The sequence below is a fragment of the Drosophila mojavensis genome, unplaced genomic scaffold (assembly GCF_018153725.1).
Source record: "Drosophila mojavensis isolate 15081-1352.22 unplaced genomic scaffold, ASM1815372v1 contig_136, whole genome shotgun sequence".
NCBI classification, from domain to species: domain Eukaryota; kingdom Metazoa; phylum Arthropoda; class Insecta; order Diptera; family Drosophilidae; genus Drosophila; species Drosophila mojavensis.
Window position 1 is genome coordinate 1,779,724 of NW_025318667.1, and position 53,559 is coordinate 1,833,282.

The window sequence follows — 53,559 nt, forward strand, 5'->3', positions numbered from 1 at the left end:
CACCGCTCGAAACGCGATTTCATTGCATTGTAAAATGCTGTATCTAAAATTATGCCAAAGAAAATTAACTTCTCATGCGTTAATATACGCACAAAGAAGTCAAAGGCGAATCGGAAAGGCAATAGAAATTCAAGCATCAAATCATATTTCGAATTGCCTAGATACAGGAGAGAAGAGTATCTGAAAGAGTATACGACGAGCTGATGCCTTATAAAGTATTTCACATACTCCATATGGGATTTACTAGTGCAATTATTCCCTACTCGATGAGCTCGAGATACTCTACTTTCTCTTTCTCTACATTTTGCTCAATCACTCACATGATCAACTTTGCCTCAATTGAGAAAACCAACACCGTTTCGTCAGGTGGCAACGCTGTCAGCACCAGCTGCTAAAGTTGCTGTCAAAAATGCTGACAGGCAGACGTTAAAGTGCCTGTCAATTTGTTGCAAAGCAAGAAATTGATTTTTTCTACTTACGGCAAACTTGTTTTTTTTTCGGTCGATCGGAGGGCGTTCTTCAAACTGCAAAGAGAGAAAAAACATAAACTAAAATTAATGAAAATAATTTAATACAATTTGCAGTTCATGTTGGGTGCTTTAAACTGAAAGCTAAGCAACTGTTGTTCGGGCTTAACAAGCTGCTTGAGTGGGAGGAAACGTAAAACTGAGATTTACCTAATTAGATTCAGCTACGTCAGAGTCAGGGCACATGTACAGCAGTGTGTGTCTGTGTGTGTGTGATGGTGTGTGTGTGTGTGTTGAAGCCAGAGAGAGTTCCCTGAACTTTTCACTCTGCGCAATTGTTGCCCAAGTTGTTGCTGCTGTTGGCCTTAATTTGGTGAATCCAAGCGATGTTTGAATGTACACACACACACATACACACATACACACATACATCCTTACAGATACAGACACACAGGCATATATATATGCTTTTTATGATTATATATACATATATACATGATGTGAGTGCGAGGCAACATAAAAGGCGCGCGAGGCACAAAAAAAAGCAAGCATGTGTTGTTCAGTCGGGCGTCATGGACTGCACAATACTCATTCATGGCTCGAAAATAAGTAAAATGGAGAAAATGGAAAATTCGGAATAAGAAATCTCTAGCAAAATAAATGTTCAGCTTGGGGGTTATAGTTCAAAAATTTCTTGTTTGATGATCTATATACAATTTCTCCTGACTTGTCATGCTTCAAATGAGCATATTTGACAAATCTATAAATTAGTTTAATAGTAACATAGTCTACACGAGTATATGTAATCCAAATTTTAGTTATATATTAATTAAATTCTACTAGATATATTACATACATATTTCGATCAAAGTGTAAATTTTTCAAATTGCAAGTCTCTAAGCTTCAATAGCTGCCAATTATTTTGTTTTCATACGGCTGGGTAGACTATGCTTAGCAAGCCAATAGGCTCGCTTGCTCAGTTGGCGAATGAGTATAAAAATTAAAGAAGTCGCATTCATATCTTTGACTGTCTGTATGTGAAGGTCGCTAGTGTTGCTAGCGTTGCTGCACTCTAACTGTATCCAGCACACACACACACACACACACACACACACACACACATTATATATATATATATATATATATATAAAGGAATTGCCCCATAGCTGTGCCTAATGAACTAAATTTCCATTTCTTTGCTCACACTGGCTCTGGCAGTGCCAGTGCCTTTGCCTTGAACGTTTTCTGGTTGAGCTGCTTCTGTGCCGCTGTTGCCAGCGTTGCCAGCGTTGCCAGATCGTTGGCATGAGCAGCTCCCACTTTGCTGTTTAGCTCCCGCTCGCTGCTGGGGCCACATTAACCTCTTTGTTAATCATTTATAAACAAATGCTAATCAAATAAAAAACACAGCTGGCAAACCAGGTGAGCCCAGCTGAGTTGAGTTGCAGCCAAGTCGTAGCCGTAGCCATAGCCGTAGCCATAGCCGTGGCTAAGCCCTGAGTCAAGGCACACGCGGCTATGCAAATAAACAGCCAGCAAATGAGCAGCGAAAATGGCGGAAACGAAATGGCAAAAGCAAACACAACCGACAGAAAAACCAGAATGACATGAAATACACACAAAAGGATGATGAAGGAGAAGAACAAGGAAAAGTAGGAGAAAATACACAAGTTGCCAAAAGCACACAGCGTGTGGATGTCTGTGGAACAAGGAAATGCAGCAGCAAACAAAAACACAACAAAAATATATAAAAACTTAAGCGAACTTTTTTTAATACTTCACGAATGGCCACGAAGGTCTTAAGGAAACGCCCCCGTTTACCATCCCCACCACCCCCCTCTCCCGTTGGCACGCCCACACCAAATTCGACAAGAATGAAAGCTGCTTAAAAGGAACATCAAAGTTCATAAGTTATCAATAAATTGCAAACTATAAAGTTTGTCTCTCACGCTCTAGGCATGCTCATCGAATCCATCGAAGTTCAGCTCTGTCTTGTCGCAGACAAGTAAGGGGTATCTGAGTAACGAAATATTCGTAGGCTGTATATATTTGAGTAGAAGCTGCATATACAATTTTATATATATAACTCTTTAAGATTTCGAGAAATGCTGGAAGAATCCATTTAAGTATCTAATACATATGTTTCGAATCCATCTATCGAGTCTCTATAGGTGCAGTAAAAGGACGAATAGAAATTTTGATTTTCTTTAAACGTGTTGTCTGAAACCCCTTTAAAGTCTTTAACCGGTATATTGTTATAATAAAACCTGGCCGGAAAGTATAACTCGTAGCTTCTGGGTGCGAAATCGAGTCGAAAATGGAATTGTTAATTTGATTTGAATCAATTTCTCGCTTCTGTTTTTTGAGAAGTCAACACGAGGGCAAAGCTCGAGCTGGGTTTTCATGAATATTTTCGACTCGCTTATAAATTTAAATAATCCCCATCAACTTTACACGGCAGAAGCACTGCAAATTGCATTTTGAGCTGTCACGCGTTGCCTTCTGTCGGCAGGACGAGACGTGGACCAGAGCCTGGACCTGGACCTGGACCTGGACCTAGACATGGACATGGGCATGGGCTTGGCTTCTATTGACTTGCTAAAACTTTTAATCAATGCTAAAAAGTGAAAAGGGGGGAACGAAGAAGCCGAGGCGGATGAGATGCTATGGCCTTTGAATGGAATACGAGCATGCCATGTAAAAGGGGTTAGGCGTGCAGAGGGAGCGGGGCGGGGCTGGGTGTCCTGGCTAAGGTCGTGGCAATTTCACAACTGCTTTCATATGCAAAAGATTCCAGTGGCGCTGGAGCGCATAATTAGTTTGGCCAGCTGTGTCTGTATGCGACTTGGCTTAGTTTCAGCTTTGCGCTTCCATTTCATCTACTCCTTCACTCTAGCCTCTATTATCTGTCCTCTATCCGGGCATCCTTATCTGGGCATCCTGTTGCTTCTGGAACTATTTAGCCCAGTTTTATGGTTTGGTTGCCAGGACGCTATCGCTCGCATTTCCTTTTGGCCCCCGCCTCTAATGATATTTTAATTAATTATGTGCGCCAATCTTGGCAACAAGACACTTGGCTCACTTTATCCGCTTATCAATCTAACGGTTTATCAGTCTATCAATTTGCTGCCTTGTTTCCCAGCAATTGGCTGAAACGTTAAGCCAGCGCTTGAGCGTTTCAAAAATTTGTAGCCAACAATCGAAACGAGCAGCCTTGAACTTTATGGAATATTCCCATTAAGCCGCGGATCAAAGGTCATGACTGACTATTACAAAGTTCCGGCTTGGGTCCGAAGCATATTAACTAGGCTTACCATTAGGCTTGCTCTGTTTGCTAATAAATATCGACGGATATCACATTTATGTTAACTTATTCGTAAATTTAATTTACTTTCTGTACTTCAAGTTTAATCTAACTTATCGATAACTTTCACTCAATGTAACATATATAGTTTTCTTCACATCTAAAGCTGGGGTATCTCTGAGTCGAGTATGCGCAACTGCAACTTTCACACAATGCTCTTTCGATACTTTCATTTATAGTTATTGGAGGTAATTGCCTGCCAGGCGCCAACGCAACTCTCACTCATATTTCCCCATATACGCCCCCGTTTCCTGCCCGGCATGTTCACGCTTTATCAGCAACTATGTTTGATGCCTGTCAACGCCACGCCCCCCTCCTGGCAAGCGGCAAGCGGCCTCGTGCCGCCTGCCCTTTGCTCTCTATTACAAAATTGGCCGTTGGTTTGTTTGCAAAGCGCTCAAACTGTCAAAATGGCGTGTGGCGACAGGCAACAACAGCAGGCAACGAACAACGGACAACAACAACAGCAACCGTGTCAATAAGTCAATAGTGTAATTTCTCATTTCATATTTTCCCCAGCTACAAACATATACAAGCCTACATAGTGATAAATATGCACATATATAAGTATAGACTATAATAGTTGGGTACGAGAACTTCTCGACCCTTTACTGCTTTTGCCTTTCGAAACTTTCGAAAAACAATTCGTAACGTTTTCTTTTTTTTTCTATTTCAGCTTTAAATAGCAGCAAAATCTTTGACATTTGTTTACTTGCCTTGTACCTCCCTCTTTAAGCTTCTTAAAACAGAGAAAGTTTCAAAAGCGCGTAGCAAACTGCTTTAATTTTACTCTAAAATGTAATAATGAAAGAGAAACTCTTCAATAATAAATATAAGTACATATTATCAATATTGAATTGCTATATAGATTTTAGGACGTCTACTTCATAATAGTAATTATATAGTTCTCAGGAGACAAGGCTCTAAGGTTGAGCTCCTAAGAAATTGATACATATTCATTTGGGAAACCGGTGCCAAACAATATGTATGTATGTCTTGAACATACCCAACTACTATAAGGTTCTTAGAAAAGAATCTAGAAATAAATAAGTATTTTGAAGAAGAGAGAGAAAAAAGGAGAAAGAAGCAGAGTTGCAGAGTGTGAGAATATTTGTAAACCGATTTTCCTTTTTACATTAGCCAAACTACAAAGAGAGAAGCATTAAATTTAAGTGAGAGCTTTGTAGAGAGACAATGAGAGAGAGAGAGACAGAGAGAGACTCTGTAAAGTTTATTTTGCTCCTACAATCAAAAGGTATTCGTTTTTCGTATACTTCTTCGAAGCCAGACATTTTAATGTCTCTCTAGAATTTTAAGTTAGCTGAATTCCATAGTTATATCTACGTAGATAGTCTATTTCACAGACTTCTGCTCAAATTCAATCTTCGTATACAATCCTACCAACAACCAATTGCTCGAATCTTTCAACCGAGTAGAAGTTAATGTTCTGTGTTTACGTATCTCAAACTAAAAGTTTCACAAAAGAATAAAACGAAAACAAATGAGCTTTGCTCTTCGCTTCGAATTTCAAAAGTTTAGTTTGAAAGGATATTGAAAAAACTTTTCTCACTTTTCTTTCAAATTACCAAATAATAATAAAAGACGAAAAAAAAAGGTAAAACAAATTTTCCGTCAGATCAAATGTGCTTTGGATTTCAATTCAGGGATAAACGTACGTAAGCGTATATAAGTTTGTGAGTTGGAATTGTATGTCTGAGTGTGAGCATTTATAGAGACTTTTCGGAGCTGAAAAATAGGAATTTTTTTTCCCATTTGGAATGAACACAACTAAACACATAACATATACATACATAAACATAAATACAAACATATATATTTAAATATATATATGCAAGATCAAAAGCAATATCTGCAGTTTCTAGTTCACGTAGTATAGATAGCGCGCGAAAGACGGTAAGTAAAAGTCTCGAAAGCTAACGAACTTCCTCTCACTACTAGCCTTCATCCCTGCCTGCCTGTTAGGCAAGGTCATGTCATCAAAGGACACACTGCAGAATAATAACAGCAATTTGTGCGGCATGGAGCAGAATCTCAATCAAGACATCGATGAGCTGAACTCAACATTTGAGAAACTGATGCGTCCACATAAATCAAAGTACGCCTATCTACGGCCCTCAACATCGCCAATACTTACTGACCCCATCACCCCGAGGCAGCAGCCAAATGCCATCCAAACAGTGGCAACAGCAACCACACCTCAGCCGATGGATATACCGAGTCGTATGAGAGCTATTAAAGTTTTCAACGTAATGCTCGCCCGTCTCTGGCGTCGTCGTTGCGCCGAGGTCTGTGATTTGCATGAGCTGGTTCGCAAATATCAAATCAAGGTGAGCATTGCAAAGCAGGTTCAAATTCCATTAGACCATAGTTTGACTTCCTAATGAAGGAAGGTACGTGATAGACACGCTTTAACTTCAACTCAGATCTGTAAACTGCACTCGGATGAATCTCTTTATCTCTATGGCTCAGCAGTGAACTATTTTGTAGACATAATCCGATTTAGTTACCAAATCGAAACACCATCTTGTGTTCTTCAATTTATCTCTCTCCAAAATTGTGAAAATATTTTTCTCATGACAAAGTTTTCCAAGGCAAACCATCAAAGCTGGTTCATCATCAAAAAATGAGGTTGATCTCTTGATTTCAAGCGCTAACCATAGTTAAAGCTCCTTGAGAAGCGGAATTGCATTATAAGACAATAATACAATAATCTATCTACTATAGAGTTTTTAACAAAGAAAGTTACAAAACTAAGCTCTTAGGAATTATCTTTTATTTAAACAATATATTTGGATGAATCTTAACCTAAATTCTACATAGTTTTTAACAAAGTATCCTTCCATGCTTATCTAATTAGCCTTGCATAAACGCAATAAATAGATCTATAGCTATAAATTGAGAATTTATAGATAAATATGCGTCTCTTTTATATCGAATATGCATAGATATTAAGAGATACCTTTTGGGAGGATTTCACAGGTAGTCTTATGCATGCTAATTTTATATTATATACTTCCAGGCTAGTACAATGAGAGATGACTTATTCATGCGCAACAGGATGATCTGCAAGGAGCAGAGACGCTGCGATCGTCTCGAAATGGAGCTACGTGAGGTAAAATATGCTGCAGAGCTGCGCTCCCAGGGATGTATTAGCGTTGAGAATGCTTTGAATGCTTTGCGTCGCAAGGAGGCAAAGCTGCGCCGTGAGCTGCGCGTCAAGACACAGGAATGCAATAGTTTTGCAGAATTGCTTAACGCCACAAAGACCGAAATGTTCCAGGAGTTGACCAAGTTTCGCGAATGCGCCCACGAATTGGCCGAACAACAGCGCCAGAATCGCGTTCTCGAGATGCGTAATGCCGAACTGGAGGATGAGGTAATGCTCTCCCTCTCTCTCTCTCTCTCTCTCTCTCTCTTTCTCTCTATCGCTTCTCATTAAAATATATCGATTACTTAGCTATTGACTCTGAAAGATCGCTTCCAAGCACAACACGATGATATCGTTATTGCTGTACATTCAAAGCAGGAAAAAATCGATAAGGCCTACGAGGCACTGAAGGGCTACGAACAGGAATTGGCCGAACTAGAGCTGTAAGTATAAATGTTTTAACTCTATCACTTGGTCTGTCATCTCTCTCTCGTTCATCTCTTACTGATTCTTATTCATTTTCTCTCCAACAGTAAACACGCAGAGCTGCTGAGAGAGACCCGAAACGATCGAATTGCACAGGAGATCAAGAAAATCGAACGCAAAATCGGAATGGTTCGATATGTGATCTATTTCATCAATCCGTATCGCTGGCGCGTGCTGCGCTCGATTTGGCCAAGCTTGAGGCTGATTGCGCATGAAATTGTTGCCAGATTTTTTAACGTCCCAATCCGTAAGCCCATATCGATGCCAAAAATGTCAGTCGCATCGGTGGGCATCTGTGTCACAATCATCTTGTTTATCGGCGCCGTGTTTTGACCACATATATACACAGATATGTATGTATATAGATATATAGTTAAATATCAAGTCGGCTGTATGAGAGACTAGTTAGGCCACATCGTGAAACAAATTTCTATATAGATCTATATATATATATTAGATCAGTGAATGTTGTAATTTCAGTTGTTACTTATCGCTTTCGTTTTCATCTCTTCTATATTTTTTCCTTTGCAAGTGAATCACTAGATCCAAGTCTAAAAATTTTTGTCAGATAAAGTAATCGAAATTTATATTTGAATGAATCCCTTATCCCTTATCTACATGTAAATGCTTACAGTACTGAAGTAAGCATGTCTAACGAGTATAATCTGTATATTATATACATATGTATACATGCATATATATATTTATATGTATCTATATATATGTATATGTGTGTTCAAATATAGAAGAATCAAATTGTATGATAATATTAGCACAAATAATAGTCTAGAGCGACAATAAAATGTATTTCAAATGTGAGAAATATCAATATGTTGATGATTGTTTTGGTTATACCCTATAATGCAGCGCAAGAGGGTATGCTGGAGGATGAAAAACATTCCAGAAAGTTAAGTTATGTTCTAGAGAGCATGTATATCAGAAGAGCACGTCTAATAAATCAAATTATACCAAAACGTATGGATATACATTAATCGATTTACATACATATATGTATGAATGTATGTGTATCTAATTCAAAACCAAGGTACTGTGTAAAGTCTAGCTAACATAAAGATTTGCTTATGTGATTAATTGATAACCTACTCGATTTATCGATATACGTCGGAATTTGTACAAAGGTATATATTAACTTTATCTTATCTATAATTAAAAGCTTATACAAGCAAAGCAATCCACAGAGTATTTGCTAGTCCATCACTATTCAGACACACTGTCACTTATTATTAACCCAATTAGTGCATAATACTATAATTGTCACCACAGGTAGGCAGATAGGGGGTGTTGGGATGGGGTGGTGCCCTGAGCCCATCCGACCACAAAGACAAACAGCTTCTGACATTTGCACAGCTCGTTCGATGAATTGAACTGTGCAATGTGCCAATGGAAATGGAAATAGAAAAGGGTAATGGAAAATGGTGGAAAATATTCTCATCAACTAATGTCAGACAACAACAGCAGCCATGAAATGTGAAAGGTGCAAACCGTAGCGCGACTTTAATTAAACAAAATAGTTTGTAATGTAATTCAATATGCCGCATGTTCATCTATATATACATACATGTATACAGAGGTATGTGTGTGCGCGTGTGTGTGTGAAAAGCATATAAAACTATCAGCAAACACCTGTCGACTGTTTGCATATCGTCGACTCTAGAACTTTAGCGCGCTTGTAAAGCGAATGCTGTCTGTTTGTTAATTGCTGTTAAAGAATTAATATGTCAATTAAATACTTGATTATTAGCTTTAATAGAGAGAACATTAACAGTATAAAGTCAACGAGTCTATGCCTATATCTAATTAGTCTGGACATTCAATCAGATCTAACTATACTACGGACTTATAAATTTAATCTTCTTTCCCATTCGGATCTGTGCTTCCGCACATTTCAGTACTAATTATTATAATTAAAACTGTATTATCATCTTAATTTTAATTTGTTTTGCCATTATATCACATAATATCTGCATAATATGTATATTATCAACATGTTTGTGCATTTATTCTAATCAAAGTATTTTTTGCTTATTCTTTATGTGCGAATTCGCCAAAGTATAACACCTTTTTTACCTGTTATAGAAAAAAGTGGTTAAAGTGCTTGTGGCTTGTTCTCTTACAGTTTGAGCAGCACTTTACGCAATCCAAAATCACTCACCGTCGCAATGGCGCGCTTTTGCTCTCTGTCACTCTCTCTCTCTCTCTATTGCTCCCCTTCTCTCTTCACACTCTGATATCTTACGTTCGTTTTTGTGGCTGGCTGCTCTTTAAGCAATTGCCACATGCTCGTTGCAAATTTGTTGCATTTTTAGCTAAAGCACGCGCACACTTACACAAATAAAAAAAAAAAACAAGCAAAAAAAAAAACACACACACACGCAAACAAACAATATTTGGAGATCAGACCAATAACAATAACAACAACATTTTGGATAGCGTCGCGCACTTTTGCCTGCCTGCTACCTTGTGTATAAGAAGTAACTGTATTTAAAGCTTCTGTATTTTGCCCTGCCAAACAATCGAAACCGAAACACGTTGCCGTCGTCGCCGTCGCCGTGACGCGGCTTCTATGTGCTCATGCTTGTCTATGCGTGTGTGTATATTTGTTCTTTGGATTTTCGTTTGTTTTGTGTTTATCGGGCAATGTGCGCGAGTGCGAGTGCGAGTGGGCTAACGGGAAAAGCTCAGCCAAACAACTGACCGGCTGAGAGCGCCACAGCAATGGATACGCGCTCGCCATGCAGTCGCTACCGCTGCCGCCGCCGCCGCCAGCGCCATCATTCGTTTATCAAAGCCCAACGAAAGTGTAAAAAGGAGAGTGTGGTGAGAACACAAATGTGAGCGTATGCGTGGCTAACGATCTGCCGATCGCGAGAGCGCGAGAGTGCATATTTGCTAAATTCGCTCACAGCATTTTATATGCATATCTCTATCTTTATACGAGCCTGCGCGTGTGTGTGTGCAATGAGTGTGCGGCAATTGTTTGTTATTGTAGCTTTATTGCACAATCTTTACATCAAGCAGCCAGGCAAACAAGCACAAAAAAAAAGTATAACAATCACGAAAAACCGATGGCGAAATACCCTGTAATCCATGTATTTTTGTATATCATTGAAATGTCTTTCAATAGAATATATGTCACGTTGCTTTTTATATCAAGAAATTTATCATAATGACGCAGAAGATTATATTTGTTTGTGCGTTATATAGTTCCTACATTAGATTTGGATAGGGTATAGCAGATTTACCCGTCAAGCGGCCACTTTCGCTGCGATGCAAATTGCAATTGCCCTACAACTGTGAACATATGAAAAAAGGAACAAGTGGCTGCAATGCTTGCCAGTGCTACTCAAACTTTAGCATGCAGCAGTGAGCAGTGTGCAAAGAGAGCGTGCGAGACCGAGAGAGGGAGTGTGTGTAAATTTTGTTTTTGCTTTATTTATAATGGGCTTTTGCACAATTTACTTTTGTATATGCTTTGTATGCCAGTCAGCCGCCTTCTCACACCTCTCTCACACTGTCGCTCTCGCTCTCGCTCTGCCTTTCGCTCCATTCAATTGTGTTTGCGTCGGCGTGCATAAGTAAATTTCTTCTAATTTAATATTTTGTTTACATTATTTATTTATTCATTTACTTATGCATGTATCTGGTGTGCTCGACCGAATGACTCCCTCACTCGCTCTCGCTCTCGCTGTCTCTCCCTCTCCCTCTCTCTTTCTTAACGCATTTCACCTGCCAGTCGACGTCGCTGCTTTTATGCTAATTGAAGCTGGGAGTCAGGCTGATGATGCTGATCTTACCGAACGGTGACAAATTTACAACAAGAAAAAGAAGAAGGCATAGTATGTACTGATATTACCGTTACACGCAAATATGTATGTGAAGCAGTCTCGATTGAAGTTTGAAAGTAACTGTAAAATAGTTTTGCTCATTTATGGGACCAATCAGACATGTAAATTTCTGGAAGGGAAAGGGAAATAAATGGGAGGGACATTTAGAAAATAAGGGAAATAATTTAAATTTGGGAATGAAATCGTTGGGAAATATTTGTATGTACATATATAACAGAGTTATTTACTTAAAATAGATTTTTTTTTTTTTTTTTTAAATTTTAAATTTCATATTATATAAGTATTTGTATAAATACTCATATATATAGAAAACGGAGGGAACTATAGAAAATATATGTGTATTTTGTTATTGTAGAAAGTATTTTATACTTGTGGTTTGGGTTTGATATTCATATATTCATTGGCGAAGTGAAAACACGTTTATTGGCTTTGTGTAAAATTTGTCATTATGTCAAAATTCGTCATACACTCAAGTCAATAACATCCGTATAGAAATATTTAGTATATACAGATGAGTATACGCTTGAAGGTGAAAAAAAGAAATCAGAATAAGGAATGATATCTTCTAAAGCTTCAGAGCTAGATACTTAAAATAATAAATGATTCCGATAGTATAAACCTCCTTTAAGAAGTTGGCAAGCTTTATGCCACTTTGGAGACGGAGATATTAAAAAAGACCAGTATATATGTATATTCATTTAAAATTTATATTTTTCAACATATATATATATATATAGTTCTTCATTCTAGATTTTCGTGTCAAGTAGAAAACTGAACTTGAAACGACATTGCAACTTTTATTGAATAGGTGTATATGTGTTTGGTTTACGATACAAGTATGATGCATCTCTCGTTTCACATAAAATGTGTTCGCTAGAGAAATAAAAAACCTTTGCTTTGTTCGGTGAGACATTATACTAACAAATATAGGATTACTAATGGTTATAGTAGAGACCTCTTCAATTTCAATTTTAGTTATAATTTTGTATTTATTTACCGCTACTCGATTTTCCCCTTTGAAAGCTTGCAAGGAGAACCCCTAAGCGAACCGGAAATCGCCTCTTGCCTTTCACAATTACCCTTGGGTAATTTATTCCTGGAACTAGAAAGTTGAAGTCAACTATTTCTGCTTTGAGGAATTTTTTCCGTATTCTGAGAAGCGAGAAACATAAGAGAAAATTCTTTGAGCTCCCGAAAAGTATTCGATATTACTTTTACTATTTTTTTTTTTAGATTTAATTAAATTGAGGTCATTATGGATGGAAATTCTGAATTAGATAAGTTAATTTTCGCATACCCTCGAACATAGTATGCTATGCTATGATGACTGTCTAGGACTGTAGCAGTTGCTAACGATAGTTATAAAAGGATCATCAGTAGAATATATATTATAAATATATGTTGAGAATTTACTGCAGTCGGACACACCCCTGGTATCAATTTCAGTTTACAGAGTATCATTTGTAGAGTTCTCAGATAAATGAATCTATGCGATAATGGAAAATTGCAATTTCTAGGTAACGGCAAAAACAACGTGCAAAAGGAATGCGAAAAAAAATGGGAACTGAACGGCAAACGACGCCGACTGCGACTGCGGCTGTGATGTCCGTAACTGTAAATGCAATTGCGTGTGGGCGCATGGCCAAGGACGCAGTCGAGAGGATGCGAAATTCAATGGGCATGAATAGAGGCATAGCGAAAGAGCAAGACATAGGCCAGGGGCCAGAGGCGTGGGGCAAGCGGCAAGGGCAAGGGGGCAGTCCAGGGTTAGGTATGCTGCGTGCGACTGACAGTTGCGGACATTTTAATTAGTTATTTTTGTGCTGCTTTTTCGCATTTTTTTCTCTTTTTTTTGCTTGTTGGCTGCATTCGAGTTGCGCCTAAAAGCGCGCTGCAAAAACAAAAAACAACAACAACATGAATTGCCGCACTCACACACACGCACGCACACATAAACATATAACGGACAAACTTAACAGGAACTCACACACACACACCCACACTCACGCACACACAGGGACGCAGCGAGATAAAGGAGGAGAGAGCGAGAGCGAGGTAACGCGCGCATAAGCTAAAATTCTATGCAATGCAAATGTTTTTTGTTTTTTTGGTTTGTTTTTGTCTTCTAGCTTTTAACTAATATTTTGAATGCTTACCGCTGTCGGCGCTGACGCTGGCTTCTGCTGCGCTACCGCTGCTGCTGTAAATACTGTCTGTGATTTCTTGTTTATATTATCTTGTTTGGCATTTTGTTGTTGTTTTTATTATTTATATTTTTTTGGTAATTGCTGCAACACATGAAAAAATTGCAAAAAAAAATAGCAACACTCGGGAATGGCAAGAAAAAGTTGCTTTACGCTATTTATTTACACGCAACACGCGAAAAAAAAAAAAACAAAAAATCTGTTATTGTTTTTTTTTTTTTTTTTTTTTTTGGTTCTTTGTTGTAACAACAAGAAGAGCAAGCAAGGCCTAGGAAGCTGCTCGTGGTGTTTGTTATTGTATTTGTTATTTTATTTGTTGTTCTTGCTGTTGTTTGTTGGACTCGGACTCGATTTCAGAATTGTAAATGAGGCAACTTTTTCTTACTACTCCTGTCAATGTTTTGTTTATGGCACTGGGCAGAGAGAGTTGCGCGCGCTTTCGCATCCGCCTCGCACGAGTGTCGTTGATGGACTGAACTTGCGTTTATTTACACGATGACGTTGTCGCCAGCCGCATGAGCTTTTTGGCTTCAGCTTCAGCCCTATACGCTTTGAAAAGCTCTACAAGTGCGACTACACAGCAGCAGCTGCTGTGAGTGTGTGAGAGTGTTTTGTGCTTACGAACAGTCGCGTCCAGCGCAATAGTGCGTGTTTAGAAAGGCTACATATGACGTTAAATATTAAACATATAATATTATTTATCTTTTCTTCTATAAGAATAATAGGTATTTAGTATTTAGTGCTTATCCTGCAACAACACCATATATCATAATAATGTAATAATATTGGATAGCTCAATATTATTAGTCTACTTTTTCGGGCTGCATCGTGCAGAGCTGCCGCGTTAGCTTCGCCGTGTACATGTGTGTGTTTGTGTATATGTGTGTGTTTCATGTTTTTGTTTGGTTTCTAAAGCTGGCGTTAGCCAAAGCTTGGCTGCATTCAAGGCAGCAAGGGTTTTGGTACAGGTGCGAGCGAGATGCTGCACGTGCTTTTTGACATTAGTGTTGAGCAACGTGTGAAAGCACGTGAGCAGGCAAATTACCGCCTTTACAGCTGCTGCTGCTGCTGCTGCTGCTTCTGCCAAACTGATTATTCTTACTATAATACAAATACATATACATATACACATATAGCTATACATACAGATATAAATATATATGTATGCGTCTCTAGTTGCGTAAAGTTGGTTTATTCATCTCTTCTTGCTGCTGATGCTGTTGACCTTACCTCGCTACATACATACATATATGGTAATAGGTTCAAGAATCAACAATACCGTTCCAGTTACCGTTACAGTCAACTCGACAGGATTACACATTTAAGCTTTTGTGCCAATTGGCGTCATTGTTTGAGGTTATGTATGCGTGCTGCCGAACCGAAGTGCGCTCGTCGTGTCCTCGTCCGTCCTCCCCTTTGACCCTGACAATGAGCGCCTTGCTATGTATTCATTTAATTTAATTTGTATCAGCTTAAGCTATTTAACGACCATCGCAACAAAACGGAAACGGAAAGGAATCACCCCACATTCCCAAACACATAGTGTGTGTGTAAGAGAGAGAAAGAGGGAGAGAGTGAGGCGAAGGTGGAAGCGGTGGCGGCGGCGGTAGTAGCGGCGACGCGTCGGCAGCGGAAGTCTAGTCATGCGCTTATTGATGTGTGTGATGTGACTCTTGTCTAGCCAGCCAGATCGTGTGCCACAGCCAAGAGTTTGTACAGTGACAGGGGCAGGGACAGACACGGCCTGTTGTTTGCATTGTTTTAAATATACGCTTTTTTAGGAGAAAAAGAAACGTAAGTGGATTAAGCTTTGCTTTGCGTTGGCTTCAGGGACACGCGAGCGAGTACACTACTTATATACTTACAGAAGGTTAAGACTATGTCAGTGTCAGAGCAAGGTAAATACAAAGCACAACAAATATACAAAAGACAAATAAATGTAAATACGTTTTGAATTGCGCGCGTTGATGGTACTGAACACAAGTAGTAAAATCGATAGGCACGTGTGTGCGATTAGTGCGATTTGCTTTAGCTGTATGTGCCATTTTTTAGCGCTTTGCCAATATGCAAATATGTATTCATAATTAAAACATTCAAATTACGCAAAGCTTTAAAATGTATACAACAAGATAAGTATTACACTCATATTTATTGTAATTCATTTATTTTAAAATTATGCGCACAGCTTGATAAAACATCATGAATCGATAGTTGAGCAATATGTGGAATCGTAAAACATGATTGTGTATAGGCACCAACTTGGTATAGGCGCTTTTCCTGCTGCAATTTAGGTTAAGTAAGTAAGAAACTAGTGAGTGATCAACTCCTATCTCATTAGAAATATTAATAATATATAATTCAACAAATAGCTAAAGGCTGTTCGTTTGAAATTACGCGCCAAGTTTGACCGTTCGATAGTACAACAATCGATAGCTCAATAACATGTGCGAGCAATCAGCTGGTTGTGTCATTTTTTAGCACATTTTTTGCTGTCGGCTTGCACAACGATTTTCAGGTGTTAAAAAAAAATAATTTATTAAATTCGCTCAATTCTAACAAAAATGAGACTAACTGACGTGCTATTCAAGAAAGTCAAAAGCAAGTAAGTAATTAACTGTCATTTGACAAAATTATAAGCAGCACTCATAGAACATTCTATCAATCGACAGGCGCATCATGGTGCTGATGGAGAGCGTAGTCAGCGGGCATCAGTTCAATCTCTTCCGTGAGCGGCTCGCAGATAAAATAGAGCTGATTCGCTTCGATCCATACAGTGAGTGACATATATTTCAGTTCGCTACCTACTGAAATACTAATTATCATTATTTCTCTTTCTCTAGTACAAAAGGAGAGCTTATATCGCGAGCGCAAGAGAATTCGGAGCGCTTAAACCGTTCTGCTGCTCTAAAGACTTCTCTAGTTTTCCATTCTTTTCCTTGATATATATATGAATATATGTGTATATGTAGTCGGTATGTCATATATATATATGTATGCACTGCATTAAAGTTCATTTTCTTATAATTGTTAATTTTCTGTTGTTCTCATAGTTTCATTGCATTTTATAAGCAAATTTTTATAAGACCAGTGGAGCTATTCATATGCTGTCTCAATATGGGTTATAAAATTAGCTCTTTTGATCTAATAATTGTCAATCTGAAAAAAAAAACTCAATAATGAGGAACACCATATACATTTTTTATAAAAAAATACTTTATTTTTCATTCGCGTTGGACACATTTCTTTAGAAGACATTTTGATTTGTTGAGTAGAGTTGGCCTTGCTGGAATTATAGCATACCATTACAGGATATGTGTGTGGAGTACAATTATATTATTCATTTATAGCAAAGTAGTGCAGTGGAGTACAATATATCAGGTCAGAATGTGTGTGCGATTAACTCGGTGTATTACAAAGTGTGCGGTAGTGTATGAGGGTGTATGGTTAGTTGTTACAGTTACAATTAACGAGGATTGTTTTAGTGTGCTTGATTAACGCGGAGAATCACAGCGCATGTTTGAGTTTGTGTAGGATGGGCTAGCTGCAGCCATTTATAGATACATATTTGGATTTATTTGAAGGGCTTCTCGGTCATGAGTAGTCCGCGCTCCCAGAGGGCCGTGGCCACCTCGATGCGACGGTCAGCGCTGCGCAGGGGCAGCTTGCCAACCTTCAAATAGGCCGGATAGGTGGTCATCAGGGCCTCGACGGCGGGCGCCTCAGTGGGCTGGATTTCCATGTAGTTGGGCTCGTTCTTGCAGTACTCGAGAGCGTTGTCCACGTAGTAGTAGACGCGCAGGCTGCTGCCGTCGGCCACCAGGCGCAGGATGTTGGCGCGTAGTAGACGGACCTTGGTCTTCTCGGTCAGCTCGTAGTCGCAGAGGCACTGGCCGCGGCTATCAGTCAAGCTGCGCGACCCAAAGACGGTGCGCATGCTCTCCTCGGGCTTGATGTAGGGCGGCAGCGCCTCGTGCTGGAAACGCTTGGCCAGCTGATCCACGGCAGCGTCGATCTGGGCCTCGGTGGGCACCAGGTAGCGCTGGACGAGTTGCTTGGTGCTATTCATGAGCTGGTCGCGCTGCTCGCTCTGCTGGCCGCCCTTGGCCAGGCCGACGTGCTGCCAGATGTGCAGCGGCAGCCCGCGACGCAGCGAAAGATGGTGCTTGATGGCGCGCTCCAAGACGGACGGCATCAGCACCTCCAGTAGATTGGCGTACGCCTGCTGCTGATAGACGCTGAGAGTGATGTGAAGCGAGTGCTGCTTCGGTTCGGTGACGGCCTGGTGGACGGTGCCGCGAGGGAAGTAGAGAATGTCGCCCGCCTCGAGGACGGCATCGAAGAGCGGCTGGCCTAGCTCCTCCTGCTTGTAGTTGCCCGAGGAGGTGCGTGCCAGCACATCGGACTGGTGCGGTGGGGCGTACAGGCGCCAGCGCTTGCGGCCCTCCACCTGGATGACGAAGGCCTCGATGTCGTCGTAGTGTGGCGCGAATCCCTGGCTGTTCGGCGGAGTCAGATAGACATTTGCCCCGACGAGGCAGTGGAAGAACTCCTGCATTGTGCTGCACAGCTGACGCAGCTTGGGCAAATAGGTGCTCGGGTTCAGGATGCGGATGCTGCACCCATCGCCGTAGTAGCCCCAAATGGCTGGGGACATGGCGCGGCCCACGGGATTCAGGGTCTGGCGCACGCCCTTCTTATAGGTGGTCACGTCAATGTTGGTGGTGAACTCCAACTGGTTCTCTATTAGCATCTCGTCAATCATCTGGAACGAGATCAGCTGGGTGAAGTAGTTTGGCTGCTTGCGCTTCACTTGGCATGCATTGCGCTCCCAGTACTGCTCGAAGAAGGTCTCCGAGGTTATCGGATTCAACAGCCAGTTCAGCATGCGTTTGCCCTCCTCGATGCTGTTCTCCAAATGCACCGGACCACGTTGCTTCTCATTGCCGGTCACCAGCTGTGAAACGTTCGAGCTCAGCTTGTTCTTGTTGTTGTTATCCTTGTTGTTGTTGGTATCCTTGTTGTTGTTGGCATCCTTCTTGTTGTTGATATCCTTGTTGTTGTTGGCATCCTTCTTGTTGTTGGCATCCTTCTTGTTGTTGGTATCGATGTTGTTGTTATCGTTGTTTTTGTTCTTGCTGCTAGACTTGCGCGACGGGGCCGCCATTTTGTTGGCCATCTTGTCGGCCGGAGCACTGGAGAGGCGGCACGATTTGGCACCGGTTTTGGTCAGAGATTCGCGGCTGCTCAGGCGGCACTTGTTCGGCACGGGCTTGGCAGCCGGTGCCTTGGGTGGCAGCGGACACGACTTGATCATTGTCTTCGATGGACGCGGCGGCAACGGGCACGATGGCGCCGGATCGGCGCGCTGCTTGCCCACCTGGGCTTGCTCCTGCTTCAGGGACATCTTCGGCTGCTTGGCTGCAGTCGGCTTATTCTTATTGTTGTTCAGGTCGAAAGGCTCGTTGCGCTTGGCTGCTTTGCGTGGCTCGACTTTAATCGGATTGGCGCCGCTGCTGCTGGTGCTGTTGAAAATGCTGCTCAGCGTGTATTCCTCAGTGAATTGATCTTCGCTTTGAGTTGTACCGTTATGCATGTAGCTATTACCGTTAGTGTCGCTCTCTTGGCCAACCACCATATTGGAGTCCATATCGAAATACTCACAACTGGCGCAGCTGCTGGCAGCGGCATCGCTGTCATCGAAATCATTCGAGTCACCATCGCTGTCAAAGTCAAAATCGCTATTGTTGCTATAATCGAAGCTATCGCCACTGCCGCTCATAAAGCTGTCTTCAGTGGAGCCGAAATCGCTGCTGTTTAGAAAATCGCTGTCGATGCCCGAAAAACTGCCGTTCGAGCTGCTCATTTTGGCGGCCTTCGGCTTCTGGTGCTGTTTGCCGTTTGACAGATTGATCAACGTTCCGTTATTCTCCTGCCCATTTTCTAGTTGCTTCTGCACGTTCTCTGTCACCCCTGCAGCTGACTTCTCTGGTTGCTTTTTAGCTATATTCTTCTCTCTCTTTGCAGCTTTCTTTGCTGCTTTGGCTGCGGCTTTGGCTGCTGCTTTATCTGCGGCTTTATCTGCGGCTATCTTTGCGGCTTTGTCTGCCGCGGCCTTTCGTTCTAATTTTCTTACCTCTCTTAGAGCAGCCTTTGCAGCTGCCTTACGAGCTTCCTTCTTGGCCGCCATAGCTTCTTTAGTTTTCTTTGCATTCTTTTTTGAAAAATGTTTCGCTATCTTCATTGTGGAACGCTTCGATGTCTTCTTTGGCGCTAGACCGTAAGCGGCGTACGCTGATATGCGGTCCATTTTCAAAAAAAAATTTTATTTCAAGAAATTTCACAAATTTTTTTTTTTTTTTTTTCTGTGACTTGTTACAAACTTTACACAAATCTGACAAATCTGAATTTCTCTCTGAACGAAAGGCACACGTGCTACCCGGCGAACTGTCTATATAAATATCGATGTTCCAATATATATCATAGTGCGTGTATCGATGATGTTCTTCGACAGATTGAATTAAAAATAATCAAATAATTGCGATAACTTCATTTTTAGGTTTTGGTAAAATTACCAATTTCTTTTTAGTAGGTGCAGTAATGCATTTGAATACATAGCTAAAAACAAAACAAAAACGAAAAAACAACAACAACACTTCATTAATGACTTTACCAAGCAAAATAAAACGTGTGTGGGCCACTAAATAAGCGCATATCGATATCTTTTTCACCCATAACACTGCATGCAAATGCGTGTTATCGATAGGCAAATGCCGGCTGTTTTAGTTTTGTTTATTTGCGAAATTATTGCGCCATGTCGGACGCAACCGAAGTGGAGACAACTGAAGTAGATGAACAGCCAGCGCCCGCTCCGCTGCCCGAGTCCAATGAAACCCTGGAGGACGAGGAGCTGGCCAATCTGGTCACGGCAGAGGAATATCTGATGCGCAAAGATGTCCAGCTGCTGGAGTACGAGAAGCAAATGTTTCTCGACCTGGTGCACGCCGACGGCCTGCTCGTAGCAGCCAAGTAAGCTCTAGAGTCTGCTGCACTACAACTCGCAGCTAATTCGCTCTTTACTCCGCAGAGGCCTGAGCTATGAGCGCGTGCTGCTGCACATCCTGAAGGTCTACAGCGACGCGGGCAATCTGCTGCTGGTGATCAACAGTGCCGACTGGGAGGAGCAGTATTACAAGTCCAAGCTGGATGCTAAATACGTGCACGAGGTGGCCAACACGGCTACCGAGCGGTAGGTGGCGCTTCTTGATGTCCAATTGCTCCTAATATGTCTCTCTTGCCTGCAGCGAACGCGTTTACCTGGAGGGCGGCATTCAGTTCATATCCACGCGTATCCTCGTGGTTGATCTGCTCAAGCAGCGCATACCCATTGAGTTGATAACGGGCATCATCGTGCTGCGCGCCCACAGCATCATCGAGAGCTGCCAGGAGGCGTTCGCCCTGCGGCTCTATCGCCAGCGCAACAAGACGGGCTTCATCAAGGCCTTCTCGAGCAGCCCGGAGGCCTTCACTATTGGCTACTCCCACATCGAGCGCACCATGCGCAATCTGTTCGTGAAGCAGCTATACATCTGGCCGCGCTTCCATGCCACAGTGCGGGCCGCACTGCATCCGTGGCAGGCGCAGACCATCGAGCTGCACGTGCCGCTCAGCGCGCGGGTGATCGCCATCCAGACCCACATACTGGACATTATGAACTTCCTGGTGCGCGAAATCAAGCGCATCAATCGCTCCGTCGACATGGAAGCGGTCACCGTGGAGAACTGTGTCACCAAGAAGTTCCACAAGATTCTGCAAGCCCAATTGGACTGCATTTGGCATCAGCTCAACTCGCAAACCAAACTCATCGTGGCCGATCTCAAAATACTGCGCAGTCTTATGATGTGAGTGAAATAATACGGGGCTTACATATAGAAAGAGATAGACTATGTTTTCTACAGGCAGGAATTGTATGGCAATGGAATAGATTCGACCTATCAATCAGACTTTGTTGGCGCATCAATTTGCTAGTTAATCAATGAATCAGTCTATCAATCTCTTAATCAATAGGAAATACTCTGTGTATCAATCTTCTACTCTATGAATCAACTAGTCTATTAGTCAATCAGAGTTACTCAGTCAATCATTCAGTTAATTATCCAATCAATTTGCCGGTCAATCAATTATAAATGATATTTAACTTAATCAGATAAAGTCTCTCGGTCAAATAATCTATCAGTCAATCGTTAGATTTGTGTCAGTCAATCAAGCAGTTAGACGATCATCAATCAGTCTGCCAGGGATCACTTAATCAGTACATCTTTAATCAGATTTTGTTATCAATCAGTTAGTCAATGTCAATCAATCAGACTTAGTCAATCATTTAATCATATAGTACATCTCAGTCAATCAGTCCGTTTTTCATCGGGTACTCACTTAGTCAATCAGTCAGTCAATGTCAATCAACCAGACATAGTCAATCAATTCAGCTAGTACATCTTAGTCAATCATTCATCAATCAATCAGACATAGTCAATCAAATAATCAGCTAGTACACCTCCATCAATCATTCATCAGTCAGTCACTCATTCAATCAATTAGTTAGTCTGTTTTAGTCATTCAACCAGTCAATCAGTTAGGCTTAGTTAACAATCAGTCAGTCAATGTCAATCAACCAGACATAGTCAATCAAATAATCAGTCAGTCACTTAACCAGTCCGTCAGTCACCTTATAGTCTCTCAGTCAGTCAATCAATCCAGTCAATCAATCAATCCCCTTCAATCACACACACCTAACGCAGTATAATCTCCCCAGATCCACGATGTACCACGATGCCGTCAGCTCGTACGCCCTGATCAAGCGCTACCGCAGCACAGAGTACGCCATTAGCAACTCGGGCTGGACGCTCATGGATGCCGCCGAGCAGATATTCGTGCTCTCCAAGCAGCGCGTCTACAATGGACAGAATGGTGAGCTCGCTGTCCATAAATCGTGTCACGCCATCTATATCTCTCTCTTTCCCTCGCGCAGAATTCGAGCCGGAGCCGTGCCCCAAGTGGCAGGCGCTGAGCGAGCTGCTCACGCAAGACATACCCGGCGATATGAGTCGTCGGCGAGGCGCCGACCACCTGGACCCGCCCAAGGTGCTGATACTCTGCCAGGACGCGCGCGCCTGCTACCAGCTGAAGCAGTACCTGACCCAGGGCAGCGCTCGCTATCTGCTGCAGCAGGCGCTGCGGCACGAGGTGCTCGTTGGCAAGCTGAGTGACGAGTTTGCCAAGCAGAGTCAAGGCGCCGCCATGGCGGAGCCGGCAACTAAGGCGGACGTCAAGGTGGAGCCGGACACTCCGGCTGCTGCTCCACCAGCAGCGCGGGTGCTCGACGAGCTCTCTCAGCTGCTGAGCGAGACGGATGCGGAGGCCCAACTGCAGCAGCAGCTGTTCGAGGAGAGCTACATGCTCACCATGACCCAGGCCGCGCCCAACGATCCCGATCCGAATGCCTCGATCTTTGAGATCATACCCGAACTGGAGCAGTTCGATGTGTCGGCGGCACTGGCCGCCCATCGACAGCCCTGCATTTGCCTGCAGACCTTCAAGACGGAGCGCGAGGGCTCCATGGCCCTGGAGCACATGCTGGAGCAACTGCAGCCGCACTATGTGATCATGTACAACACGAATGTGACGGCCATACGGCAGCTGGAGGTCTTCGAGGCGCGTCGTCGCCTGCCGCCCGATGACCGCATGAAGATCTATTTCCTAATCCATGCGCGCACCGTCGAGGAGCAATCCTATTTGACCAGTTTGCGTCGCGAGAAGTCCGCCTTCGAGCTAATCATCGAAACGAAGAGTGTGAGTGAAAGAGAGAGTGAGAGAGAGACGGCGAGCGAGAGAGAGCACTTAGATCTCAGGCGTGAGAAATTAGAGAAGGGGGGCAATAGAAGATGTACTAGAGAAGATTGGTTGAGGGTAAAGTGAGGGAAAACAAATCGGAAAAGTCTGGGAGAACTAATTAAAGCGAGAATAGGAATAGAGAGGAAGAGAGAGAGAGAGGGACGGACAGATTGTATTAGAGAGGAATTTTTAAAATATTTATATCTTTATAGAGAGTGAAATTAAGAGGAGAAAGTCTTATTTCGATTACATGAGAGGCGAGGAGAAAGGCGGAAATTAAGAATAATTGTAATCAAACAGTGCAAAGAGATCATTTCAAAATAGATATATCTTGAAAATATATAAATAAGAGATACGAAAATTTAGATGTATATGAGATTCACAGAGAAGGGCGATAGTTAGAAATATTCTTTTAAATTTTCCTTGCATTTGCTATGAGATGGGAGCACAGCTGAGGTATATGTAGATAGGGTATCTATTAGCCTGACATTGAATTGAAGTTGACTCCGGTTTCATCTATTCCTATAGAAAATGGTCATACCCGAGTATCAGGATGGCAAGACGGACGAAGCCTTTGTGCTCTACAAGAGCTACGACGACGAGGAGCCGACGAATGCGCAGACGCGTCAAGGCGCCGCCACGGGCGTGGCATTGGCCAGTGCACGGGTCACGCCCAAGATCATCGTGGACATGCGCGAGTTTCGGTCCGATCTGCCGTGCCTGATCCATCGGCGCGGCCTGGAGGTGGTGCCGGTGACCATCACCATCGGCGACTACATTCTGACGCCGGAGATGTGCGTGGAGCGCAAGTCGATCTCGGATCTGATCGGGTCACTCAACTCGGGCCGGCTCTACAATCAGTGCGTGCAGATGCAGCGCTACTACGCCAAGCCCATCCTGCTCATCGAGTTCGACCAGAACCGGCCGTTCCACTTGCAGGGCAAGTTCATGCTCTCGCAGCAGACGACGGCCACGAATGCGGACATCATGCAGAAGCTGCAGCTGCTCACGCTGCACTTCCCGCGGCTGCGCCTCATCTGGTCGCCCAGCCCGTATGCGACGGCCCAGCTCTTCGAGGAGCTGAAGCTGGGCAAGGAGGAGCCGGATGCCCAGGTGGCCGCCGCCCTGGGCAGCGACGAGGCCGGCCCAGCGCCGGGCGAGCAGCTGCAGTATAACAACGCCATCCACGACTTCCTGCTGCGTCTGCCGGGCGTCCACACGCGCAACGTGCACGGGCTGATGCGGAAGGGCGGCAGCCTGCGTCAGTTGCTGCAGCTCACCCAGACGGAGCTGGCCGAGCTGCTGCAGTCGCAGGAGAGCGGCAAGCTGCTCTGGGACATACTGCATGTGGCGCATCTGCCCGAAAAGGACGAGGTCGCTGGCTCCTCGGCGCTGCTGGCGGCGAGCAAACAATTTGGCAGCGGGTCACACAATCGTTTCCGCAAGGCAGCCAGCGAGGCGAGACGAGGCAGACGTTGATGCTGAAGGAGGAGAAGGAGGGGAAGGAGCAACAGATGGCAGCAAGTGGGAGGAGATGAAGTAAGCAGGAGGAAAGACTGAGCACGAGGATGGAGGGTGTCGAGTAGCAGCAGGAGAAGAGGATGACGAGAATGAAGAAGGCAAGACTGAGAAGAAGCAGCAGAAGAAAAAGGAGGCCAATGAGAAGGCGGAGAATGCGAGGAGAAAGTGGTAACTGGAACAGCTGCAGCAGCATGAGAAGGAGCACAAGGAGAGCAAGCAGTTGAAGGAGGAAGAGGATAAGGAGAACGTGAAGCAGTAGCAACAGCAGAGGAGGAGGAGGCAGAGGCGGAGGGGGAGCGTAGGAAATGAGAAGGCAAAGCTGATAACGAGATGCTCATAAAGCAAAGTTAATGCAATTTGTTCACGTTCAACGTGGGCAATGAGCGCGCGCGCCTTGGGAACAGTCAAGCAGGACAAACAGGCGCAGCAGACGGCAAGCTGTTGACCGCTGCCTACCTGAGGCAGGAGGCGAGTGGCCGCTGGCGGGCTAGCAGGCTAGCGGGCTGGCATGAGGGCGTGGCGGGGTGGCAATCGATTCGAATGCATTTTTAATGCTCCCACTGCAGTTGCACGCAATCGGTCGACTTCCTTCCTGCTCCCCAAGCGCTGTGGCGCCAACTGCCAGCAGTCCCAGCAATCAACAGCTGCACAGATGCGCGTCAGCTAGCTTTCCGATGCCTCAAGGCATATACCCTGTAATAATAATCGTTAGCTTATGCTATTTATATATATTTGTAAGAGAGAGAGAGAGAGAGAGAGAGAGAGAGAGAGAGAGAGAGAGAGAGAGAGAGAGAGAGAGAGAGAGAGAGAGAGAGAGAGAGAGAGAGAGAGAGAGAGAGAGAGAGAGAGAGAGAGAGAGAGAGAGAGAGAGAGAGAGAGAGAGAAAGAAAGATAATATACCCTGTTATAAGCTAGTTTATCGTATGACCTATTCACTACTATTTTAAAAAAATTTATACTGTTCCTTAGTCGGTTGTAAGAAAAATATGCCAAGCGTAAAGGCAAAAGCTAAAGTAAAGAAGAAACATGCACACCTACATATACCCTATAAATATTAAATGTCCTTTCAAATGCTATGTGATTAACTTGCAGTAGTTAAATATGGCTTGGATATACTTTTTATACCCTGAACCCATTGAAAATGGGAAATCAGGGTATAATGGTTTTGTTAAAAGTATGTAACAGGCAGAAGGAGGCGTGGCAGACCCCACAAAGTATATATATTCTTGATCAGGGCGACGAGCTGAGTTGATTTGGCCCTGTCCGTCTGTCTGTCCGTCCGTCCGTCCGTATGTATGAACGCGTCGATTTCAGAAGATATAAGAGCTAGAGACTTGAAATTTTTTTTCCTAGGTCCGTGTATATCACGCGCATATCAAGTTTTTCTTTATATATCGATAACTACTCCCGATATTTTATTATCGATCAAAAACCTTATCGAAAGCTAGTTATTTAATTATATCTCCCACACCTTTAGAGCTAGAGCCTGCAAATTAATGTAGACTTATATGTATTTTACATAATTTCGGTTTTTGTTGTAATTTACCCCCACTCTTATATCCACCCCCTCACCCTCACCTTTGTAAAAAGCGTACATATTTCAAGTACTAGAGACTTGTGCTTTGGAATAAACATACATTTTCACCATATAATTACGCCCTAAAAGTTTCATTAAGATTGTACGTTTAAATTATTCAACAAATAAATTCTTATAATGTTGCCCACACTGCAGCGCAGCCCAAGCGCAGTCGCTGCTTACTGCGCAGTCAGCAGATCACGTTCTAATAGGTTCGTTTGTATGTATGTGTGCCGAAATGAAGTGCAGAGTGATTCGAATATCAGATTAGAGGGTTCAGGGTATCTCCTAGTCGAGCAGTCTCGACTAGAGTCTTCTTGTTTTTATACGTAATTGCTTATCTATTTATATCTACCCTGTAAATTATTTAGTACACAAAGAAGTTCACAATATTGAATCGATTCGATTCGAATGGAATGAACGGATTACTTAGAATAAGATAAGAATATGCAGATAAGAATGATATTGAAATGTTATACCCTATACGCTTTTCAATTGGGGTATACAGAATTGTCTGCTATAACTAATTATTACTTATTCCGAAAGATTAGAGATCCGATGTATTATAGCTTAATTATAGCTTAATTATCTATATACAATACCCTATACAAGCTCTTCTTCGGGTATACACATTCACTTTGATATAGGATTTGAAATTCTGAAATGAGACTCGTAGCTGCCTACCCTATATAAGCCTTAGCAGGGTATCTATAACTATCTGAGACTGCGATTGCCTCAGATAGGATATAGTCTACTCTAAATTCTGCCTAGATTATCTAAGGCCCAACTGCAGGGAATCTGCTAGTTGCGTTGCATACATTCAGCTGCTGCGCTGCGATGAACAATCGATGAGAGAATGCCAATTCATGCCCCAATCAGTAACCGAATCCAAGTCAGAAATGGAAATGCAAACAGAAATAGAATCACAAATCTGAAACTGAATTTGAATTGGAATTTGAATAGCAAACGCGGCCGAATTTGGGGCCTCCAAATGATGCAGTCAATTTAAGCACTTGATGCGCTACACAAATGGGGCATTGCGAGACGGGCATGGCATTTGCCATAATAATTATTATTTCGGGGAAAATTTGGGAGTTTCTATAAAGTTGTTGACGTTGGTTGGGGATTTAGTTTTCTACCTTGAGAATTACTTCAATTAACTCGATTCGAATTCGAAATATATCTTCATCGGGATCAGCGTTTCAGTCAGCCTTCCGCATTGCCAAGAATTTCATGTGAATGTGTATACCCTGTATAGCCAATGAATGTTAATATGGGGTATATCGGCTCTATGGTACTTGATTAAAGGTGTGTACTATGAATCAACGTAGCACTCAATACTTCTCTATATATTCTTCATTCAACCTGATCTTCAGATTTCAACAAGACACATATTTGAATTGATCGATAAGTATCGATATGGATAGATATAGAAAATACTAACGAGTACTAATAGGTAGAAACCTTAAAGGTTTTTATACTTTTTAGTTAGCTTTGTCACTCAAAACAGGCGAATATCAGGTCAGGTCTATCTATCTTCTAGCTCAATTGTTGATATATGTATTTTTACAGGGTATGTGATAGTCGCTTACATTGATTTTGTAGTCAGGCCGAAATTCGGCCAGAAATATATCAATCAAAGTAAAAAAGGTTTTATCTTATAAATGGTATCTGCTAGTCGTTCACTTTCCGCTATTGACGTAGTTTGGAATGGATTCGTTGTTCTCTGGACGCAATGTCAAAGCATTTTTGCCAATTGGCTGCGCTCAGTCGCCCTTGGCTAAGCGTGCTCCTAGCTGCCACTAGCTTCACCCCCCACACATACACTGGCCCCTCCCGCCCGACCACGCCCACACTGGTGGAAACAAACAACTGTATGGACGTGGAGCGCAATTAAAACAGCATTTCATTGCGAACGCGTTCGACTGATTTCTTGGATTGTTTTTCATGCAGTGAAATGCGAATGTGGATGCGGATGTAAATGCGGATGTGAATGCGGATGTTAATGGTGCTCTCTTTGGTTTCCAGCCCGTCCAGCGGCAGTCAGTCAGTGGGTCCTTTTGTTCGAGAGCCGCTGGCCACGGGGCACAGTGCGTTTCATTGGCATGGCGCTGGGCCAGAACAAACCTGAATTTAAGCAGCGCTGCAAAAGGAGTTGCATTAGTCGAGAGCCACAGGCATTTTTGCCGAAAACCAACTGATCTACCCTCGCCTCTACCCCCCCCCAGGGCGCCATTTGAATGGACTCTTTGATTTGGCCTGATTTGCTCCGAGATTTTTCGGCACAATTGTGTTTTGTTGTTTGGTTTACTCTGTTATGGCTTTCCCAGTCGAATACCCTAGACGTTAGTGCGGTGTAGGGTAGCTCAGGCACGAGCAGGAATAGAACCTCACGTAGAGGGTAGAGCGCTGGGGCAGTGAGACCAATTCGATTCGTCATCAACAAAATATATTTATTCAAAATACGTTTTAATTTAATAAAGATGTCCTTCCCGGTCAGAGAGACCGGCGGACAGCACGTATGGGGCTACGATGCGATTGGTCTGTGTCATGGAGGCGGGGTCCAGGATCCGAACGGTTGCTGAGTGTCCGGCCGAGGGGCAAGTGACAAGCGGCAAGGGGCAAGCCGGTAACCCACCTCTGAGTCCGAATTTGTTTTGGGGGAAGGGGGGGGTCGATGCGCTAGAGACATTCCTAGCGTGCACATCTGTTTATCTAGCTAGCTGCGCTCTCAGCTACGTCTGCGCCTCCTGTTCTTGACTCGTGAGCTGCTCAGTCGCGACTCGATGGAGGCGCTGCAGCTGGTGAACGCTGTGGGGTAGCCAGTGGAGCAAGGCTCGTCAGTTTCGTTGGCATCGGGCTTGATAATCGATTCCAGGTAATAGAGCTCATTGTCTCGGCTCACGAAGCCGTGCAGCCAGGCCGCGGTCAGCGTGTTGTCGACAGAGAGGCGTACGTCCTGAACGGACTTGTCCGCCATTTCGGCAACGTATTCAATTACCTCCTCGAGCGCCATGGGCCGACGGAACTCCATGAAGGCTTCCAATATCAGATCTCCATAGCGATACTTCGACATTTCCCAATCCTCTGGCAGCTCCGCTCTATCAAAACAAAATTTTGTCGGAGCTGTGTGTTATACTAAGTTAACATAATCATTAATCGCAATTTCCTATACAAACTCATAGGCTGCCTAGATCGGACTACCACATATGCAGATGGGGGGAAGCTTAAAGAAGGGGAGAAAAAGCGAGAGAGAGAATGAGAGAGCAGAAGAGAGGGAGAGAGGGAGAGAGAGAGATGCAGTTGACATGGTTAAACAAATTTGGGGGTCCCGGTAAATCTGCTAGAGGTTTCTCATAATGCAAAAGCTCAGAGTGATTGGAATCAATCAAATCTAAGAAACCTCATAATAGATTATCATTGATTTTGAATAGACATATAGTAGCCATAGATGATATACTGGGAGCTATAATGGATTGGAATATAACATCTTATAGAGCATGCGGATATGGTCATTTTCCAGCTTTTCCCCAACTCCATTGTAAATAAGAAATATGTACCCATTCTAGATGGTCCGTATGTACCAGCGTCCGTTCTTTCATTCTTCCGCCTCTCAAAATCATGTATGTATAAGAGTTTAATGATTGGAGCATCAGCCCCTCACTGGGTATCGTATAACTACAGCTCTTTTCATACTCGTTTTCATCAGTGCGTTAGTTCAGTTCTAGGTGAATAACAGTAAAATTTACCCTATGATAGGCCAAGTTAGTCCTAACAATTTTCAGATATGTCAGATTTGTTTATAGTTGATATCACACTACCTTTGAAGAAGTACAAAGTATAAACCTTAAATTCCACTCCCCAACTGTTATATAGACCGCAGCGACCTAGTACTCCACATTGGCATTTTATATACAATCGAAACTATTTCCTTTAGCAGCTTTAAGATGACTCAAAGTGCCTTCCAAAGACATTTACCTGTTCTTTGCTTGTCGGGGCTTAGCGACAATTACCAACCATCCAAGCCACCCATCCAGCTCCTCAACAGCAACACGAGAGGGCGGTGCGGTGCGAGGGGCGCTTGATGTTTTTGCCGTCGTGAGACTGGCAATGTTTATGCTCATGATTATTTGCAGTTGCTTCGTTCGTTTCTACTTTTCCGCCAAGGGGAGCTAAGTGCTGTGGGTGCTACCGCCCCTGCCCCTGCCCCTGCTCCTGCCCAGCTCGACGCTAGATGGCGCTGCGCGATTATTTCGTTAACATTTACACCGACTGCAGTTAAATTGGAGCGTTACGCTATTTTTGCCCATTTTCGGCAATGCTTGGCCATTTGACCTATTTATACAGCTGTTAGCGTTTAGTTGCGAGCGGGTATATTGGTTTGCACAGCCAACTTGTTGGGTGTTTGATAGAAGATGAAGTTTATATATGCTTAGAGTAGAGTATATCTTCTAGATATAAAAAGTAAGATGCATTGGCCACATGTATCTATTGACAGACTTATTGAGTTTCTCTCTGCTTAAAGCCAGGTAGAGCTTGTCCTTTGGGAGGGTGCTTGATAGGAGATCATGTTTATGAATGCCTAGTCTATATGTGTATGACTTCTAGATAAGGTAAGGATCATAGCCCATGCCTCTTAGGGCGTATATCTATCGATAGGATTATTGCATTACCTATAGCCTAATTAAGCTAGAGAGAAAGCTTGACTTTTGGGTGGGTGCTTGATAGGAGATGGTGCTTATAAATGTCTCGTCTACATATGTATGTCATCTAGATATAATAGGTAAGGTGCATAAGCCACGCCTCTCAGGGCGTATATCTATTGATAGGCTTACTGCTTTTCTTAAAGGGTGGGTGCTTGATAGGAGTTGCTTATAGCCAGGCTAAGCTAGAGGTATAGCTTGACTTTTATTTGTTTGATAGTAGATGAAATTATATACATATGTCTAGACTCCAAAGTATATCTACATATCTTTTAGATATAGAAGGTCACGTCTCTTAGGGCGTATATCTATCGATAGAGTGAATGCTAAGGTACAGCTTGACTCATAGGTAGGTGTTTGATAGGAGGTAAAATTGATATATATCTAGTCTATATACATATGTTTTCTAGATATAGAGGGTAAGCTGCATAGGCCACGCCTCTTAGGGCGTATATCTATTGACAAAGCTATTGAGCCAGACTGAGCTAAAGTCAGCTTTCACTTTACACGGAGACAGGGTATTTGTTAGTCGACTATGGCCGCTTGCCTCACGTTACCTACTCACTTGTTTAATCTGGCCTAGTTGTTATTTCTGTTCTGGCCTCTTGCTGTTTGGGCCCTGATGGCCGTTGTGTTTCGTGTTTTGTATTTTGTGTTTTGTGCACTTTAAGATTTGTCATTTGCGATAAGCCAAGGAAAAGCGTTTAAAGTTTTCAGCTTAAAGGCAACTTTTTCTGCTCCGCCTTCATCTTCATCATCATCATCATCATCTTCTTCTTCTTCTGCTTTTCATTTGCCTGCTGACTTTATTAGGCTTTGGTGTTTGCAGCTGCAGCTGCTTTTCGTATAATTGAAAATTTGTTAAGTCGTTCGCTTGTAATTGGTTTAGTCACACACACACACACACACCAACACACAAACACACATATGATGTGTTTGAAAATTGCTTTTAATATGCTAAAGTCTTTTGGCTTGTGGAATATACGAGAGATATCTCCATCTCGATATACAACATATCTGGAGCTGTATCAGCTTTTGCTGTTGAGCTCTTTCAATTTCATTCTTCGCTTACTGAAATTGTGGGTAAATTTTGTATATTCGCCAAGCCAGAAGCCTCTAGTATTGGAAATAGGGTAGACAAAGCACGAGATACAGTTTTATAGAATTTTTTTTGTTTACATATTTTATATTTAAAGTAATTTACAGCAAATATATTTTAAAAATGTTTTTACTCAAATAAAAAATTATAATAAAATTAATCTCAATAATCAAGCAAGTAAATTCCATTTTTGAATATGTAAGAAAAAATGTTACGAAAATGTCTTTAAATATGTAAGCGAAAAATAATAAATGCTGTAGCTTTAGTTGTTATTGTTGTTGTACTTGAATTTGCTGGCGAAATACGATTTATGGTCAATTGTTGTTGCCTTCAATTTGTCTGCCACTTTGGGCCGTCAAGTGGAACCGGCTGCAGGCTGCAGGCTGCAGGCTGCATTCAGCAGGCAATAGATAGCAGGCGTTACCTAGTATATAAATGCAGCCAAGTATGAATAACGATAAGAGCGAGAGCTGCTCATGGAGTAATCAAGTCTAGTGCACTTAATCTAATTGGCATACGAATTTGATACCTTGACTAATAGGTAGAGATTGTTGATATGATAGGAATATCAGTGATTGACATAGGGATAGCTCCTCGAGGGTTTCTGGTTGATGACGAAATAAAGAAAAATGTCAGGGATCTGTTTAAAATATTGCTAGAGAAAGGGAAATTTGAGTTACTCCTCAATATACGTAAAATCAATGATAATTGACATTGAGCCAACTCTTTGAGTGCACCTCGTCAAAAGGCTTTAGGCTCTGAGAGTCAACTGCATTGGAATCAAAGTTAGAAAGCAGCTAGACGTATTATTTTGTTGATATCAAGGTCGGACTTGACTTGTTCCTTGTATTTGGTTAACTGTCGTTGCGGCCCTCGTTGACGTTTCCCTTGGAACGCAACGCTTGCCCATGAAATGTGTCAAATTGCTCAACAATTTGCGTCTCTCTAATGAATTCCAGCCAAAAATCGATTGGCAGTCCTCCCCCGACAAATGGGCCTCGGCTTTGACTTTGACTAATGGAATTCCATCAGCATCGGCTTACAGGATGTGCAATAAAATAATTGCACGTTGCCATGCAGTAATTTAAGTGAGAATCAAACCCCAGCTCCAACTCTCGATAGACGAATTTTGTGTCAATTAAAATTTAGAGTCAAAACATTTCATTGCGATTTGATTAAACGTAATTCAATGTATTTGCTCCCCCTCCTCTCTCTCTCTCTTTCCCTACTAGCATCTATCTCTATCTCTCTCCCACACCTTGCGCATAATTGCAGCGGAGCACTGCCGTAGCTTCATCTGGCATTCGCTTTGTTTGCATTAATTATTTTAGCAAATTCCTCAATCAATTGAATTCCTTCGGAAAAGCTTAAGCTGTTTACAGTTATGCGATTTCGACCACAAATTGTTTAAGGCATTTATAAGTGAATTCAATTCGATGGAAAATGTAAAGAAGATAATGTGTTAATTAGAAAATAAACGGATTATGATTAATTGCCCTACAAGAGACTCATTAGGAAAAGTGAAAATCGTGCACGAAAATTCAGTTGATGAAATTGGATTTGATAGATATTTCCTTATATAGAGGATAGGGAATTTCGGAATGATATTATGAGAAATTCTCAGTATAGCCGTGTCGTATCAGTGCGATATTAGACTGTTGTTGAAGTTGCAATTTGATATCTTGATGAAGTAGTGTTGAGAAAGACTGGCAGTTCGTGTTAATCGATTTATTTAGTATTGTAGTGCAATTAAAAGATGTATTGCCGCTAAAAGAGAGACAACAATAGCTGTTGCTGAACGTGGTCCTGGGTGTCGTTGGGTGAGAGCGAGATGGCTAGTTATGTCGTTCGCAGCAGGGTCGCAGTGCTCTCGATGAACAAGAATATGCGACCAGAATTAGAGGTTTTGACAGTAGAGGAGAAATCAGACTTGGTCAAAGGCTACTGAAAGAGAAAGAGCATTTGACAAGAGTTTGAAAAGAGAGAGCTAAGATGGAGAACAAGAATGAGAAACCCAACGCCTCGACATATATACAGTGGTTCACAGTTTATTTCAACCAGCACCTCAAAAAAAGTTTGTTGGTCTATAAAATCTAAAATATTGGGGATATCGGGGAAATTTAAACACAGGCTGCTAATGTGATGTTTAAACTAATACAGAATCAATTCATTTATATTTTACATATATTTATATTTAATAATATTTAAAATTGCTTAAAAACTACAAAAATGAGACCAAAACAGTTCCACAGCTTATTTCAAGCACTAATGAAATAAAATTATTAAAGCTTTATGTTTTTTAAGTAACAAAAAATTAATATTTTGTGTGACCACCCATTTGGTTATCTACCATTTTAAGCCTTTTTGGGATAGACTCCACCAATTTGCCAGTCCAGTGCTCATATAGTCTATAATTAATATGCCATTTATAGAGTCGAAGCAATATATTTGAATGTTACTTTGATTTAGTTAACCAATATAGACATTTATCTACAGATATTAATTTATAGAGTGTATAGTGTAAAGTTAAAATATATAGAGTGCTTAAAGTCGGTAGTAAATAACATCTTTAATCTATATAGCCTTTACATAGATCTAGGCAATATATTTGATATAATTTAAGAGAATCTACAAACAAAGACGATAGCTCATACAATACTTGAGATAGGGTCTACAGCCGCTCGACCATTGATTCTGATCAAGAACTTATTTAAAGTTTGTAGTCTTCCCGCTTCTCATACATTTGCAAAAAATTCCCAATTCCAATGAATTCTGTTTATAAGAATTTGTCCACACTATACATATGTATATGTATTTAGTGGAGTAAATTGCAATGGGACTTGGCTGTGCAATCATTGTGTGTGCTTCAGCTTGAATTTTCCATTGATTTCAACAGATTCCCACTCCCAAGCACTCAGCTCCCCTTGCCTCCCCCCTCCCCCCTCCCCTTGGGCGACAACAAAATGGAAAACAATTCGCATTTTATTCTTCGGCTTTGCCATTTTTGCGGCAAATTCCCCAAACGGCCTAAGGGGGCCACGTGAAGCGAGGGAGGTAGGTGGAGAGAGAGAGAGAGAGAGAGAGAGGAAGTGGGGGAGCTGGGCAGAGCAGGGAACATTGGGCTTTCACTGGGTTTGTCGTTTCCAATTGGACTGTCGCACTGCTTACGGTTTAATAGGAAACTGCGCGACCAACTTATAATGCGCTTCACTTCCGTTTCCGCCCAGGAGCCCAGCACCAGAACTAGGACATGCCCAGCCCGCCGTCTCTCTGCCCATGGACCCATCCGGCTGAGGCCAAATAAAACTATTAAATCACATTTTACGAGCGTTAAGTGCACAATTAAAAGCATTTCGTTAATGTTTGAAAATGTGGCGCTGTCTTGGCCAACGGCCGCCACCTCAACGCAGCGCACAGCGAGCCACGCACCACCACGCACCACCGCGCACCACCAATGCTCCACCTGCTGGCGACCCTCCTTGGTCCATTTGCTCATTCGATTGCTTTGTCTGCGGATTTTCTGCTTCTTCCTCTTTGTGACGTAATTAAATTTTGAGACCTGACTCTTGAAGGCGTGGCAGTGGGTGTGTGAGGGCGGTCCGGCTAGAGCGAGTTGGGTGTTGGGGCTGCTTAAGCTCAGTGTTTGTAGAGTTAGTGGCGCAGCTTAGCACGGTTTGACTATATCAAATAGCTGTACTTAAAAAATAATCCAAGAACAGTTATATTATTACAATATATGTATATAATACACCTGCTAAATTACTCTCAAAGTTAGTAAAGATCTATGCTCCAGCTGAGTTCAAGTCTTGGAACTTTTCAGCTCTCGATGTTTAGTTAGTTCCTTGTTTTAGCTGTTGTTACTTGAGTCTTGCTGCTAATCAAGACATGGCAAAGATGTGTGTGTGTGTGGGTCGAGATGAAGAGAAAGAGCGGGGTAGGGGCTCATAACAAAACGCAACTAAGTAAGTAATATGAACTTAGTAGGCGTGTGAAGTGCACACTTAATGGGCTGTTGCCTGCGGGCTGTAGAGGCTGATGATAAGACGTGGCATGGCGAGAGGAGAGTGGGAAACGGGAGATGGGAGACGGCAGAGAAGAGAGACGAATTGTGGGGAGATTGCAGCTCGTGTCACTCACACCACTTCACCGGAGTTACCCACTCAAATAAAGAAATAAACTCCCCAGCTTCAGCTGCAGCTACGAGCGCCAGTTCCACTCTACGCACACGCCTAAGTGCGGAAGCATGTTCAAGTGTGTTGAAAATGGAAAGCAATGTGTTGCTAGTTCCTCTACATCTTCCACATTTTCAGCAGCAGCTCTATATCTGCATACCCTGGAAAGTCAGGACAGTGCTGAGAGAAGCCCTCAATACGCAAATAAAATGCTAGTAAATTGGTGACTTGATTACCCGACTGTCTTTATCAACACTTCAGTTACATCTATCTATCTAGTAGTTGCACTATCTAAAGGAACTCAGCATCTATAAGAGCTAATGCAGTCAAGTTTCGTATGCAGTTTCCTGAAAACAAATGCAACATATTTACTAATGGTGTTAATGGTGTTTCTATACAAAATCTAGATCTCAAGGAACTCAGGATCTATATGAGATATAAACATGTAATTTGGTATGAGGGCTGCGAAAAGTTAACTAAGGAATGGTCTATATTGTGTATTGCATATTTTCCATCAGGTGATAAACTAACTCAAGGAACTCGAAATCTGCGGAGGATGGAAAAATGTATTTGGTATATGGGCCATGGAAATGCAATCAAATAAAAAGTAATGTATAATAGCTCACATATTTGTTGTTACTTGGCAAGCTATCTCAAGTATATAGAAGCTAAAAGTACTAAAGGTGCCAACTCAAGGAACTCAGGATCTATAAAGGTTAGAAACATGCAATTTTATATATGTATGCTTTTCAGACTTACTTATTTCTTTGATCCAAATTAATATCTCAACAATTGACGCCTTCTCTTCACTCGTTTATAATTCCAAAAACAGGGTATTCGACAAGTCTAGTTAACTCTTTTAATGCATTTTAAATATACGTACTTTTTATATTTATTTTAATTTCGGTGTTGTTGCTCCTGCTGCTGCTGCTGCTGCTGTTGTTGCATGACGTCACGCCCTTGCGGCCCAGTTCAGACATTTGACGACACAAAGCGGCACAAAGTTGTCCCCGAAAAGCGGAAGGCAAAGGATCGGCAAAGGAGCAGCCCTGACGTTGACATTAGCTGCAGTCGCTGGGGGTCGAGCCAAGCAGCCAAGCAGCGAGGCAGACAAGCAGCCACCAGATGGGAACGGTGTCTATTTCTCGAATCTGTCAGTACTTCCTGCTCTCTGGCTGCCTGCCTGCTGGATAACCTGCTGTGTCCCGGACAGGATGTCGAGCTGCCTTCAGTTGCTCACTGGGCGGGGGCGTGGCAAGCGCTGATTTTTGAGTACAACAAAAAATAAAGAAAGGAAAAACGCAACATTTATGTAGTTTGTTGCATGTTTGGACATGTACGTGACATTTTGCTGGTCGCACAGGATGCGGCCCAACGCTGGCACCGAGGATCTAAATATGTAAGAGATATATAAATGTATATGTATATGTATATGTATATATTTATACATATATGTACGCAGACCCACGTAAGGCTTTGTCTTTGGTCGTTGCGTCGTTAGCGATTTTCGAACTTAAAATATGTATATGCTTTTTGATGAGTGACACAGAGACTCAGCAGCTGCAGCAGGAGGAGGAATATCTGGAAATACCAAAATTCTGCTGATTACGTTGGTAATACAATATAGTTGTCCGCACATAGAGAAAGCGGATCAGAGGGAGAGAGAGAGAGACAGAGACAGACTGAAAGGAGGAAATATGTATAGAGAAAAATGGGGTGATAGAAACACAAAGAGTAAGGAGGGGATGTAGAGAGCAAACAGTGGGACAGAGAGGCATAGAGAGGGAGAGAAAGAGATAGAGAGAGGGAGCGAGTGAGATAGAGAGAGAGAAATGTGGAGATTTAGAGAGAGAGTGAGAGATATGTGGCGATATAGAGAGAGAGAGAGAGAGTGAGATATAGATGCAGAAAGAGATAGATAGACAGAGTGAGAGAGAGAGAAGGAGACAGTGCGTTACCGAGGGATAGATATATTGAGTGAGAGAGAGCGAGACAGATAATAAGTGAGAGAAAGACAGATATCGAGTGAGTGAGTGACAGCGAGACAGATAGTAAGTGAGAGAGAGAGAGAGAGCGAGAGAGAGCGAGATAAATCGAGTGAGTGAGTGAGAGCGAGACTGTTAGTAAGTGAGAGAGAGAGAGACAGATATCGAGTGAGTGAGAGCGAGACAGACTGTAAGTGAGAGAGAGAGAGAGAGAGATATCGAGTGAGTGAGTAAAGAGAGACAGAGGACACACTCAATAATGAGATATAGAGAAGGAGAGAGTAAGGGAGTAAAGATATGGACTCAAAGTCAAAGAGAGAGAGGGAGAGAGACAGAGAGGGAGAAAATTGAATAAGAGAGAGAGAGAGAGAGAGAGAACGAATAGGCGAATGTTTCTACACCTACATAGAACAATCCTTGCCCTCAGCTCCCACTCCCAGTGAATGCAGACTTGAGCTTACCTTTGATTGGTTTTGCGTTCTCTTTGAGTTGTGCTTTCTTTCAGCTGGAGGCTTAAGAGGTGACAAATCGAGGGCAGAGCGGAAGCATTCAATATCCAATATTTAACAATTTGAGTGGCTCATAAAGTGGCCAAGTGATGGACCTAAGCAGTTGCTGCTAACAGTTGCACTCGACTTGCTATGCCACAAAGCAAAAGCCTCGGAAAGCCTCTTCCATTTTTTGCTGGCTTAGTTTTTCCGTTTTTCTTTTCTTTTTTTTTTTCTTTTTGTATGTGTTTTTTTTTTAGGGGTATTAGCTAATCCCTGGTATGCCTCAGTGCAGCAAAAGTCCAGAGAGCCATAAAAACTCACGTAGCATAACTAATAGGTATTTGGCTTGAAGTTTGTTGCTGACTCTTGGCCGTTGGCTGTTGGCCATTCGCTTTTTCCACTGCTGTGTGTGTGTGTGTGTGTGTGCTCTCCTCTTTGCCTCGTCGTCCACATCGATTGCAGTTCAATGCACGCTCGCTCAAATTGTTTTCATTATTTCATTTCATTTGGCCACGCAATCTGCACCTGAGAGTTATGGATCGACGCCAAGCCAGCGCCAACGAAAGCGCCTAAAAGCTGCCAATGCCAATAAGCGTTTACCATTAAATAAACAGAAGGACGACGACGACGACGTCAACGACAACGACAACGACGATGAGGAAGAGCAGCAGCAGGAGCAGCAGGAGCAGCAGGAGGAGGAGGACTACTTCGCAAGGCATTCGTAAAAGAAAAACATTTGCAAAGTTCAAATAAAAATACATAATTCAAACTTAATGCAAACGCACACAGTTTTTACTTCGCCTTCCCCTTACCTCCCACTCTCTCTCTCTCACTCTCTCTCTTTACCTCTGTCTACAGGTGTGCCTGCAGCTGTGTGTGTGTGCTTACATTAAATATTTACTGCTGCAGGCGAACTACGTGCAAATAAGCCCAATATTATGATTGTTATATATATACCTATATATATATATTTATTAAGGACATATCCAATATGTGCCAGTCGGGTATATCCGACTTCATAATACGCATTCTGTCTTCCAAAAATAAATTCCTCGTAATAATCTTACATTATATGACTATCCCTAGCAATTGGCAATCCGTTCCAGTTCCCAGAATTTGCGCTAGTTGGGCCTAACGTAACTCTAACAGACGCTCGATTGATGTGCATGCGTCTTGTCAGCTGTGACATCAAGCGACCCTTTTCGACGTGGGGGTGGGTGGTGAGTGGTAAGTCTGACAAAATATTATCTAATGTGATTAATTAGATCGGAAGTTTAATCGTTTTAGACTACGCGAGTGCCTACTGCTGTCTGTTTAGTTGATAGTCATTAGTAAAAGTGAATTTGATGGGTTTTCTAGTCTGCTTAAGTGTCTCCTTCTACTCTATGTATATGTACATATTTAAAGTATTTTCCGGTCACACACAACAATATTAGTCCGTAGTTTCATTTCACTAGAGAGCGACTCTTACTTAATATTTTTAAATATTTTTTTGTCATTTGGACTGGCTTCACTTGTTTTTCCATGCTCCAGCTATAGAGTTCTCAAATGATTCTAGCTTAACAAGGGTAGTAGAGCATTGTCTATAATCTTGAACCAATCTGCTGATAATATATGTATGTATATAGGAAGCTTACGGAAACAGTTCTATACATAACCGAAGCTGACTCATGTTTTACATGAGGGTTGCTTCCTATAGAGTGAGCCAATTAATGAAATCGTAGTATCATAATTAAAATTCATTCTACTTGGAATTCAAAATAATTCTACGTGCGCTGGAAGCAATTTAGAAACCACTCAGAAGTGGTTACCCCCAAAAGGAGTTTCTTCAGGCATTGACAAATTTTAACCTCTCTATTTGTCATGTTGGAAGACACAAAGAAATCTTCAGGAGTAAGCTCTGAGATGATTCATTTTTTGAGTGCTCGAAAAGTATATATTGGGAAAGTCGATAGAGATAGATAGAGATAGATAGTAGTGAGAGCTTAGTTTTCAATGCTGAAGGATGACAAGCTCTCTCACTTTCTTTGCTTCACTTATTCAATCACCTTTATACGCTATGTGCCACAACAAATATACCTTCCACTTTCTACTTCTAACTACCCCATCTCTATATACCATATTCAGATAATACCTTCATATTTACTGTATCCCAAAACTTTGCTGTGAAAATCTCCAGCTCTGAATCGCATTTAAGCTTAAATATGCACGATTTGCGCTTTGATTTGAGTATGTCAGACTTTTGGGACTTTAGGTTTTCTGGCTATCATATTTTTCGGGGTTTTCAGATTTACGATTTTACAATTTTACGAGTTTATAAATAAAAATTCGTAGCCATTGTGAAAAATGGCAACTGTGTGAAAGGCTCGGGGAATTTGTTGGTGCTTATTAAATGTTTATTGTGGAGCACGTAAGCCGCTTACAATTTCAGCCAGACGAAGAGAGCCCAAAAATCACCGGGCCAGTGGCAGTGGCAGTGCCCGTGCCAGGTGTGCCAATGCACCTGAACCAGGTGGGCAGAGCGGGGCGTGGCATGGCATAGCTGTAGACGAAATTTCGTATTGTTGGTGCATGAAATTTCATTTGCAAATATGCGCAGAGGCTGGCAAGCAGAGGCATGTGGGCGTGTGGGCGTATGGGCGTGGCACATGTGAATGCAACAAAGTTTTGCGTTTAACTTTAGAAGCAACTGCTGTTTATTTATTTAAGCAATTGCCGCTGTCAACACACAATCCACATTGACGGACACAATAATGGGCCAAGCGCCTGAGCCAAATGTAATCAATCCACATGGCCAGAAAAGCTGAGAGAGGGAGAGATAGATAGAGAAGGAGAGAGAGTGGGAGAGGTAGTCTGGGAAATGGAAATTTGTTACATCAACATCAACATCAACAGCATCTTAGCAGTCAACATCGACGCCTTCTTCAATTGGACAATTTTGTAGTTTTGTTTATCTTTCGGCTGCAACTCATTCTCCTCATTTGCATTTCCCATTGAATTTTCCAGCTACGTCCCCACAGCGCACAGTTTTTCCCACCATTTGGCCGGGCAAATGTTGTGCAAAGCAATAACAAAATAAGGAAGATTCCTGTCCACTCGACTAGACTAGAAGATACCCTGGACTTTCTGTCAGGCTGCCATTTCCAGGCTATGGCCCTGGGTTTATTTGGGAAGGTACTTCAAAACACCTTCAAGAGCTGTCAAAAGGTACGAATTATCCTTAAGTCAATTCAAGTTAGGTTGATATCGATATTAATCGATTTCTAGAATATTGTAAAGGTTGTCGATAATATTTAGTAAGCGCAGGCGTTAAGCATAAAGTCAGTTGATCTTAGATGAGTGGAAGGACGGACGGACCGACAAACGAAAAGGCGAAGGAGGGACAGATGGACAAACTGATTAGGCTATATCGATTTGTTTGCTGTTCCTAATAAAGCATCCACATAAGCTTCATGGCATTAGTCATGGTCACACTCTGCCTATTCCATTTTGGTTGGAGGAAACATCATGCCCTATTCACCGCGTAATCAAGGGGTTCACGGTATGAAAATACTTGCCAATGTCCTGGCAACAATCGCAGCCCATTGGCCCCATCTGGCAGCTGGCAGTGTAAATGAATCCAAGCAAAATGCACCAGCAATATGCCCGATGCCATGCGGAATGATAACAATAAATGAACTGAAGCAAACGGCCAGGGCTTAACGACGATGAGATACTCTAGCAGGAAGTGAGTTTGTAAGATAGCTAGATGAATGGACAGATATATGGCATACATGGATACATACATACAGTTAGGTGAATATGTAAATTCATGGAGTGAAAGATAGATTTGCTAGGGATTTGTTACTCAAATATACTGCTCATATAAGTTTATTTTCAGCACTCTCCATCTATATACACTCTTGAAGGCATTAAATACTTTAAAGATATGTGGAAAACTTACTTTATAATTATTTAGCATATCTCTTGTAGCATAATTCTAAAAACATATTTAATAGCCAATTCTTAACACACTCTACGACAAGTGCCTTACACTCGCTCATTGTATACCCAGTAATTTAAGTGTGTCCTTTGGGATATATTTATATTTATACATAAATGTATATAATTATAAATCTAATAGTCCAAAACTTTTTACTATAAACTAGGAGTGACTGAGAGAGAGAGAGAGAGAGAGAGACAGTGAGTGGATCATGATATTAGGTCTACATAAACGTAATAGATGACATATATATTTACATATACACACCTGTAGCCTACCTGAGCATACTTATATCCAAGAGTAATTCAGTTAAATGTACATATATGTATATATGTATGTATAAATTTATATCACAACAACAATCGTTTCCAGGGTATCTTAGCTTTCAGCCATGACAGCTCTTGGTCGAACTGCTGCTTATATTAAACGAGGCGTCACTCCTTAGGCACTAAAAACAAAAGTGGTGCATTTCCATACAAAGAGGGGTTCAATGAACTCCGTCCTGGTGCTGAACAAAGAGGAGCCAAGGGAAGTTATGAATAGCTACGTGAGCCTTAATGAATATAAACATAACAACTTGTACCAGGGCAAGAATATAGATTATATATATAAACGAATTAGTTTCTTTTACCAAAAGGAAATTGAGGAGATAATAAAAGAGATGAAAACAGATTTGTCGGACTATAAATGTGGACCACAAAAAGGAAAAGTAGTAAATACGCAATGAGAAATCTTCAGTAAAATTTGAAACAGCTTAAAGTGCCTAGTCCACTGCTGAAGTAAAGAAAAGTATATTTTGTAGCCAGGAGAAGGTCATCAGAGTAGAAATAATAGAGGGTCTACTAAGATACTAGACAGAGAGTAACAGAGCGATCAAGGAGTAGAAGAGCATTAGAGAGATCAGGCATAGTAGTAAAGTAGTAAGAAGATGAGAACAGGCAGTGGCGGCACCCGAAGCTGTATATAGTGTAGGAGCAATTGTCAGAGTAGAGGCAGTAAAAATACTGTAGGCAATACTTAGAGTAGGGGTAAAAGTGAGGGTAAAGGCAGTAGTGAGAGGCGGTAGAGAGCATGGAGGCAATAGTGAGAGTAGAGGGGGCAAAAAGACTGATGGCTGTAGAGTGTAGAGTGTAAAGGGAGTACAGAGAGTAGTATATGGGAGAGAGAGAGAAAGTAGAGGCAATCGAGGCAGAAGAGAAAGTAGAGGTGAAGACACGAGATGGTAGAGAGAGTAGAGGCAATAGTGGGAGTAGAGGTAGCCAAGAGACTGTAGGTTGTATAAAGAGTAAAGAAAGTACAGAGAGAACCAAGATGAGAGAGGGGGAGAAAGAGAGAAAGAGGGAGAGAGTAGAGGTAATCGAGGCAGTAGCCAGAGTCGGGGCAAACTTCCATGTGTAAGCCCCAAGAAGTATGCAACGGAGTTTGGCGTAACTGCAATTTATGCGAATTTGAAAGGAATGGAGTTGAGAAGTGGTCGTGGCAAGTGCTTGGCAGGCCAAGCAAGCGCAACAACAACAATAGACGGAGACGAAACAAAGCGCAAGGCAAATGAAATCAAACAACAACCAACTGGAAAGAGTCGAGCCAATGCCTGAGGTCAGAAATTTGCCGCAACTACTTAGCGGCAGCTGCCACAACTCGGTCAATGGCCGAGTGGGCCAAAAAACGCGTCCAGCAACCAGCATCCAGTGCCCCGCCACGCCTCCGTTTAGAGATGTGATAAATGAATGGCAAGCCGCAGGCCTTGGTCTGGCCTTGGTGCCAACGGCCAACGGCCAACGCATGCAGCAGGCAGGGGCAGGGGCAGGGGCAGGGGCAGGGGGCAGGGGGCAATGGCCCGCAGGAGTCGGCAACTTCGACGGCGACAAGTATATTAAATGGAATGGCGTAAAACGTAAACTAGAATGCCGCTCACGCCATTTTGCTCGTTTTATTTTTTATTTTTATAAATATATACCCTATATATATGTATATGTATATATATGAAGACAATAAATATAAAAGTAATAAAAGCGGCGGGCAAATGTTTGCGCTGTAAAAATTGTTTACGAGCTCCAAAGGAAAACCGCGACAACGCAACGGCAACGACAAACAACAAAAACTAAACAAGCGGCGAATGTGTGTGCTTGTGTGTGTGTGTGTGTGTGTGTGTATGTGTTTTGGTTGTTTGTTAACCGGAAGTTGGCGGTTATGCGACAGATGCGTCGCCATATTGCAAATGTTTATGCGGTCGCTTACCGAACAAATATTCATGTGTAGGCGAATCGATGAGGAAGAGGAAATAGGGAGAGAGTATGGGTAGAGAGAGGGAAAAGGAGAGGCTCACCTTGAGTTTGAGGGAAAGAGATAGGAAGTGAAGTCTAAGTTGATAGGTAAGACGAGTGTGAAAGAGGCTGAAAATGCGATTGAGAACAAGACAAATGGAGCGAGAAAGAGAGAGAGAGAGATCGAAACAGAAAGAAAACTAAGAAAGAAAAATATAAATAACTATCTCTTCACCTTCAATCTTATCATTTAGATTAGATAAAGGTATGTTTACCTTTGTTGTTAACTTCTTCTTCCTCCTCAACCCATTTTCCTATATTTCGCGCTCGGTCTTCTCTTCATCTTTATATTTCTGTTATGTTTTTTCCTCCCTTTGCTACTTAAATTTCTTCTTAAATACATATATAGAAATACAAAGAAGAAGAGAAGACCGAGCGCGAAATATAGGAAAATGGGTTGAAGAGGAAAAAGAAGTTAACAACAAATGAGAATTGGAGAAGGTATGGAGAACGATAATGAGAATGAGAATGGGGTATAAGAATGAGAATGAGCATGAAAATCAGAATGAGGAATAAGAGTAAGAACGTGAACAAGAAAGAAAAGGAGAGCGAGAAAGAGAAGCAGAAGGAGAAGGAGAAGGAGAAGGAGGAGAACAGCGAGTATCAAAATAAGGATAAGTTAAAGTGAATGGGAGAGAGGGCGAAAAAGAGAGAGAGAGAGAAATGAGATCGAAAGAGAGAGAAAGAAATGAGATCGAAAGATAGAGAGAGAGAGAGAGAGAAATGAGATCGAAAGAATAGCGATGTAACGGCTGCCATCAAGAAGAGAGGACTACATATAAATTGTGTCTATAGAACTGTTTAATAACAGTGTTTATTGGCTCTAGGTATTGGTGCCATCAGAGGCTAATGGGTAACTCTGATTAAGGTACGAGTATTACTTGATCTATCCGTCTATTGAGCACTTCAAGTCAGGATTCATTTTCAGTTCCCGTTTGCTGCAATAGCTTAAGCTGGTAAAGCGAAATGTTCACGCTGTGCCTTGGCATACCGAAGTAGGAACGGGAATCCAATAAAATATGGCTAGACAATTATTGGTCATGCGGGTAGATGCGGACACGTGGATGTTGGCACGCGAAAGCCAATTGAAAAATTATGTTAATTTTCTTCCATTTTTCGGTTCGCGCTGTCGGCCAAAACTGGAAAAATCTCAGAGAGAGTAAGAGAGAGAGAGAGAGAGAGAGAGAGAGAGAGCGAGTCAGAGGCAGCGAGATACCCAAAGGGGTTCGCTCTGGCATAGCGGCACGTTGGCAATTTGTTAGCACGAAAGCCTTGGCCAGTAAGTAGCTTGGCCCGTGGACGTTGCAGCCACTGTTTACGAAATACAATACAGCCCAGATGGGCGTGGCAGCAGAGGGATGGGCATAAGGGAGGAAGATATGGATGCGGATAGGAAGGCAGATGCTGGCCGTCGCTAGGCCGTGATTAATGCCCATCGTGGGCTTTTGTGCCGGCGCGCAAAATATTCGTGTAATCTACTTTAAAGCTCGAGCATTGCATAATTTTCGGGCTGCACTGCCGGAGAACATCCATTTTTGCATTTCCTCCTTTGGCTCTGCCTTCGCCGGAGCTGGGCCGTGGCTTAGCCGGGACGGAGAGTGCCCCGGCAACTGGGCAGCCAGGCAGAGCCTAGCCCCGACTCGTAAGTGCAGCAGCCGAGCAGTTGAGAGTTCAGGCTCCACCTCCGAAAAAAAGGAAGAAGAAAAACTGATATCACTAAAATAGATGGGGCCAGAGCTAGCTGGGAGTTCAGCTGAGGCCAGCTGAGGCTGAGATTTGGCCCAAATATATATGAATGTACATGTACACCTACATACATACATACATACATATAGATATGAATATGGCTGTGCAGGCAGTAAGCCAGTTATTAAGTGGAAGCTAAGTGTGTGGTTTGGGCCATGTTTCGCACATGCTTCACTTGCACAAGTGGTTGAGGTTATGATTGCTGCATAAGTTAGGTTAGGTTAGGTTGAAGCGAGTATACAGAGATGTTGCTCAATTTTCCAACTAAAACCAATATTTATCAAGTAGAATATTTCTTTTCAATTGCTTATGGATATGAATGTATGAAAATTTTGAAGTTTTTTTAATCAAATGTGGGCGTGGCTTAGTTCCTGCTACGCTCTCGATTCATTTTCAATCATTTTCCAACATTTAAGTAAACAGTATTTTTCATATTCTTATTATCGCTTTTCTCTCTATCGTTTTTCCTTTACCACTCTCTATATTTGGTTTTCTCATAGTCCCTCTCATTAACTCTTAGCCTCTAGATTTCGTAAAATTTTGCGTTATTTCCGTTACTTTTTAACTCTTTCTCTCTCAGTCTCTTTTACGTTTTCTCCCAATTTCAATAACTTTCCTTTTTGACTCTTATCATCTCTTTCCATCTCTTCTATTCGCCTTCCCTCTTCATACCTCACTCTCAGCCACTAACTTTCCACATTCAGCTAAGATTTACGCATACACTAATTTTAATATATTCCATAACTTCTATCATACATATGAATGTATACTTATATCATATACATATATTCTCGTATATATCCATTCAAGACTCTCAGTCAAACTTTGAATGAAAAGAAAACGTTTCGTCGCTTTCCATTCTATACTGGCCTTGCCTCGATTCCAACTTTTCTCTGTCCATTTTCAGAAAGTTCTCAGCTGCTATTGCAATATTATATTATGAAAACAATAGAGAAATAAATGTGCTCCGGAGTAAAAGAAAACATGAGCGCTTCTTCTTATTCCTCATCTAATATTTTCATTTCAACTGCTGCTGGCTGTCACTGGCTGACTGAGTACTTAGAGCTCAGTACTCGATACGCATTGGCTCGATGCGATGGCTGCCGCTGCTGCTGATAATGCCTAAAGCACTGCTGCGCTGCGCTGCGCTGCGCTGGGCTGGGCTGCGCTGCTCTTGTTTTTGCAGCACTCGCCAAATATTTTTCTTTTGACTCAAAGAGCGATGGCGGCAAATAAAATAAATTACGTTCGATGATGATGATATTTTTGCCTGTTCCGTTCATTTTTTTCTTTTCGTTCTCTTTCTTTCGCATCGGCTTTTGCTTTCGTCTGCGTCGCTGCTGGCGTCGCTGCCTTTGCATTACGTTTCGTTTTCTTTCGCTTCACTTTTTGGCTGCCTTGCGGCGAAATTATTTCATTTTATGAGCGTGTCTCTGTGTGTGTGTGTGTATGTATGTATGTATGTATGTATTACGGTTATTGCGACAGCTTTGGCCACAGATATTGCGCCGCTCTTGCTCTCGCTGTCTTTTTCCCCCCTCTCTTCTGTTGCACTTGTTGCCTTGATTTGATTTTATTGCTGCGCTGTTTCAAGCAAAAATATTTAATGCCAATATTGCAGTTTGACGTCAGCGAAAGGCGCAAGCTGCGTCTGCGTCTGCGTCTGTGTATGTGTGTGAGTGGGTCGCACAGCCAAGCTTATTAGTTCTGCTGCCTGCAGCAGCAGTTGCAACTGTGCAGCAAAGCGTTGTCATAAGCACTTAGCAAGTCTGGCCTTGTCACATGCCAAGTGCCGTGTGCCGGTGCCGTGTGGCTAGTCGCCTGACGCAACTGAGAAATTGCCAATCGCACACAGTCAACAGGAGCAACGGGAGCAGCAGCAGCAGCTCCTCTTTCACTCACTCCAACTGTCATGCTAAGCAATAGCAGCAACAATTTGCTGCCCACTCCCGCAGCAGCTTCTACTCAAGCACAAAGAGAGGAAGAGGAAGCAGCAATTTGCTCTCTCGCTCCAACTTTAGCTGCAGCCCAAATTACCAGAGTCGCTGCTCACTCCAACTACAACAACAATTTCAACTCAAACTCGGATCGTCAAGAAGTAGAAGAAGAAGCAGCAGCAAGAACAGTTACCGCTACACTCCAGCACCAACTCAATTCGCCTTCTCCCTCCAACTTTCAACTCAAACTGCGACTCGAGCACAAAAAGCGCTCGGGCAACGAAATTGCTTTTGTGGTTGCCAATGGAATGAAGAGCCCCCGCACAGCCCCAGCAGCCACAGTCGCCTCACACCACGGCACAGCTGAAATGCCTCAGGTCAACTTTTGGCTTTGACATTACCAAATTACTTGCTGGCATTTAAGCAATAAGCAATACAACTAATTTGTGTTAAAATTCCATTAGCACCCGAAAATGCGCAAATATGCTCAAGCCGTAACAGGCGCGCGCTGATTGAATTATGCGAGCGGAACAAGTGGAGAAATCAATCACGAAAGTACTTGTAAAACCAGGGGTTGTCCTCTGTATGTGTGAATGTGCATACGCATACATATACATATGCATATGTATGCATAGCGTTAGTTATATACATACACACACACACGTCAAAGCTAAATTAGCGAAAGCCAACGCAGGGCGAATTTAATATGAGCGGCGAATTGAGCAGGCGCTGCTAACTTAAAGCAAATGCAATGCGAGCTAATTTATGTAACTTTTAGCATCGATAAATTAAATTATGTTATTTATCAAATAAAATAAAATAAAATAAAATGTTTATTGATTTAAGATGAATTTACACTTTGGTATAAATATTTATCAATATTATTTTTATTTATTAACATTTAATAATAATCATATTTGTATTTTAAATGCGTTTTGTATGCATTTCTCATGAATTGTAAATTGACTTACTGGCCCTTAAATTGGATCCCAACTATCTGGTATATATGCATGTGGTTCAAATTTATAGCATACCGTAGTAGGCTAGCCAAGTTCGTGGAACGATAACATTTCTCGTTCATTTCAGTTGTATGGGGAAGCAGTTCAGTGTGACCGTTCAGTAAATTCCTAATAGCAAACTAAACCTCATTTTTTGACAACTAAAAAAATAAAAAAATCAAAAAAAACGAAAAACCACTTTTGAAAAGAACTCCAAAAAAAAAAACAATTACTAGCCCCATAACTACAAATTGAAGCACACAAATTTACGCGTGGAAAGCCACAGCCTAAAATAAATAAATAGAAGACAAACATTGGTAAGTGTAAGTGCGAGGCTTAATTCAATTTGCCGTGGGGCATGTTCCTTTAATTGAACGGAAAAGAAACGTAAATTAAAAGTGGTCCGTGGGCGGGGGGCGTGCAAAAGGGCTGCGCATGTGCATTGCCGGCAATTGAAAAGTGATTGGAAATCTAATTGGGTAAAAACGTTTTTTTTTTTTTTTTTTTTTTTTTTTTTTTTTTGGTTTTGTAACAGCTCAAGAGACACGAAAGAGAATCACTGAATCATATCGATAAAGACAAGAGATACATATATCAGCTCAACCATGGACGAGGGAGATCGTGCAATCAACCTTAAGGAGGAGCCAACCGAGGAGACCGATCAGGAGAAGATGCTGCGCGAGACAACAAGCCTGTTGCGCCAATCGGAAAACTGTATGTTCACCATTCAGGTGTCGCCCGGAACCACAATGCATATCCATATAGCGCCGGAGTCGGTACTGGAATTGGACACGGATCCTGAGAATAGAGTCACCGCCAGCTGGTGCATCTCCACGCTGATGATTCACAATGGCCAACACTATGCGAATACCATTCACAATTTCACAGTTAGTCCCGAGCTGATCCGCAATTTGATGCTGGCGCGCGAGCCCGTCGGCAACATCTTGCAGCAGCTAATGATGAATCCGCTGGAGCTGCCTAGCACCTCCCTGCAGCTGTTCTCGCCGCGCTCTCTTGCCGACGGCCGCTTCGTCCATCCGACGGCCATATTTCGCATGGTGGAGCACTATTGCAATTATGTGATGCGCACCGCTCGCATACTGGACAACGTTTTCGGTTGGGTAGTGCCGGAGCGAAGCTCAGAGCTGCCCGCCTTGATGCAGGATATACGCGTGACGAGCCAGACTCTGCAGTCGATGCTGGACCGGGTCCAGCACTCGGTTCAGATTGCTGAGCAATGTTTCGCGCCTAATGAATCAATGGGCGAGCAGGAAGAGGATCCGCTGGAGCTGGAGCTTGAGCCGGAGCGTGAGCCGGAGCCGGAGCCGGAGCAATTGCAGATCTACGAGGATGTGAGCAGCGACTCAGATGACGACATGCAGTTGGATTTACGCATTGCGGAGGCGCAGAATTCTGTTGCGGACTTCGTTGGTTTCGATGACTTCGATGATGCGCAGATGAAAAGCGATTCAGACTCGAGCTCCAGTGATTCCGAAATACAGGACTCAGTCTTTTTGGGGCCCAGCTTTGAGGAGACTCCGCAGCAGTTTTGGTCGCTGACCAGCAGCGATGAGGACAACGATGACGAGCAGCCCGACGAGGAGAGCTGGGAGAGCGACTTCGGGGACGATGACTCATTTGATGCATACATGGTGCGTCAGCTGCGGGCTCACGCCAGTGGCTTGGCCACGCGCCTTAACACCGGCTGGGGTCACTTGCCCAATGACACGGCCCAGGCGGACGATGATGAATGGGACCTTGGCTCGTGCGGCACGAATGCCGAGATCGAGGATGTACGCTCGGAGCTAAGCTATGACAGCGAGGATCTCAATGCCTGGCAATACCGTGAGGATCGCTCCTTTGAAACGGAGCTCAGCCGTCCGTTCCGTCGTCTTGTCGGCGATCTACCCCCACAGACTGCACAGGAAGAGCGATACGCCTGGCGTCATTCCTACGAACATTTTGACTTTCGCCGTAGCCTATTTGCTGCTCTCGAGGTGGAAGGTCCCAATCGTACCATCCCGTTCTCCTATTACAGCCAGTGGGATCAGCAGGACACTCTGGCCTTCACCTCGTCGGCCAGTTCGCTAAGCGATGGTCCCGGTTTCGGGCAGAATGCCGAGCCATATCCCTTCTCCATCTATGCAAGTGCAATGGAAAGTATTAACAGCTCCTTGCAGCCGGACGCAACACAGTTGCAGGGCATCGAATTGGATGATGTGGCTCATGCGCGTGCAATTTCACTGGCACGCACCAATTCCGATTCAGACGTGGACCAACTGACTATGGATTTAGATACTGAAACACGCCAGATACCGCCCGATCAACAAATTGTTCCTCTAGAGTCGTTCGTTCAGCAGACGGATGAACTCATTGCCAAGATCTTGGCAAGTCTTTAGAGCGACCGAGTGAAAGCTACCAGGACCATCTATCGAACACTTCCTTCACTTATCTTTCACAAAGAAATTTTCATTTTGGTACCTTTTTGTAGTAAAACAATTTTTTGGATTTTCGCTCGGCTCTCGACACAAAGAAAAGGCAGAGGACATTGATTCTATGGCATCATACACGTTTAATTTAGAATGATATTGGTTATACCTAGTACAGTATGTATATATATATATGTTTATATATGTGTATGTAATACTATATCATTATATATATATATACATACATCTACCTATACATGGAGAAAAATCGATATGTTTACACCCATTGTGGCACCCACATCCCGAATAAATGCACATATGAATGTAACGCCCATTTTGAGACAGAACCCGTGGGTTTTGACGAATCAATCATGTTACATTGGATGCTGCTGCGGGTACAGGTTGCTATATACTATATACTATATCTTTCCGAGTCGAAAGTAGTTGATTATGAATTAAATAACTATGTAATACTTTTTGGAGTGATAAATATTAAAGGCTAATATATTTAAAAGAAATATTGTGTGGTTTCTAATGGAACTAAAACTAAAACCTAATAAAGTTATGAGCCCAGCTATATATGCTATATGAATAAATCTGTTATACCTAAAATTGAACTAGTCTAAGACGAAAATTCGAACGAAGCCCAGGTAAGAAGAGTATGCCATCTATTCGGCTTAAGGTTTTATTTGCTGCGCATTGTTTTTCAGTTTTAATTAAAACAATTTATGCCGATAAATTGAATTCAATTATTTTATTCTAGTTCAGGCAGGACAACGGGACAACAGGCCAACAGGACAACAGGCCAACAGGACAACAGGAGTCCAGGCAGCCAGCCAACTGGGCAACTCACTGATAGCGCTCTATACAAATGGATTTTTATTTCTTTTTGCAGTTCGTTTCTCGTTTTTCGTTCACTTTTTCTGTGCGCTGTCAGAGAAAGGAAAGCTGCGAATAAAGCTCGAATGCACAAGGAAAAACCAGGAAGAAAAAGCAACAACTAAGCTAGCTCTAGACTGAAGTGCTCGACGCGCAGATACCCTAAGCGTAAAGCCGAGCTCTGATCCGACTTCTTTATTATAGACTTCTTATACTCACACACTCGCAGGGTTTTCCTGTAGTTTGTGAAGGTTGTTTTACTGTAACTTTTCA

At 42.5% G+C, this 53,559-nt stretch overlaps 6 protein-coding genes and 2 long non-coding RNA genes across 9 annotated transcripts; 5 read left to right on the forward strand and 3 right to left on the reverse strand.

Annotated features, from left to right (window-relative positions):
• Positions 1–457: 457 nt before the first annotated feature.
• LOC122757897 lies at positions 458–14,046 on the reverse strand. Its single transcript, XR_006358082.1, has 3 exons — positions 13,942–14,046; positions 13,509–13,640; positions 458–524 (listed from the first exon to the last, which is right to left on the reverse strand). It is a non-coding gene; the product is annotated as an uncharacterized LOC122757897 (long non-coding RNA).
• LOC6585583 lies at positions 5,458–8,315 on the forward strand. Of its 2 annotated transcripts, none has more exons than XM_044011635.1 (5): positions 5,458–5,503; positions 5,791–6,179; positions 6,872–7,228; positions 7,310–7,443; positions 7,534–8,315. In XM_044011635.1, the coding sequence occupies exons 1-5, from the start codon at positions 5,473–5,475 to the stop codon at positions 7,817–7,819; spliced, it is 1,197 nt and encodes a 398-aa protein (XP_043867570.1). In that variant the 5' UTR covers positions 5,458–5,472; the 3' UTR covers positions 7,820–8,315. The 2 variants fall into 2 exon arrangements, with proteins under 2 accessions (XP_043867570.1, XP_002011211.1); XM_002011175.4 differs by lacking the exon at positions 5,458–5,503 and adding an exon at positions 5,525–5,745 and having other exon boundaries at positions 5,815–6,179.
• Positions 10,167–11,506, forward strand: LOC116804588. The gene is made up of 2 exons (XR_004364587.2): positions 10,167–11,082; positions 11,241–11,506. It is a non-coding gene; the product is annotated as an uncharacterized LOC116804588 (long non-coding RNA).
• A 1,981-nt stretch (positions 14,047–16,027) lies between the features above and the next one.
• On the forward strand, positions 16,028–16,587 carry LOC6585582 (39S ribosomal protein L33, mitochondrial). The gene is made up of 3 exons (XM_002011174.4): positions 16,028–16,158; positions 16,226–16,329; positions 16,397–16,587. Exons 1-3 carry the CDS (start codon positions 16,118–16,120, stop codon positions 16,444–16,446), a joined length of 195 nt encoding a protein of 64 aa, XP_002011210.1. The 5' UTR covers positions 16,028–16,117; the 3' UTR covers positions 16,447–16,587.
• A 160-nt stretch (positions 16,588–16,747) lies between these two features.
• On the reverse strand, positions 16,748–19,992 carry LOC6585581 (bifunctional lysine-specific demethylase and histidyl-hydroxylase NO66). The gene has a single exon (XM_002011173.4). The coding sequence runs from the start codon at positions 19,861–19,863 to the stop codon at positions 17,128–17,130; it is 2,736 nt and encodes a 911-aa protein (XP_002011209.4). The 5' UTR covers positions 19,864–19,992; the 3' UTR covers positions 16,748–17,127.
• A 109-nt stretch (positions 19,993–20,101) lies between these two features.
• Positions 20,102–25,155, forward strand: LOC6585580 (DNA repair endonuclease XPF). The gene is made up of 6 exons (XM_002011172.4): positions 20,102–20,582; positions 20,641–20,802; positions 20,858–21,454; positions 22,366–22,520; positions 22,582–23,402; positions 23,973–25,155. Exons 1-6 carry the CDS (start codon positions 20,368–20,370, stop codon positions 24,921–24,923), a joined length of 2,901 nt encoding a protein of 966 aa, XP_002011208.1. The 5' UTR covers positions 20,102–20,367; the 3' UTR covers positions 24,924–25,155.
• A 3,818-nt stretch (positions 25,156–28,973) lies between these two features.
• On the reverse strand, positions 28,974–29,727 carry LOC6585579. The gene has a single exon (XM_002011171.4). The coding sequence runs from the start codon at positions 29,615–29,617 to the stop codon at positions 29,273–29,275; it is 345 nt and encodes a 114-aa protein (XP_002011207.1). The 5' UTR covers positions 29,618–29,727; the 3' UTR covers positions 28,974–29,272.
• Positions 29,728–50,063: 20,336 nt separating this feature from the next.
• Positions 50,064–52,925, forward strand: LOC6585578. The gene is made up of 2 exons (XM_002011170.4): positions 50,064–50,295; positions 50,514–52,925. Exon 2 carries the CDS (start codon positions 50,584–50,586, stop codon positions 52,375–52,377), a length of 1,794 nt encoding a protein of 597 aa, XP_002011206.1. The 5' UTR covers positions 50,064–50,295; positions 50,514–50,583; the 3' UTR covers positions 52,378–52,925.
• Positions 52,926–53,559: the final 634 nt, after the last annotated feature.

Bases quoted from the DNA above. Each gene is read 5' to 3' on its own strand.
- LOC6585583 (XM_044011635.1), top strand. From the start codon at position 5,473: ATGTGCTTTGGATTTCAATTCAGGGATAAAC. The intron at 5,504-5,790 runs GTACGTAAGCGT...TCTCACTACTAG, and splicing joins ATTTCAATTCAGGGATAAAC to CCTTCATCCCTGCCTGCCTG. The intron at 7,229-7,309 runs GTAATGCTCTCC...TCGATTACTTAG, and splicing joins ATGCCGAACTGGAGGATGAG to CTATTGACTCTGAAAGATCG.
- LOC6585578 (XM_002011170.4), top strand. From the start codon at position 50,584: ATGGACGAGGGAGATCGTGCAATCAACCTTAAGGAGGAGCCAACCGAG.
- LOC6585582 (XM_002011174.4), top strand. From the start codon at position 16,118: ATGAGACTAACTGACGTGCTATTCAAGAAAGTCAAAAGCAA. The intron at 16,159-16,225 runs GTAAGTAATTAA...ATCAATCGACAG, and splicing joins TTCAAGAAAGTCAAAAGCAA to GCGCATCATGGTGCTGATGG. The intron at 16,330-16,396 runs GTGAGTGACATA...CTCTTTCTCTAG, and splicing joins GATTCGCTTCGATCCATACA to TACAAAAGGAGAGCTTATAT.
- LOC6585580 (XM_002011172.4), top strand. From the start codon at position 20,368: ATGTCGGACGCAACCGAAGTGGAGACAACTGAAGTAGATGAACAGCCA. The intron at 20,803-20,857 runs GTAGGTGGCGCT...TCTTGCCTGCAG, and splicing joins GCCAACACGGCTACCGAGCG to CGAACGCGTTTACCTGGAGG. The intron at 21,455-22,365 runs GTGAGTGAAATA...TAATCTCCCCAG, and splicing joins ATACTGCGCAGTCTTATGAT to ATCCACGATGTACCACGATG.
- LOC6585581 (XM_002011173.4), bottom strand. From the start codon at position 19,863: ATGGACCGCATATCAGCGTACGCCGCTTACGGTCTAGCGCCAAAGAAG.
- LOC6585579 (XM_002011171.4), bottom strand. From the start codon at position 29,617: ATGTCGAAGTATCGCTATGGAGATCTGATATTGGAAGCCTTCATGGAG.